This window comes from Helianthus annuus, chromosome 6, assembly GCF_002127325.2.
Source record: "Helianthus annuus cultivar XRQ/B chromosome 6, HanXRQr2.0-SUNRISE, whole genome shotgun sequence".
In the NCBI taxonomy this organism is placed as follows: Eukaryota; Viridiplantae; Streptophyta; class Magnoliopsida; order Asterales; family Asteraceae; genus Helianthus; species Helianthus annuus.
In genome coordinates this window covers 32693306-32765394 of record NC_035438.2, presented here as the reverse complement: position 1 = coordinate 32765394, position 72089 = coordinate 32693306, and the positions used below count along the sequence as shown (strand labels likewise).

Below are 72089 nucleotides of genomic sequence, written 5' to 3'. Positions count from 1 at the left end.
ACCTTAACCGGGTAACTGGCTATGCATCTATACATATAGAACCCGGGTCCGGTTTCTACCCGGTTCCTTGAAAAACCTGGTTTCAGCTGTACCCGATTGGACATTACCCTATTCCCCAATACCCAATCTGTGCATCTCTAGTTAAGGCCGTCCCAAAGGAGTGACTAAAGTAGAAATCAATACGTTAAAGCCCATCTACTAGCAAGCCCATTCCTGAAAAATTTTGTACGTCACTATAAGCTGTCCAATCAAGTAAGCAAGCATCCAAACTTTCTTTCAATTGGATTCGGGTTGCCAAATTGATTGTCCAACCGTTTAAAAATTGTGACTAATATTTCACGGACAAATTTTCTTTAAAATATTGGTCTACTAGGATTTAATAGTCAAGTGGGTATTTTATGCAGGACAAAAAACTGGCTTAATATATACACTTAAAACGGTTAAGGTCAAGTGGGGTTAAAGGGTACGGTCAATCGTGGCAACTTGTCGCCTTTCAAAAAAAATCGTCGCAACTTGTCTTATTAACTTCAATTTTCTCATTCGATCGGTTATTAGTTTTCTGGTTCACATGATATTAAATTTCCCATAACATCAAAAAAGAATATATGATGACATATCTCTCTCTCTAGAACAGCTAGATGACGACATATTATTAGTATATTACAAATAAGATTTACGAAACAGGAAAGTTCCCGCTTGTAAAGATCCATGTGCCATTGTCAACGTGAAGGAAATACTCAAAGAAGCTTCCAACTATATAACAATTAAAAATGTCAAAAGTCTTGTCACTACTAGAAAACTAGGCAATTGCGATGAAAATTTGCGACCAACATCATGCAGTCGCAAAATTAGCGACTGGTTTGCGATCAAAACCAAAACAGTCGCAAATAAAAAGACTAACCCGGATTCGGTCGCAAAACGGTCGCAAATTTTGTGACCACATTTTGCAGTCGCAATATTTGTGACCATTATATAAAAAACAAAAGTTACGACTGTCTAAAACAGTCACAAATACAAGATATATATGAAAAACAAAAGTTGCGACCGTCTAAAGCGGTCGCAAATTCAAGAAAATCAATTTGGAGTAGTACCATTTATATGAAGTCTGTCTTGCTATATAACATTTAATTTAATTTAATTTTATCCCAAAAATATATAAAGGACCTGCTTATTATATTAAATTCTCACAACGGCCCATCTAATTTCTTTGGACACTTCGCTGTCATCACCACATTCTGAAACCCTAGATCTCTCAAACACATCTCAATCGCCACTCAACAATCACGGCGTTCAAATCGATTAGGTTAGGCGAGCTGAAACGACTTCGATTAACCTTGAACTGAAACGAATTTGATGAACGCTAATTTTGATTTTCAATCGACTGGAAGAACAATTACTGGAAATTTGGAGGATAATTGAAGATTATGTGCGATTGGAACGAATTATTTAGGAAGAAATCGCAACCTGAATCGTTTACAAAGATTATGTCCATCGGCTTCTCTCTATCTTACAATCTTCCTTTCATCTGGTTAGTTTTTTTTTTCCTATTTTCTAAAAATATTCAAGATGTAAAACCTAAATTTGTTCACGGTGAAGTGATCTGTTGGATTCTAGTGTTAATATTTGACGATTTTAAAGGAATTGAATCTAAATTTGATCTGTTGAAAGTTTGGTGACCTTTTGTCTTGTCCTGGAACGTGTTAATTTTGACTAGTGACTGTATTTTGAAATGTTATCCTAATACGGTGAGTTAGATCCCTAAATGATATGAAGTTCTTAGATTATTTGGTAATGGAAGTACATGAAGTTCTGAAATGTGAGAAAGGTGGATTTATTGATTTAGATCCCTAATTGATAGAAAATTTACTTGTTTAATGATTGAGGAATGCAAGGTCATGCTTAGGTTAGGTAGTTTAATCCAAACTTGTTTAATGGAAAATACACAAGATTTGGAGGAAAATTAGACTAATGAGGTTATAGTAGAAAAAGAAACGTGTGAGGAGATGCTTTCAAGGCACAGGTAAACTTATTGAGTTTTTTATGATAATCAATGTTTTAAATATACTGTTATACTATATTACTACTATGATAATCTTGTCTTTTAAATAAGAGTAAAGTACATGGATGGTCCTTGTGGTTTATATGCGTATATGATGTGTGTAAAATGCAACATATAAATTACATCAAATGAGGCATAAAACTAACCCTTTTTAAGTACTAATGTTGGAAAAAGTGTGCTTTTGTCTTCCTTTTATATTTTCAGGGTTAAAAGAGCTTAAATGAACAAAAGAAGCAAAAATGCAGCCAAATCCAACATAAATACAAAGAAAAGGAAGAAACGTGGCATGCCCGACTCCTCGACAGCATCTCCCAAAGGAAAAACAAGAAGAAAGCTGAGCATGGGGCTGTGCCCAGATGAGCATGGGGCTGTGCCCAGCTGAACACGGGGCTGTGTCCAGCGGACACGGGGCGTGTCCAGCTCAACACGGGGCCGTGCTCAGCGAGCACGGGGCAGTGTCCAGGATGGTCAGCCCTGGCAGAAAAGACAAACTGATAGAAGCTTCTATTGCCCACCACGGGGCCGTGCCCAGCGGACACGGGGGCGTGGTCAGAGTGCTGCAGGTGCATTTATTGTAATTGCGAATTACAATTAATGAAGAGAGAGAGTGTCAGACGGGCACGGGGCCGTGTCCAGCGGACACGGGGCCGTGCCCAGGCTTCTGTTCAGCCTATAAATAGGAGTGCTTGGCTTCATTTCAACTCATCCCTTGGCACACCACCTCTCTCACACCTCATCCACCACCCACCACCACCATAACACCATCATCCACCACCATCATCCATTGTCCATCGTAGAGTGTGTGAGTCGTCTCGGGATCCAAGATTGATCGTAAGAGTTCTTGACAATCAAGGCCATGTTTGCCTAAGTCTCTTACATCACTTGGTGAAGACAAGTGTTTAGTATAATACTTTTTATTTTTAATCTTTTGCACTTTTTATTTGGTTTTGTATTAATGACTTTAATAACTAGTTACTTATGTTGAAGGTGATCTTTCCTTATCGTTTGTCCGTGGTGTCTTGGCATTATTTTACTGTCTATATAAAATAAAAGATTTTCACCATTCATATCTCCACGGTCTATATGGAGGTATGTTGGCTACCTGGTCGGGGGTTAAGGGAACGGTTTGGTAAGGGTCTTGCCCTTGTTCAGCGTTTAGAGGTCCTGCTTGGGACCTGGGTCAAATTTAGTAGGATCTCCTTCAATGCCCATAGGTATTGGATGGCGGGGATCCAAACTCTTTGACCCCCTCATAAGCTAACTACTATTAATACTATAACCCGGCTATTTAGGACTGTATCCCTGCTGACTCAGACTACTTAGCCGAGGGTAACGTCACCGCCAAAAGCGGGGCCTACCATAATTTGCATTAATAACTTAATTCATTATCTTTCAATAATCCGACCCTTTAGGATTGTATCCTTGCTGACTCAAACTACTGGGTTGAGGGTAACGTCGCCTTCAAAAGAGGGGCCTACTACAATAACTAAGATAATCTCTTAAACAAGTGCAAAAGTGCGAAAATAATCAAAGGTTATACTAATACACGTGTCGGATCCAAGTGATTCATCTTGTCTATCTGTTTTTATTTTATTTTATTTTTCAGCATTTAGTTAGTTTTTATTTTTTAGTTTAAAACATTTTTCTAACTTTTTGATTTGGTTAGACGTTGAGGATAAACCGGTATTAAAAGCTCTTGTGTCCTTGGACGACCTCGGTATCTTACCAACACTATACTACGTCCACGATGGGTGCACTTGCCCATATGTGTGTTTAGTGTTAGTGAATATCGTGTTTTATAAATTTAAAACTTGGTTAAAAGTGTAAAAAGGGCTTAATTATTTATTAAAAACATATACACACTGACACGCATCAAGTTTTTGGCGCCGTTGCCGGGGACACAAGGATTTTAAGAAAGCTTAAAATCGACGGCCTAATCAGTTTTTCAAAACCTTTTTCAAAACGCGCGCATTTTTCTGCATTTTAGTTTAGTTTTGCATTTACAGTAGCCTGAACACGGGGCCGTGCTCGCTGAACACACCCCCGTGCTGCATATTTTAGAGTAGATAACCAGATACAGAGTCTGAACACGGGGCCGTGCTCACTGAACACGCCCCCGTGCTCAACGTGACCAGTAAATTTAATTAAAACGCCCAGATACAGTCCCTGAACACGGGGCCGTGTTCACTCAACACGGGGCCGTGTCCAGCTTCTGTTTCCGTCTTATTTTTGTTTTCTGGTCCCGAGACTCAGTTGTGGTCTGTTGAGTGATTCTTATGGATCAATACTCAAGAGGTTACAACTACACCTATGATGAGGATGATTATAGAGGTAATTATTGCACTAATTGTCGTAATGCACGCTCGGTTCAATATAGTACTTCATATCAACCATCCAATTCATACAACCATTATGAGGAGCCCAGGTACGAGCCATCAACTTCATACACATCCTATGAAGACCCAAGGTATGAACCTCCTTCCTCATACTCATATTTTGATGAACCAAGGTATGAACCTTCATACTCATACTTTGAGGACTCAAGATATGAGCCACTACCTTCATATTCTTATTATGAGGAACCATGGCGTGAACAACCCACCTCATATGAGTACTATGAAGATCAAAGTTTCGACCCTTATCCATCATACACTTACAATGAAGAACAATGGTGCGAACCATCTACTTCATATGAGTACTATGAGGAACCAAGGATCGAACAACCGGATTCAAGCTTTGAGGATCCAAATTCTTTCAATCTCACCGAAGTAACTAATAGGATATTAGAACACATTAAAACTATCGAACGTTGCATAAAAGAATCCCGCGCAAGGGAAGAGCTAAAAAATGATAACAACGTAGAGATAGTTGAAAGTGTAAAAATGGAAGAACAAGAAAGTGAAAAACCGACACATGAGTTAAACAACGAAAATGGTGAGTCCGATAATGTTAAAATTCAAGAAGAGTCTAATTTTGAAGAAATTAACCTCTTGTCACCTACTTTCGAAAATCATTGTTTAATAACCCCTCATGCCAAGTTTTTAAAAGAGTTAAACACTAGTGCTAAAATCAAAGACTTAGTAAGTGTTAAGTTAACTAATGATCAAACCTCGCTAATAAAAGAAGACCCTTTTGAAATTAACATTACACCGGTTCCATGTTTCTTTCAAAATTCATTTATTAGCAATATCACCATTGATAAAGATCTTTGTGTTAACATAATGCCTAACTACATTTTTGAAAAATTAAGTGTTAGTGATTTTACTCCACTTCAAATACCCATTTTTCTATCCAATCGGAAAGTAATAAAATCAATCGGTGTAGTTGAAGATGTTTTGGTTCAAACAAATCAAATGGTAATCCCAACCGACTTCGTCATCCTAGATGACGCCCCCTTAGTCTTGGGAAAACCTTTTGTACAAACTCATAAAGCATTGAAAAACCGGAAGTTTAATAATCTACCTCTTCAATTAGGGGCATTCAAAAGGAGCATAGATCTTGAGCGCTCAATGAAATATCCTTTTGGCAATAATGACCCCCTAATTGAAGATGAGCCTGAACCACCCGATAAGGAGGGTCTAGCCAAGGACCCTTATAAACGTGGCGCACCACGGAGGCATTCCGCGGAACTATCCTTAGTTTTAGATTAGTTTAACTTTTATGCTTTCTAGTTTAGTTTTAATTTGCAGGAATAAAACACACTCGGGATGGTAAAGGATACTAAGGGAAGCTTGAACCAACACCCCATGCGCAAAAACAGAGCCTCTCGACAATTTTTCTTCATTACTGCAAGTTCAGCACGGGGCCGTGCTCACCCAACACGCCCCCGTGCCCAAAAATCTGCAGAAATGCCCAGTTCAGGTACCTGGACACGGGGCCGTGCTCACTGAACACGCCCCCGTGCCCAGCCTTCTGTTTACTTTTGGTACTGGCAGTCTGGACATGGGGCCGTGTTCAGCCAACACCACCCCGTGTTCAGCTACCCAGTACCATAAAATCTTGTTTTTAACCCACTTTTACACATTTTAATCAACCGAAAAACTTATTTTTGGGACACATTGAGGACAATGTGTAATTTAAGTGTGGGGGGATGCTAAAACCTTGAATTTTGCAAGTCCTAATAACAAGCCTTACACAAAACTCTATTGGAACCGCTAATCACCCCAAATTTTTTCAAAAACTTTTCATTTTTTTTACTTGTCTTGGTTTAATTTGGGAATAACAAGTTCTAAAAAGGTTATATTTTTATAAATTTACAACCGATAGCATCGTGATAAAAAGAACCAAATAAGAAGATTATGAAACGGCATGACAATCTTAGTTAAAATTTGATTATATATACTTGATCACATAAAAACCCATTCCCACAAAAGTGAGTTTTGAGCCTTTATTGAGCATACAAATATACATCTTTAAACTAAATGCTCATTTTTCGTTTCTTGTGTGAATAACCGCTTGGTTCTTACGACTCTAGAACTTGCCACGACGATACATTCCCGGTCCTTACCAACTTAAACCCGAGTAAGTAAATGATGGAGGCATTAGGACTAACCCCTTTTTATTTCTACACCATTAATTTTCCTTTTTTTTACCACCTACCCAAAAATCCCCCTAGTTAACCCCTTTGAGCCTAAACCTTTTCGTTTCTTTCCCCAAAACAAACACCCTTTACCCACCAAACCTTTTTCATTTTAAACCCTTTATTTTAGTAACAAAGCTCGGTTTTCTTGTGACACAAAAAAAAAAAAAAAAAAAAAAAGAGAGAGATGAAGTTAGCAATAAACAAACAAGCTCATCAAAAGAAACCTTGTTTGAAAAATGCTTCATAAGAATAAAAAAAAAGTGAAGAAAAAAAAAACAAAGTGTTTTACGAAAACCGACGCTTTTTACGCTTTTCGCCCTTTTACTAACCACTAACCCAACCACCCACCTTTAGCCCAAGCCTAACCCTTCACCCAAAAAGTCCTCTTGATATTTACAAAGGTATAAAGTTAAAAAGGAGGAGGATTGATTGCTTGGCAAGCTTATGGTAGGAATAAGTTCCATGCCGCTCTCGAGTGATTCACTAAAAATACACCTTCGGCCGAGTGTTGAGTGATCCCCCGTGAGGTATGTGAACTTGTATATAAATGAAATTTTAAAAAGGCATGTTATGCCCAAATAAGTAATTTCTCTTATGAAACGTTCTAAATAAATCACAACGAATAGGATTGTAAATAGTATAAAAATAAAACCCAATAAAGATCTTGGATTCCCGACACTCAAGACAAGCCCAAAACCTTCTCTTCTACCCATTCCATTTGGGAGTGTAAGCCACATATTAAAGAGTTTTGCTTGAGGACAAGCAAAGATTCAAGTGTGGGGGTATTTGATGTGTGTAAAATGCAACATATAAATTACATCAAATGAGGCATAAAACTAACCCTTTTTAAGTACTAATGTTGGAAAAAGTGTGCTTTTGTCTTCCTTTTGTATTTTCAGGGTTAAAAGAGCTTAAATGAACAAAAGAAGCAAAAATGCAGCCAAATCCAACATAAATACAAAGAAAAGGAAGAAACGTGGCATGCCCGACTCCTCGACAGCATCTCCCAAAGGAAAAACAAGAAGAAAGCTGAGCATGGGGCTGTGCCCAGATGAGCATGGGGCTGTGCCCAGCTGAACACGGGGCTGTGTCCAGCGGACACGGGGCGTGTCCAGCTCAACACGGGGCCGTGCTCAGCGAGCACGGGGCAGTGTCCAGGATGGTCAGCCCTGGCAGAAAAGACAAACTGATAGAAGCTTCTATTGCCCACCACGGGGCCGTGCCCAGCGGACACGGGGGCGTGGTCAGAGTGCTGCAGGTGCATTTATTGTAATTGCGAATTACAATTAATGAAGAGAGAGAGTGTCAGACGGGCACGGGGCCGTGTCCAGCGGACACGGGGCCGTGCCCAGGCTTCTGTTCAGCCTATAAATAGGAGTGCTTGGCTTCATTTCAACTCATCCCTTGGCACACCACCTCTCTCACACCTCATCCACCACCCACCACCACCATAACACCATCATCCACCACCATCATCCATTGTCCATCGTAGAGTGTGTGAGTCGTCTCGGGATCCAAGATTGATCGTAAGAGTTCTTGACAATCAAGGCCATGTTTGCCTAAGTCTCTTACATCACTTGGTGAAGACAAGTGTTTAGTATAATACTTTTTATTTTTAATCTTTTGCACTTTTTATTTGGTTTTGTATTAATGACTTTAATAACTAGTTACTTATGTTGAAGGTGATCTTTCCTTATCGTTTGTCCGTGGTGTCTTGGCATTATTTTACTGTCTATATAAAATAAAAGATTTTCACCATTCATATCTCCACGGTCTATATGGAGGTATGTTGGCTACCTGGTCGGGGGTTAAGGGAACGGTTTGGTAAGGGTCTTGCCCTTGTTCAGCGTTTAGAGGTCCTGCTTGGGACCTGGGTCAAATTTAGTAGGATCTCCTTCAATGCCCATAGGTATTGGATGGCGGGGATCCAAACTCTTTGACCCCCTCATAAGCTAACTACTATTAATACTATAACCCGGCTATTTAGGACTGTATCCCTGCTGACTCAGACTACTTAGCCGAGGGTAACGTCACCGCCAAAAGCGGGGCCTACCATAATTTGCATTAATAACTTAATTCATTATCTTTCAATAATCCGACCCTTTAGGATTGTATCCTTGCTGACTCAAACTACTGGGTTGAGGGTAACGTCGCCTTCAAAAGAGGGGCCTACTACAATAACTAAGATAATCTCTTAAACAAGTGCAAAAGTGCGAAAATAATCAAAGGTTATACTAATACACGTGTCGGATCCAAGTGATTCATCTTGTCTATCTGTTTTTATTTTATTTTATTTTTCAGCATTTAGTTAGTTTTTATTTTTTAGTTTAAAACATTTTTCTAACTTTTTGATTTGGTTAGACGTTGAGGATAAACCGGTATTAAAAGCTCTTGTGTCCTTGGACGACCTCGGTATCTTACCAACACTATACTACGTCCACGATGGGTGCACTTGCCCATATGTGTGTTTAGTGTTAGTGAATATCGTGTTTTATAAATTTAAAACTTGGTTAAAAGTGTAAAAAGGGCTTAATTATTTATTAAAAACATATACACACTGACACGCATCAGTATACGCTTACGGGTCTAACTTCTAAGAGCCGTGAATCATATGCTAATGCTGGCGTCATTGCTGAACAGGTGATCATATCTTTGAAGTTTCCTTAAGTTTTTCCACTTTAAGTTTGTGTATCTTGATAAAAATTAGTTAGTTACTTTAAGGTCATCAAATGGAAGCCTCTGTAAGTTGTGAAGTTCAAATGGCATCCTGGTGCCATGAATGGCTACAAGTGATTCATTATTTATTCGTAAGTTTTATTTTTTGTACTACCTCGACTCATTATAGATTTAATGGTTTGCTGACCTGCTCAGTCTAGAAGATAATTTCGTACATGTTTATTTAGTCGTAAAATTTTATACGGTTGAAGCTTTGTTTTTTTTGTTTGTTTATTATAAAGGGCCTTAACGTTGTTTATTTTGCTATTCTTTGTTGAATCAGATGTAGATATATTGTATGGGCATGCACATGATCTCCACAACGGATAATGCTCTCAGTTCAAGTGGTAATTTGTTCCTTCTTGAGCATATAGTTAACTGAAAGAATGAATTTGTGATCCAATTGGGGTTATTGATATATATTGGATTTCTGTACCAAATCGTGCAGGGCATTATCCTACAATTATTTACCTGTAATGTTGATCGCAAAAGTCTATTCTACCTGGATGTTAATTTTAGAAGGCTAAGGTACCAAGGTCTGGCTATATAAACCCAAAATCACGCTCATTGCCTTTCTTATCCATTGGGCTAGTGCTATTGGTAAAACCATATCAAATTTTTACCTATATATTGTCATTGGTCTAATGTAAACCTTTGCATCCATCTTACAGGGTATTGACCTCAAATATTGACCTCATTTTTTCTTGCAATCACTTCTGTGACAACCCGAATTTCCAAGATTAGTCTTGAAGTTTTGATTCCTTGATTTCCTCTTTCACTTTTGCTATGATTAGTTATTAAACGTAAACGTGTCGGTATTCCATGTACTTGGGCCAACTATATATTGTGCACACCCTAAAATCTGGGCTGGTTACCATATTATTTACGATTCGGGCCGCGCATATAGTCCCCGACTCAATTATACCTCTATTTGCTTACGCTTTGATCCACAACCTATTTAGAGCCCAATTCAATCCCCTTGATTTATATATCTCGACACTAGTTGATTGGACATGAGCCCACTATCGGTCAAAAAAAAAAAAAAACAATGCAATCCTGCATGTAATATGGCAGCTCAAAGTAATGGGCTTGAGCCCATTATCGGCCAAAACTATGAACCGCCCTATACATGCATATATATGTATACATAATATGTACTGGATGGAAAAAAAAACTCTAAACCAAAGAATCAAACCCTACCCTCTATCTCAAATCTGCGATCGGCAGTAGACCCCCCCTGTTCGAGACATCATTCTACAGAATCTTGTGTGCGGTTAGTAAATCTATGATTACGTTAATCCCTACTTGATGGTTTCTTTATGTGATTTTGATTAGCAAAAAGTATTATGATATGTGATCATGTATCAATCTGTATAGACTAAAGCATAATCTTAGAAATTGTTCATGAATGTTATCGGATCTGATATATATATTGACAATTAGTAATTGACTTTGATATAACAGTAGCTTATCGGTCCAATCGGGTTACCTTAAGTGTTCAGCCCATATCTCAATCTATTAATTAATTAGAATGCATGTGAAAGATCAAGAGAGGTCCAATTAAAGAAGTTGTATGCAAATTTGCGGTCCAATCAGTAGCCTATTAATTGATTGAGATTCCATTGAGAATTGAATTTAAAAAAAAAAAAAAACAAACATGTCTGACATTTACATGTGAAATCGAAATTGGTATGATGATTAGTTATAATGGTGACTCACGTGCTGCTTAGTTTATGAAAGATTGTGTGATGATTTTTTTTTATGTTGATATTATTTGGTTAAATTGGGGAACTATTATTTACAGTGGGCCGATGATATATGTAAACAGATAAGTTGGGTTGTAATACATAAATTTTTAATTAACTCATGTAATTGGAGATTGGGCCGATTAGTTAGAATAGGTAGCAAATGTAATTATTGGGATTAACACGTTTAATTGGGCAAAACATGTATCAGGCTGACTCAATTGGGCTGGACTCGTATGGGTCGCACAAGTCATGGCCCACTTATGTATTATGTTGGACTTTAACTGTGGGCCGCGTATTATTCGTTTGCATAAGGGGAATTGGGTCGCGGGTTGAGTAGCAGGTGCACTTGTACCACGAGTCGCACCAAACTTAGGCGGGTTGTTTGGTTTGGTAATTCGCCAACTTGAGTATAAAGAAGTTAAGTGTGACGTGTATTTGATTTAGAACCATTGCATGCTAGGTAATTGCCTAAAAATACTAAGCTAATGCGTTACTTGATCATGACTTGATGACTTGAACTTTATGTATGCTACTTGTGCAATGATGGTGTAACGTGTGAACGAGTAATGCATAGGTTATTTTTGTGTAAAATATGTGGTTTATGTGCAAGTGAGGTTGATTGTGGTTGGTACTCTTTATAGGACGTGTTTGATCAACTGTTAAACAAGTAGACTATCTGCCGAGCAAACCAAGGTGAGTTCACACAGCCAAGGCATGGGTTCCCAGGGTGGGAATGGGTTGGATTATTTATTTGTGATTACCTAGCACATGGAACTTAATTATATGAACCTCGGGTGAGGAAGGGTTATTGATAAGATACAACTAGACTAATGGTACTAAATTGAACTGATCTTCGCACACACGCCAGGGTTGGCCGCGATATTATGACTAATCTTCGCACACATGCCTAGGAAGGCCGCGAACTATACTCTAAACTTCGCATACATGCCGGGTGGCCGCGATACAAACATACCTAGTCTAGAATACTTGGGGAAAACCTCCCCTAGTCATCGCACACATGCCTGGAGGGCCGCGATACGAACCATTACGATACATGACTTAATGAACGAACATAAGGCTTACTTTACTATTACTATTACTGAACTGTTTACTGTGAACTCGCTCAACTAGTTGTTGACTCTCTGCTGCATGCCTTGCAGGACCTTAGGTACTTATGGAGCTTGCACAGGAAGGAGCAGGTCGTTGTGGGACATGGATCGTGGATGCCATGTTAAAACATTTAAACATTCGAACTTATGTTATACATTGGGTTTTCATACCTATGCTTCCGCTACACTTTGAAACTATAATTATGTTTTGAACACCTATCGTATTGAATGTTTGGTTTGCATTTACTTTTACTTGATATTAATTACATGTTCAATATGATTTGTGGCTTGATCCTGGTCATGTCACGCCTCCAAGCGGTGGTACTCCGCGGGTGGATTTTTGGGGGTGTGACAGATTGGTATCAGAGCCATTAGTTATAGTGAACTTGGTTTTAATAAGGGAAAAAGTTTTTATTAAAATCAGACTATAACCTGTACAGTGCTCAACGATTCACAACGACGCTTCGCTCCACGTGCAAGGCTCAACACTTTAGGTGGTAAGATTTATGTTTATATTGCCTACTTGCTAGATTACTTTTGCTTGGTGTGCTGTTTATGGTGTGCTTAGTTAACGTAGTAGCATGTTACCCTTATTAGCCCTAGTGTGCTCGCTTTGACACTCAACTGTTTACTTGCAATTTGACAAGTGGTGGTCAAATTCCTTTCTGTTCCCTCGTCACCCTACTGCGACAACTCTTTATGCGTCCTACTTATTCATGTGACTTATCTCGTCATGACGTCGCCATCTGACCCTCCGTACATTCAGTTTGCACGCCATCAATCATGAATACCAGACCTGGCCCAAACGAAGCAGTCATAGTTACACACGTTCGTTGTTTTGCAACTCGAACCCTACCAACCAAATTTTGTTTTGAACAAGTGATGTACTTCCGTGACCGTGATGCAACGAACTTCCCTTTTGTGCCGTGCCTCCATGCACCACTACTGGAATTACTTCTAGACAACGGATTACTTGGTTGAATCCTTCGGTTATTGTTGAACCCCTGTTTTCACTCGATTCTTCGTATGAACCTCACTAACTTCCTGTTTCTTCGATCGGCAACTGATATATTGAAACGCTAACAACCAGGATACCTCTTGTTCGAGTTCGTTGGATCTCCCGTCATGGCCCAGAGTTTACCTTGGAACGAGAAGATCAAATGAAACACAAATATCCCCAGTTGTTCGAGAATAATGAAACCACTACTGAGGCTGAAGCTACTACGGAATTTCGGGACGAAATTCCAAACCAACGGGGGGATGATGTGACACCCCAGGAAAACCAGGAAACCGCGCAACCTATCTAGCTTCCTCAGTAACTACGTGCTAAATTTCGGGACGAAATTTCTTTCAAGTTGGGGATGATGTGACAACCCGAATTTCCAAGATTAGTCTTGAAGTTTTGATTCCTTGATTTCCTCTTTCACTTTTGCTATGATTAGTTATTAAACGTAAACGTGTCGGTATTCCATGTACTTGGGCCAACTATATATTGTGCACACCCTAAAATCTGGGCTGGTTACCATATTATTTACGATTCGGGCCGCGCATATAGTCCCCGACTCAATTATACCTCTATTTGCTTACGCTTTGATCCGCAACCTATTTAGAGCCCAATTCAATCCCCTTGATTTATATATCTCGACACTAGTTGATTGGACATGAGCCCACTATCGGTCAAAAAAAAAAAACAATGCAATCCTGCATGTAATATGGCAGCTCAAAGTAATGGGCTTGAGCCCATTATCGGCCAAAACTATGAACCGCCCTATACATGCATATATATGTATACATAATATGTACTGGATGGAAAAAAAAAACTCTAAACCAAAGAATCAAACCCTACCCTCTATCTCAAATCTGCGATCGGCAGTAGACCCCCCCTGTTCGAGACATCATTCTACAGAATCTTGTGTGCGGTTAGTAAATCTATGATTACGTTAATCCCTACTTGATGGTTTCTTTATGTGATTTTGATTAGCAAAAAGTATTATGATATGTGATCATGTATCAATCTGTATAGACTAAAGCATAATCTTAGAAATTGTTCATGAATGTTATCGGATCTGATATATATATTGACAATTAGTAATTGACTTTGATATAACAGTAGCTTATCGGTCCAATCGGGTTACCTTAAGTGTTCAGCCCATATCTCAATCTATTAATTAATTAGAATGCATGTGAAAGATCAAGAGAGGTCCAATTAAAGAAGTTGTATGCAAATTTGCGGTCCAATCAGTAGCCTATTAATTGATTGAGATTCCATTGAGAATTGAATTTAAAAAAAAAAAAAACAAACATGTCTGACATTTACATGTGAAATCGAAATTGGTATGATGATTAGTTATAATGGTGACTCACGTGCTGCTTAGTTTATGAAAGATTGTGTGATGATTTTTTTTTATGTTGATATTATTTGGTTAAATTGGGGAACTATTATTTACAGTGGGCCGATGATATATGTAAACAGATAAGTTGGGTTGTAATACATAAATTTTTAATTAACTCATGTAATTGGAGATTGGGCCGATTAGTTAGAATAGGTAGCAAATGTAATTATTGGGATTAACACGTTTAATTGGGCAAAACATGTATCAGGCTGACTCAATTGGGCTGGACTCGTATGGGTCGCACAAGTCATGGCCCACTTATGTATTATGTTGGACTTTAACTGTGGGCCGCGTATTATTCGTTTGCATAAGGGGAATTGGGTCGCGGGTTGAGTAGCAGGTGCACTTGTACCACGAGTCGCACCAAACTTAGGCGGGTTGTTTGGTTTGGTAATTCGCCAACTTGAGTATAAAGAAGTTAAGTGTGACGTGTATTTGATTTAGAACCATTGCATGCTAGGTAATTGCCTAAAAATACTAAGCTAATGCGTTACTTGATCATGACTTGATGACTTGAACTTTATGTATGCTACTTGTGCAATGATGGTGTAACGTGTGAACGAGTAATGCATAGGTTATTTTTGTGTAAAATATGTGGTTTATGTGCAAGTGAGGTTGATTGTGGTTGGTACTCTTTATAGGACGTGTTTGATCAACTGTTAAACAAGTAGACTATCTGCCGAGCAAACCAAGGTGAGTTCACACAGCCAAGGCATGGGTTCCCAGGGTGGGAATGGGTTGGATTATTTATTTGTGATTACCTAGCACATGGAACTTAATTATATGAACCTCGGGTGAGGAAGGGTTATTGATAAGATACAACTAGACTAATGGTACTAAATTGAACTGATCTTCGCACACACGCCAGGGTTGGCCGCGATATTATGACTAATCTTCGCACACATGCCTAGGAAGGCCGCGAACTATACTCTAAACTTCGCATACATGCCGGGTGGCCGCGATACAAACATACCTAGTCTAGAATACTTGGGGAAAACCTCCCCTAGTCATCGCACACATGCCTGGAGGGCCGCGATACGAACCATTACGATACATGACTTAATGAACGAACATAAGGCTTACTTTACTATTACTATTACTGAACTGTTTACTGTGAACTCGCTCAACTAGTTGTTGACTCTCTGCTGCATGCCTTGCAGGACCTTAGGTAATTATGGAGCTTGCACAGGAAGGAGCAGGTCGTTGTGGGACATGGATCGTGGATGCCATGTTAAAACATTTAAACATTCGAACTTATGTTATACATTGGGTTTTCATACCTATGCTTCCGCTACACTTTGAAACTATAATTATGTTTTGAACACCTATCGTATTGAATGTTTGGTTTGCATTTACTTTTACTTGATATTAATTACATGTTCAATATGATTTGTGGCTTGATCCTGGTCATGTCACGCCTCCAAGCGGTGGTACTCCGCGGGTGGATTTTTGGGGGTGTGACAGATTGGTATCAGAGCCATTAGTTATAGTGAACTTGGTTTTAATAAGGGAAAAAGTTTTTATTAAAATCAGACTATAACCTGTACAGTGCTCAACGATTCACAACGACGCTTCGCTCCACGTGCAAGGCTCAACACTTTAGGTGGTAAGATTTATGTTTATATTGCCTACTTGCTAGATTACTTTTGCTTGGTGTGCTGTTTATGGTGTGCTAAGTTAACGTAGTAGCATGTTACCCTTATTAGCCCTAGTGTGCTCGCTTTGACACTCAACTGTTTACTTGCAATTTGACAAGTGGTGGTCAAATTCCTTTCTGTTCCCTCGTCACCCTACTGCGACAACTCTTTATGCGTCCTACTTATTCATGTGACTTATCTCGTCATGACGTCGCCATCTGACCCTCCGTACATTCAGTTTGCACGCCATCAATCATGAATACCAGACCTGGCCCAAACGAAGCAGTCATAGTTACACACGTTCGTTGTTTTGCAACTCGAACCCTACCAACCAAATTTTGTTTTGAACAAGTGATGTACTTCCGTGACCGTGATGCAACGAACTTCCCTTTTGTGCCGTGCCTCCATGCACCACTACTGGAATTACTTCTAGACAACGGATTACTTGGTTGAATCCTTCGGTTATTGTTGAACCCCTGTTTTCACTCGATTCTTCGTATGAACCTCACTAACTTCCTGTTTCTTCGATCGGCAACTGATATATTGAAACGCTAACAACCAGGATACCTCTTGTTCGAGTTCGTTGGATCTCCCGTCATGGCCCAGAGTTTACCTTGGAACGAGAAGATCAAATGAAACACAAATATCCCCAGTTGTTCGAGAATAATGAAACCACTACTGAGGCTGAAGCTACTACGGAATTTCAGGACGAAATTCCAAACCAACGGGGGGATGATGTGACACCCCAAGAAAACCAGGAAACCGCGCAACCTATCTAGCTTCCTCAGTAACTACGTGCTAAATTTCGGGACGAAATTTCTTTCAAGTTGGGGATGATATGACAACCCGAATTTCCAAGATTAGTCTTGAAGTTTTGATTCCTTGATTTCCTCTTTCACTTTTGCTATGATTAGTTATTAAACGTAAACGTGTCGGTATTCCATGTACTTGGGCCAACTATATATTGTGCACACCCTAAAATCTGGGCTGGTTACCATATTATTTACGATTCGGGCCGCGCATATAGTCCCCGACTCAATTATACCTCTATTTGCTTACGCTTTGATCCGCAACCTATTTAGAGCCCAATTCAATCCCCTTGATTTATATATCTCGACACTAGTTGATTGGACATGAGCCCACTATCGGTCAAAAAAAAAAAAAAAAAACAATGCAATCCTGCATGTAATATGGCAGCTCAAAGTAATGGGCTTGAGCCCATTATCGGCCAAAACTATGAACCGCCCTATACATGCATATATATGTATACATAATATGTACTGGATGGAAAAAAAAACTCTAAACCAAAGAATCAAACCCTACCCTCTATCTCAAATCTGCGATCGGCAGTAGACCCCCCCTGTTCGAGACATCATTCTACAGAATCTTGTGTGCGGTTAGTAAATCTATGATTACGTTAATCCCTACTTGATGGTTTCTTTATGTGATTTTGATTAGCAAAAAGTATTATGATATGTGATCATGTATCAATCTGTATAGACTAAAGCATAATCTTAGAAATTGTTCATGAATGTTATCGGATCTGATATATATATTGACAATTAGTAATTGACTTTGATATAACAGTAGCTTATCGGTCCAATCGGGTTACCTTAAGTGTTCAGCCCATATCTCAATCTATTAATTAATTAGAATGCATGTGAAAGATCAAGAGAGGTCCAATTAAAGAAGTTGTATGCAAATTTGCGGTCCAATCAGTAGCCTATTAATTGATTGAGATTCCATTGAGAATTGAATTTAAAAAAAAAAAAAAAAACAAACATGTCTGACATTTACATGTGAAATCGAAATTGGTATGATGATTAGTTATAATGGTGACTCACGTGCTGCTTAGTTTATGAAAGATTGTGTGATGATTTTTTTTATGTTGATATTATTTGGTTAAATTGGGGAACTATTATTTACAGTGGGCCGATGATATATGTAAACAGATAAGTTGGGTTGTAATACATAAATTTTTAATTAACTCATGTAATTGGAGATTGGGCCGATTAGTTAGAATATGTAGCAAATGTAATTATTGGGTTTAACACGTTTAATTGGGCAAAACATGTATCAGGCTGACTCAATTGGGCTGGACTCGTATGGGTCGCACAAGTCATGGCCCACTTATGTATTATGTTGGACTTTAACTGTGGGCCGCGTATTATTCGTTTGCATAAGGGGAATTGGGTCGCGGGTTGAGTAGCAGGTGCACTTGTACCACGAGTCGCACCAAACTTAGGCGGGTTGTTTGGTTTGGTAATTCGCCAACTTGAGTATAAAGAAGTTAAGTGTGACGTGTATTTGATTTAGAACCATTGCATGCTAGGTAATTGCCTAAAAATACTAAGCTAATGCGTTACTTGATCATGACTTGATGACTTGAACTTTATGTATGCTACTTGTGCAATGATGGTGTAACGTGTGAACGAGTAATGCATAGGTTATTTTTGTGTAAAATATGTGGTTTATGTGCAAGTGAGGTTGAGTGTGGTTGGTACTCTTTATAGGACGTGTTTGATCAACTGTTAAACAAGTAGACTATCTGCCGAGCAAACCAAGGTGAGTTCACACAGCCAAGGCATGGGTTCCCAGGGTGGGAATGGGTTGGATTATTTATTTGTGATTACCTAGCACATGGAACTTAATTATATGAACCTCGGGTGAGGAAGGGTTATTGATAAGATACAACTAGACTAATGGTACTAAATTGAACTGATCTTCGCACACACGCCAGGGTTGGCCGCGATATTATGACTAATCTTCGCACACATGCCTAGGAAGGCCGCGAACTATACTCTAAACTTCGCATACATGCCGGGTGGCCGCGATACAAACATACCTAGTCTAGAATACTTGGGGAAAACCTCCCCTAGTCATCGCACACATGCCTGGAGGGCCGCGATACGAACCATTACGATACATGACTTAATGAACGAACATAAGGCTTACTTTACTATTACTATTACTGAACTGTTTACTGTGAACTCGCTCAACTAGTTGTTGACTCTCTGCTGCATGCCTTGCAGGACCTTAGGTACTTATGGAGCTTGCACAGGAAGGAGCAGGTCGTTGTGGGACATGGATCGTGGATGCCATGTTAAAACATTTAAACATTCGAACTTATGTTATACATTGGGTTTTCATACCTATGCTTCCGCTACACTTTGAAACTATAATTATGTTTTGAACACCTATCGTATTGAATGTTTGGTTTGCATTTACTTTTACTTGATATTAATTACATGTTCAATATGATTTGTGGCTTGATCCTGGTCATGTCACGCCTCCAAGCGGTGGTACTCCGCGGGTGGATTTTTGGGGGTGTGACAACTTCTCTGTAAATAATATGGTAACTTTTGTATGGATAATATTGAAAATAGACGATTTGACCTTAGAAGTCAAACTGACTTTTTTCTTTATTCTAGAATTGTATAAGCAGTTAACTAGTTTCATAAATTATGATTCTGCTGGCCATTAATATTTCACTTTGCATTGGTTTTATTAGATCGAAAGGTTGAACGTGATTATCCAAGATAGAGTGAAAGAAAAAGAAGAAGAAAAAGAAAAAGAAAGGTTGAATGATATTATTGCGGGATTGGTGGTGGAAAAAGAGAAATATAAGGCAGAGAAAGAGGCTATGAATGAAAGAATGGCAAACATTGAAACAATGCTAAAGGCTAGGTTTCAAAACGTATAATCATCGACATAGGTTTCAAACGTTTAAACACTTTGTTTTGAATATGTATTTTGTTATGGTAACTTTGGTATTTGATGTTTCAAGTGAAATGTTTTATATAATGTGAAAGTTTGATAATATGTAAATTTTAAAATTGACATTATATACAGGTTAAAATAGAAAATGGCTGAAATGAATTAATAAAAAATAAATAAAAGTTGCGACCGCTATGGCGGTCACAATTTTTCGAAAGGCAAGTGGTCGCAAAACGGTCGCAGTTTGTAAAAGGCATGCGGTCGGAATATGGTCGCATCAAGACCGTCGCAACCGAAGTCCCAGAAAACCAGGAACAGTCGCAATATTTGTGACCATTATTAAAGTCGCAAAAACCAGGTCGCAAACGATGGTAGCAGTCGCAACTTAGTCGGAATAGAGCAATTGCGACGGGTGTTTTTCCAATCACAGTTCCGGTCGGAAAACGGTCGCAACAGGGCAATTGCGACTGGTTTGCGACCAAAATTGCGGTCGGAAAAACCTAGTTTTCTAGTAGTGTGTAGGGTGCTCTCAACTTCTTAATTGTTTACCTACTGATAATTCAGTGGCCACTAGTGTTCTTACCACAATTTGCATACTATATATGTTCCATCATTACTTCGTTTATATGCTACATTTCTCTCTCTCTCTCTCTCTCTCTCTCTAAAATAACACAACTATCCGTGTCTGCCTCTAGCCTCACCCGTGCGTGCCAACATGGACACTGGACGTAACGATCACCTCATGAAGCTTGAAGTTTTTAAAGCTGCCAAAAAGGGGTGTCTTGAGGATTTTGAGGCCAAGTTAGCCCAACTGAACTCACAAGAACCCATCCATTTATTACGCACAAGCCACCGGAAAGACACACTTCTTCACATAGTAGTGGTCTTTGGACATGACCAACTTGCTAATTTTCTAGTTGGTAAATCTCCGGATCTTATAACCTGCAAAAACTTCATTGGCGACACACCACTTCATGTTGCAGCCAGAGCGAGAGCGAGGAAGCTTAGTGTTCTTGAATCTTTATTGACCATGAAAGATCCTCCCATTGATTATCTACTAGCTGAAAACAACGATGGGAATACTCCTTTGCACGAAGCTGTCATTCATAAAAGAGATAGAGCTGTTGAGATTTTATTAGGGAAAATACAAGACTACAGCAACGCTGTGTCGAAAGTTAATAAGAAAGGGAAGTCGCCATTGTACCTTGCTGTTGAAGCGAAGAATGCTAAGATTGTGCACTATATTTTGAACCGTTCTTGTGGTACTAGCCAAAATGGAACCAGTAAGCATGTTAATGCAAACGTATCTGTTCCGCATGCTGCAATAATCGGTATATACTTATGCACACTCTTTAAATAATTTATATATATATATATATATATATATATATATATATATATATAGGGGATGGTTCAAATGAAAACCACTTTTATTGTGAAAACTCGAAAACTAACTAAAAAAGCCTAAAAAAACCTAAAAAACATACAAAATTTTTTTTTTTTTTTTACAATTTTTTTAGAAAAATCGCTACTTTTTATATATGGAAAAAAAATTTCAAAAAAAAAAAAAAAAAAAAATTTTTTGGTTGTACTGCACATGTGCACTAATACGGAAAGCCTAAACCACTTAACCCACCCCCACCGACACCCCCCAAAAACCTAAACCCCCCACCCCCCCCCCCCCCCGAAAAAAAAAACCTAAATTCACCCTCCCACCAAAAGCCTAACCCCCCCCCCCCCACCCTCCCGAAAACCTAAAACTAAACCCTAAACATAAACCCGAAAAAACCTAACCCCCCCCCCCACCCCCACCCCCCAAAAACCTAAACCCCCCTCCCCCCACACCCAAAAACCTAATCCTAATCCTAAACCTCCAAAAAAACTAACCCTAAAAGCTAAACTAGATTCAAAAAACTAATTTTAAGCATGTAATGCACATTGTAGTACATGTTATATTGCACATGTGCACTACTATAATAATAGTATTGAAAACAAGACGACACCATAAATCTTTTTTTATGTCATAAAAAATATGCTCGAATATACTTGAATGAAAGATAAGAAAATTTGTGATCTTATGGTGTCATTTTTGTTTTAAAATGATAACGTATGGAGAAATGGGAAATGTTTGAAAAGTTATATATTTTTTGTTCCAATTTTACCCCTCCTTCATTAAAAGTCTCCCCCCCCCCTCCTTTTTAGTGGGTTTTAGTTAGTTTTCTAGTTTTCACAATAACTAGTGGTTTTCATTTGAACCTTCCCCTATATATATATATATATATATATATATATATATATATATATATATATCATGTAGTTTAAAGAACACGCAATATGATTAAGTAAAGCTATTAATTAAGAGGTTGCATCGCTGTTGAACGACAGGGAATTCAAAGAGGATCGCCAACCCTTCCAGTATTAGTATTGCTACTACTAGTCAGACTCGAGTCGATGAAGACGTTGAACCAAAAAAATGTGTCCTACATGTGGCAATCACTAGGAAAGATACAGGTAAGGTATTATGTTACATATGTGTTGTTATGTTCCCACATGTTAGGGTCCTAAGATTTTTTTTTTTTTTAAATGGCTCCGATTTTGGAATCCGGCTTTAGGCCCCCAAAAAGGTTGAGCCGACCCCGGTTTGAATAACATACGTTTGCAAGCTAACTGGATTGTGAAAACAGAAGGGAAATGCGCCATTGTTGAAATAGAGAATGTTCAGAATTCGAAGAATATCTTGAACGTTTTGGATTGTTGTACGAGCCAGATTGGAGTAGCTGAACATGTTGAAACCACAAAATCTGTGCTGCATGCCGCAGTTGCCGGAAAAGATATAGGTAGTGCCGGAACTTTCCTTGATGTTTTTCATGTATATCATATAGTTTACTTTTATAGTTTTGTGTAATCTGCAGACACTCTTGCAAACTCTTTGATATTTTAAATAAAATAAGTTTTTTGATTATCCAAAATAACTTTTCATTGTAAATAATACTTGCATGATTTCACCGGCAGGGATTTTGAGGATGGTAGCAGAAAAGGAGGTTCAGGCGTTACCCGATAATACCGATCACCTGCTACACTTGGCGGCATCACTAGGCTTTCTGGACGGCGTGAAGTACTTGCTTGATCAAAAATTCGGTATGGATGTGTTAAGACATGATGAGGATGGCTTTTGTCCAATACATCTTGCATCTAAAAAAGGCCATCTTCAAGTGACCAAAGTGCTACTTGATCACTACCCGGATGCAAGAGAGTTTCTAAGCAAACAAAATCAAAACATTCTTCATGTTGCAGCTGAGAATGGAAAGGACAACATTGTCGAGTATATACTTAAGACTGAATGGGCAGAATTTCTCATCAATGAGAAAGATAAAGATGGGTACACACCTTTGCATTTGGCCACTAAAAATTGGCACCCAAAGATTGTAAGTGTGCTAACGTGGGACCCTAGAATTGATCTAAAGCAGGTCAATGAGGAAGGATTGACAGCACTTGAGTTGGCTGAAAAATACATGGAAGTAATGGCTCCATTTAAAAAGGTACATATATGTATGTGTCCATTAATTATTTAGTTATAGATATAACCATATATCATTATCTTATTCTTATCATCGTTATGGTTCTGTGTAGAGATTAACATGGATTGCGTTAAGGTCAGCTGGCACTCCAAGAACTCATATTAAAGACCGAGAAACTGTGAAGAGGTTAGAGGCTGCAAAATATGAACCATACAATATGGACTACTGCAAGAGTAGAGTTAACACGCTCTTGTTGGTGGCAGCACTGGTAGCCACCGTGACCTTTGCTGCTGGATTCACAATGCCAGGTGGCTATAACAGCTCAGATTCACAACATGCAGGCATGGTTACTATGCAGCATAAGACAAGATTCCGAATATTTGTTATTTGCGACAGTATAGCGGTGTATAGCTCAATCATCGTGACGGTAATGCTAATGTGGGCACAATTAGGTGATCTTAATCTAATGCTTAATGCTTTGAGGAAGGCACAGCGGTTGTTGGGGTTATCACTTGGGATGATGTCTTTAGCATTCTTGGCTGGCGTGAATCTTGTTGTGACCGAATCCCATTTGCTTTCTGTAGTACTTTTGGTAATGGGAATTGCATCACTTATCATCCTCGTAGCTCTCTTTGTCCCACTCTTTTTGCCCTATACATCCAAATTAATAATCTTTCGTTATATCTCCCAATGTTTTAAAAACCGGTTTTTAAATCAAACCGGATTAGGCTAAAAAATGGTTCAACCGGTTAAACCGGGTTGTACCGAGCGGTTCAACCGAGTTGACTAGCTACCTCAATAATTTTATAAATTACAACATCAACTCAAAAGTTAATAAAAATGTATGATTACATATTAAAAGATAATCCAAAAGTAAATTCATAATAAAAAATAATCGAAAAGATAATCGAAAATCATTCAATTTTCCAACAAGCTCTTTTAAATGAAAGTGTACGATATGTTTAAGCCATTTGAGTGTTAAATATATCAACTATTTTCGTTTCATACAATATTAAATAAGAATTTTTACTTACGAATAATCATAATATATGAAAAATTACGTTAGATAAGTAACATATGTAATAAAAATAAGTAACAACTCAAACTAAAATAACACTGGGCCCATACCGGTATTACGTTTCAAACCGGTATACCGGATTTTACCGCCGGTACAAACCTTATGCCGTTTCACTTATTTACCGGGGTGTTTCGTACCGGATTTACATCTGAAAACGGTAATACCGGTATAACCGGCCGGTATTTACCGGTTTTTAAAACATTGATATCTCCTACTACCCCTTTAAAGGGTTAATGCTGTTGAAAGTTTAAACTAAACTTAGGGGTCTAAGTGTCGTTAGTTTGAACTACGTTTTAGGTGTCAAAGTTATATAATGTAGTTAGTACGGTCTTAAATGTATTTAGGTAAATTAAGGTGTACGTGTTCTTTTCCAAACGACGTGTTGGTTTGGAGGCGTTGGTTCATTAAGTATATATAACACATATGTATCGATGTATGAACATATGCTAGCCTCTTAAGAGTTATGAAGAGTACAAAATGTATATGTTACTTTGTGGTGTGTGTATGTGTTGGGTCTACATAAATATTGTTATGAAATAAATGAAAAATGTGAATCATTGTTTTTTTCCATGAAATATTGAACAGATTGCATATTAAATGGGGATGAAATTGAAAGATTTCTATATTATGTCTTGAATGAATGAATGAATGAATGAATGAATACATGTGCCTTCCATTTATGTTTGTCATATGGTTCTTCTTGACTTTGGGTTGTTGATATGATGTACTCAAGACCAAATATGTTTTGTACAAGCATTATGTACAAAACTGGAGGCTAGTGCAATGGTTGAATCACATTCACAGTTTACTGTTATGAAAGTTCTGGGAGTAGAGATATGGTTAAGTCAGCAAGAAGACATTTCAACCATGTAATCGCACATGTGTATTAGCTAGTGATCTGTGATCTGCCTCAGTAGATGATAGAAAGAGTACAGTGTATTTCTTGGATTTCGAAAAAATGAAAGTGACGGGAACAAATACAAGAGTAAAGCCTTCTTGTATTGGCCTATTCCTTGAGATATCAGATATACCATATGTTCGCCACACGCCAAGTAAAATATAACCTAACAAATCTCCCAACCGTAAATTTGGTTATGAGGAAGAGTTAATTTGCCATCCTGGTGATAGAGCAACACATCTTGAACTTTTCACTATATAATTTGTCAACGTATTGGAACCATCAACTTTATCAAGTTCAAACAATCTTTAGGAGGGTCTCTATTCTTATACAATGATACCACACATCAACATATATGCATGTTTTTTTCTTTTATGAAACATAGAATTCCTGATACCTTCACTATGACAAAGAATGTAGTATCTTGAAGCCAAGACCGTCTTAAGGTTCATGGTGGATGACGACCGGAAAATATTATAAGAAAGATGGAAGTAAGACTAAGGGGGTGCTTGGTGTTGCGTTTTCAAAATATATTTTGCATTTTTAAAACTGCGTTTTGAAAAAGCATGTAGGTACATGCTTCTCCAAAACTGCGTTTTGGAGGCAGATAATCATTTTTTCATCCAAACACTTTTTAGACTATTTATGTTTTACAAACGCAATAATCAAATAATCACTTCAAAAATGTAATCCCAAACACCCTCTAACTAATAAACGTCAAAATAAATCAGTAGACTATGGATTAGTTAAGCTAGACTCGATGAAAAATGATTTGGGTGTGAAGACTATGGTGACGGATGATGCGTACAACTTATATGGTTAAAACTCATGGTGATAAGTGTGGACGATTGGATAACAATAGTAATTGAGACGAAGCTCCTAACTTGTGTAGTTTTATAAAGCATGTTATAAGGAGATACAAGTACCAGACAAACATAAGACGAGCTGACGTGGTAATTGTGGAATGCTTGATTGTATTTGGTGACTCATCAAGATTTGATCTTTATGACATGTTGAAGTATTATGATAAAATAATTGCTTATGCAAGGATGCAACACAATGGTGTTGTGGATCCATTTTTGTTATATGTAAAGTACTTTAATGACTTTCAAGCTTATATATATGCAGCATTTTGAGTTGAAATTAATGAAGAGGTATTTGTACATTGCATTAGCTTTTCTACAGTAGAGATAAGATAGGATTTCTAATAATACACAAACATGATCATTACTTGGCCCAAAACCCTTATAATCAATCCTCCTGCCAACAGTTTTTCATGCAGTTTAGCCCTTGAATGCCTGAAAAAATCAAACAAAAAAAGTTAGCAAATTTAAACTCATCTACACAATAACAGGAGCATAACCTATGAAATTTTAAAGATTCCACTTACAGCAAAAATGGTAGCGTGACCCGGGTCAGCAAGGTGAGCAAACAGGTTGTCAATGGGTCCGGTTCCAGTGTAAATGGCTTGGAACCATGCACCCATGACAGCCAACATGGCCAATCTTCCATTCTTGATCTCTTTTGTCCTCAATTCCTTGAGCTTTGCAGGTGAACCGGTTCCCCAGCCGAGTGGGTCAAACCATAGTCCACCTGGGTACCCAACATCTGTTCCGGTTAGCTTGTTGTTGGGGAAGATGGGGTCGGTGTTAACACACCCGGGTTTGATGATGTCAGCCCATCTTCTTCCTTCAGCCCAGCCAATGAAAATAAGCTCAATGATGAATAGTGTGGTTTTGTCGGTGAAGTATTCTTGTTCACCAGCAGTGTACCATGAAGGAGTGTTTAGGATTCCGATTTTGGTCAGGAATTCGGGGATGAAGATCCCGGCTGCACCTAACATAGCCCATCTGCAGTGTACTAGTTCTGCTTGAACGTTCCATCTCAAAGTCTCGGGATCAGATCCTACAACAAACCGATCATGTTAGGGAAACACTCATATATTATCTATGATCATTGATGGCAAACGAACCAAACCGCATGTGCAAACCCAAAACATTTGGGACATGTATTCGGGTTGGATTAGTTTAAAAATTTTCACAGATATGAGACATGCATGGTATTATGTGATACTCGCCCGAGTTCAAGAAAGTACAGAAACATACGTCCTAAACATACCCATAAACATTTTATTTTTATTTTTGTTTGTCCTTGGGTGGTAACAGGTAATCTACTAATCCACTAATTTTTCATTTTTATATTTCTAATTTCCTGGTTTATTAAAATTATGTAATATAATGGTAAAAAAATCTATTTAACAATCCCAACGGTAACTTTTAATATGGGAAACAGTTTTACAATCGAGTATGTAACCGGGATTGTCCCAAAATCATCCGATTGTCATCCCTAATGATTAATGATCATGCTTACCTAGACCAAGAGGATCAAACCCGAAGTCTCCCGGTAGGCTGCAAGTTATCGAAACAACACATTAGGATCACAAAAAACACAATTAAATATTTCGTGTATGTTCTCCTTATGTTAATTATATAATTCAAGTGATCAAATTCAAACCTGCCATCGAGCCATTCTGGTGGGGTGCTTCCAGGGAACCAAATGGGTCTATCGGGGTCAGCCGCAGCGCAAACGGTTCCAAATGATCGTGAACCGGATGGTGCACCCAACTTGCTAACTCTCAGTTTCTTCCCACCAAGAAAAGAAGCCTTTGTTGATCCAACAATAGATCCACTTTTCTGTGAACTGTAAAATAAAATCACCCAAAAGTTGATATAATCAGTTACTAGACAATCACTAGTTATATAGAAATAATATTTGTATATATCTTTATATTTGTTACTCTCCTTAATAATAGGAGTCTACTTTTGTATTTGTAATGTAATAATCATTCATTATAAATACATATTCCACCCATCAGTACTCTATATAATGCATACCTTGGGGAAGAAAAAGCAACAGCTGCAATGGCAGAAGAAGCACAAGCAGTTGAAGCCATTGTTTGTATGTAAATCTTTGTGTCTTCAAGATTTGGTAATGAAGAATGAGAGGGTTTGTGAGGAAGAGGTGGTTGGTGGTAATGTATGGCATATGGGCTTATCTAAAAGGATAGGAGTAGAAGACAGAACTCTGTGATTGGCTGTTTGAGTTGCCATGTGGGCCCATGCAGAATCTAATTTAGATGATGTGGCATCAAATATCTTAGACTTGTGGTTCATGTTGTAAGCTACTTGTGGCTTTGAAGGCTTTAAAATCTGAGGGTAGTGTTGACTTTTAACTAACAGGATGTTATCCAAACACAATAATCAAATAAATAGTTTTAAATTTTAATAAAGTAAACTGCCTAAATGGTCCCTGAGTTTTGATCACTTTTGCTACTTTATTTCAAAACTCAAACTTTTTTGAATCTGGATCATGTGGTTTCAGTTTTGTTGTCATTTTCATCCAAAAGCAAAATCTCTTCAGATTTTTCAGTTAATATTCAATTTTTTTTTGTCTTTTTCCTCTTTTTTAATGAAGGGCAAAATGGTCTTTTAATGTTTTATTATAACAAATTAAAAAAATCTGACCATTTTGCCCTTTATAAAAGGGTGGAAAACGACAAAAAGTTGGATATTAACCGAAAAGTTTGACCAGATTTTATTTTTGAATGAAAATAGCAATAAAATTGAAACCACATGAACTCAGATTCAAAAGGTTTGAGTTTTAGACTAAAGTGGCAGAAGTGAACAAACTTTAAGGACCATTTTGAGAGTTTACTCATTTTTAATAACTACTTTCCAAGCAACTCCCAAATTGAGAAAATAGTTACTATACCGGCCCAAAGAAACCATAGAAAGGAAGGGAGAACATATGGGCTTGATTGATTTAAAGCCCATTGGTCCATAGATTCACTTCCAAGCCTTTCGTTAAGAAAAATAGAAAATAGCTACAATTTTATAGGATTATGTTTTATGTTTGATCCTAATATTTTCATTTTAGGATCCAAGATAATCATGTTTCTAGTTAACTGATTAATAAAATTAACTGACGGTTTCTAGTTAATTCTTTTGAACATCGACAGTGTATATTTATTAATTATAAATAGTTATATAATTTCTTAAATCGAACCATCCTTATATGTGTCCCGAAAACATTAAAGTTCTAAGAACCCTCATGGTTGAAATGTCTCCAATACTCAAAAAACTTCCCTTTTGAGTTTTGATGACAGAAACTTAAGTCTTGATTAGCTTCATATCTTCAGGTTAAGAGTCCACGAGGTGTAACATAGTTACGATTTATTACATAGATTAGATTTTTGGAGTTAAGTTCCTGTGAAAATAAAATAAACGTACGAATTGAAAGAAAGTCAAAAAAAGTGGCGGTGGCATTTTGGTAATTATCAGCAACTTCAAAATTACTCTAGCTTCTGTAGAGTAATTTTGTAAAAGTTCATGTAGAGTAATTTTGGTCGTGTAGGGTAATTATCAAAATTGTAGGGTAATTATCAAAATTACACTAACCCCCCCCCCCAATCCCCCAAAAACCTAAAAAAAACTAAACCATTGTAAATGTTCATGTAGAGTAATGATCAAAATTGTAGGGTAATTATCAAAATTACACTAACCCCCCCCCCCCCCCACTAAAAGCTAAAAACTAAACCATAAAGCTAAACCCCATAACTAAATGCTAACAAAATTACTCTACAAGACATTTTCCAAAATTACTCTACAGAAGTCAAAATTACTCTACTAGAGTAATTTAATAATTACCCTACATTTCCCAAAATTACTCTACAAATGCTCAAAATTACTCTACAGATATTCAAAATTACTCTACAAGACACTTTGTTTTTTCCCCAGTTATTTTGAAGTTGCTGATAATTACCAAAATGACACCGTCATTTTTTGCTTTTTCCCTCTGCGTACATTTCGTACGTTAATTTTGTTTTTATTTGATCCTTTACCTAGATTTTTGTTATGATTAGAAGTTATGGTTTGGCTATGTTTCCTCTATAATAATTCTTGTAGTCTTCCTATAAATAGTTGAAGTGTTGAACCATATAGTACATAATATATTATAGACCAGTGGCGGATATACCTTAGGCCGGGGGACAACGTCCGCTACGGCTTGGCGCGGAAAAATTTGGAAAAATTAGTGTAAATTTTGGAAAAATTTGAGGTTTTTTCGATTTCGTTACGGCTTATTTATAAAACGTTACGGCTTGACGGATTTTCTAGATCCGCCGCTGTTATAGACTTATTATAAATCATGAATCAATACTTGAAACCAATTTTAAATAAAAATTTCTAAATACGCGAATTAGTGTTATTTCCCTTTCTATTGATCAAGGCATGTGCATGTCTATCATTGTACCACTATAGTTTGCAATCATAGAAGTTACAAATCTATGTGAATCTTATGATTAAAAGTTAAAAGCTTTGGATGTTACTTCGATGGGAAACATTGAGAGATATAACTAAAATAGTCATTTTGATGGTTGTGTTATACTTCTATAGCTATATTAGAAGAAAATTATGTCTATATCCATAAGATACGTAACTCTATAGTCGTGTGTCTACTTTTCTCTTATATCATATTTCATCTCATTAATGCGGGTTAAACCGCACGTTATGCCTGGCCAATAGTTGCGTATCAACTTTTCGTTCACTCGTCTTTTGCAAACGTACCATTGGTGGTAGTTAGCTCATAAACATTTAAATAAATACGATATGTGGACTTGCGTATCATCCATTTTTTCGCCTAGCTAAGACAAAGACAAGAATACAATACTTTACCACCGCGATAGTTCATAATGTATTGGAGGTTTCTTAGTGATGACACTGATTCAAAAGTATCAAAGATCTTTAGAATCGCAAGATCAATTTTTGCTTGCGAATGGTTGGTAATGTTGGACTAGCTACCACCGCGAGTAGTGAATACAACATTTTAACTTATCAAAAGATAATAAAGCGCCATGCGTGCAACATCGTACCTACTTGTATTCATGATACCTGGATGAAAAAAGTAGAGCCTAAGTCCAATTTAGTGCTCGTATTCGATGGTTTGAATTCAACTAGTCGCTTAACAAGCGCATCATACTAAAAGAAAAAGTCGCTACTACCCACGAGTAGTATAACCCAGGTTGAAATTAGTGATATACCCCAAAATTCAAGCCGAGCTACATTACGTGGAGCCTGATTAGGCTATAGGGTGTGGTCATGACCCTCATGACCACCATGACCCTCCACGTCATTGCCATGTAACCCACCTCTAATTCATCATCCAAAACCACTACCCTAAGGGTGTGGTCATGACCCAAACCACTAGCCCCTTATTCATTTTAATTTATTTTTGTCTAGAGAAAAAGGAAATGATTTGTTGAAAAATGGAAAGGAGGACCATGGTTGCCATGGTTTAATCCATGCAAACCATGGTGGATCAAGCAACGGGGTGGTGTAGCATTTCATTCATGTTCCTAGGTGGCAAATCATGTCCCAACCATTACCCCACACCCAATAGCCTTATAAAGTTAAAATAGTATAGTATATAATATATATAACAATGTTCTGTAGATGAAAGCAAATTTAGAACTCTTAATACTTAAAATATCTCAATGACAAGAAGGAATCGTCTCAAATAACAAGTTTATATTTTATTCTAAGAATCAAGTCTATAACAAGTTTATATTTTATATATACTAAGAATCAAGTCTTTATTAAATATGGCATTTTTTTCTTTTAACTCACATGACTTTGATCGACTTTCAAATTTGGCATTTATTTAGTTAAAGGAAAAACATATACACAATCAAGACTTTTTTTTTTACTGTAGTGCACCAAAGTTGTAACACTAATGGTAAAATAATTCATTTCCTAATCGATCAAGCTCCGTTTAATTAGCCCTATTGATACGTGCAGTTATTCTATGTTCTCTTAATTAGTCTCAAGAAGGTAGAAGCTAGGCATGAATTAGTCAAATGTAAAACTATATGTTACATTGTTTCTCAAACCCGTTAAAGATTACTATAGATTTAACCTATTAATACCTTTTTTTTCATAGGAAATTATTGGTATTACATTATTTAAGAGCTCTTAGCTTCCCTTCGTTTGTCCATCAGAATAATCATATGAGTAGACAGGTGAACTAGCAAACGGTTCTTCCCTCGCAAAATGACAAGCTCGAACACATGGTTCTGTAAGTGTGAATTATTTGCACTTGTTTTATTTGCTATAAAGAAAAGTGAAAATATATAAATCTTATTTAAGTGCTAATTGCTTTGATCTTGTTAAAATAAAATATACAATATAAAATCATATATATTAAGCAATATAAACTTTATTATGAGTAAATTCCTTTTTGAGTTCTTGTGTTTTAGAGTTTTAACTATTTGAGTTCAAAATCAAAATGTTTAACGCCATGAGTCCCTAGACGTTTTTATTATAACCATTTGAGTCCTTTTGAGTCGAATTTTTAACCTTTTGAGTCCATTTTTTTAACAAAATTGAACTCAAAACGTTATAAAATGAACACAATTGGACTCAAAACGTCATAAAATGAGCGGTTAGGGACTTAGAGCGTTAAACTTTTTTATTTTGGACTCAAATGGTTAAAACCACTAAAACACAGAGACTCAAAAACTAATTTACTCCTTTATTATATATTAAATCTCCAAACACTTAATAAAAATCCTTACAAATCGTTGAAAAGTTTATTTGTATGAACAAGGTAATTTTGATTTAATTTTATGGAAATAATAAGATCTTGTCACTTATGCTGTTAATTAATAGAAGATATGATAATAATCAAGTAGTACCCAGTCTAATAAGAGTGTGAGGAAAGTGCATGATTTGATTCATATGTAGCTTGGTGAATAAGCAAACATGGAATCTCTTGTATCATTTTGGCTTTTTTGAACATCAGAAACGTGATATAATCATCACCACCTTTGCTTTCCATCAAACACCTTTCTCAGTTTTCGGGTTGGTAACCGGCAACAAATATTTTCATATTAAATAATACATTTAAGCTTTCATACATATTCACCTTCTCACATGTAAACCAAAATACCAAATGCTAGCTAGCTTCAAATGATATATTGCATTTCTATTAATTATGGTGTTTGAATGTTGTATTTCAATATAATAATTTATTTCATGGGATGGTGGTCTATTAGTAAACACAAAACCTTTAAACATCTTTGAAAGAAGAAGTTTTAGATTCAAATCTCACAAACGATATGAAATAAAAGAAATTTTCCGTTAAAAATCATAACTTATTTGATGTACATTTAAACAAAAGTATACCGTAAGTTATATTAAACTATTAAAGAATTTATTACATGATGATATTAATGAAAAGGTTAAATTAAGATGAACTCTAGTACTCTACGTGCATTATCACTTCACGATACTAAGAGATTAAGTAAACTTGATTTGAAATCTACGAAAAAAGTATGATTACCTTACTTTAATTTTATATTAGTACTCCTCAAATAACTAAATGAGTGTTAATAACTAATAAACGGTTTCGATTAATGTAACATGAGACTTTCATCTTCACCTTCTCAATTTTTAATTATATTTTAATTAAATATATTTTTTAATAATAAATACATAGATATCACTTATTATAAATGTCAAAATATTTTTTCCTGATTTATAATAATTAAGTCAAATATTGTATATTATGGTATATGATACAATTTCAATTTTAATCTTCATACCTAAACTATTTCCAATCTAATTTTCGTTGTATCTATAATTTTGATTTTATGACTTGATATCCTCCTATATAATTCTTCTTTAAAAATGAGAAAGATGATAAGCTTTCGCGTAGCACATCCAATGTCGTCTACAAAAAGTCTTTAGAAACTTCTAATATGTATTTGTTCAATAGATTTATAGATTGTAAATGTAACATTGATTTGTAATTTTTCGTTATTATGTATAATGTGGTATATAACTATTATAAATATTTTTAAATTGCGTCATCTTTTGTATTCAACTCGTGTAGTATACGTGTATAACCTAGTAGATATATAGAGAGATATAATGACAAAGATAGAGTGGAAAATAGTGTAGTGTATGAATAAGATTTGGAGTTAACTGCCATTTTCGTCCCTGTGGTTTGGTCACTTTGGCCATTTCAGTCCATTTTTCAAAAATGCGCCATTTTCGTCCCCCACGTTCTGGAAAGGTGCCATTTCAGTCCAAAAATCATAACCCAGTTAAGTCAGTTAGTAAATAAGGACTGATTGTGCAAATTAGTAACATAAAGGACCATTTAAGTAAATATTAAACACCACCACCACTAGCCCTGCCACCACCACCACTCCGCTGCCACCACCACCGCCACCACAGCCCTGCCACCACCACCACTCCGCTGCCACCACCACCACCACCGCCACCACAGCCCTGCCACCACCACCACTCCGCTGCCACCACCACCACCGCCACCGCCACCACAGCCCTGCCACCACCACCACAGCCCTGCCACCACCACCACAGCCCTGCCACCACCACCACAGCCCTGCCACCACCGCCACCACAGCCCTGCCACCACCACCACTCCGCTGCCACCACCACTCTCACAGATCGTAAACAACTCCCCACGCTTTGTAATTGTTCAATAAGTATGCCCGACACCACGTGAAATCGGAGTTTTTATAAAAAATTCAAAGTGGAATTAATCCACAGAAGTTTGTCGATTAAGTGTCAAATTGTTGTGTTATTTAGAGTCCCTGAACCCATACGAAACTCTCACACCCTTCAAAATCCTTTACCCCTTCGAAAATACCCTCTGTTCATCGTCTGCAAGTCTCGCCGGAATACCCGTCGCCGGAGACTGTCGCCACGCCGTTGCACGCGATACCGGATCGGTTTTAATCACCAATCGGTATGTTTATACTTGTACAATGTTTCTGCAAATTTAATTTGAATATTATCCGGTATTGATCGAGAATTAGGCCGTTTGACTTCTGTTGGCCGTTTTGGGGAAGACGATGAACAGTAGCGTGGTCACCACCGCCGCCGCCGGAACCACCACCATCAGCGTCATCATCGTCATCATCTGGGGAAGGCAGCCCCACCGTCGCCGGTTCTCTCTCCCGCCTCGTTATATCTCTCTCTCTCTCTCTCTCTCTCTCCCTCTCTCTCTCTCTCCGACTTTCTCCCTCTCTCGTCTGATATGATGATGAACCGGCTGTGGTGGCGGTGGTGGCAGGGCTGTGGTGGTGGTGGCAGGGCTGTGGTGGCGGTGGTGGTGGTGGTGGCAGCGGAGTGGTGGTGGTGGCAGGGCTGTGGTGGCGGTGGTGGTGGCAGCGGAGTGGTGGTGGTGGTGTTTAATATTTACTTAAATGGTCCTTTATGTTACAAATTTACACAATTAGTCCTTATTTACTAACTGACTTAACTGGGTTATGATTTTTTGACTGAAACGGCACCTTTCCAAAACGTGGGGGACGAAAATGGCACATTTTTTAAAAATGGACTGAAATGGCCAAAGTGACCAAATCACAGGGACGAAAATGGCAGTTAACTCTAAGATTTGAGGGTGTGTGAATAAGATGGCCCTAAAAATATAAGACATCTAATAAAGCTAGATAAAATTTATAAAATTTCTAGTTTATATTTATATGCAAACTAGATTTATTAAACCTTGGGTAAATACTTAAAATCGAACTTGATAAAGATTCCCTCGATCAAGCATGAACTGTTCATCAAATACGTGTTGTTTGCTGAACAACATTAAATAATCATAATTAGAAAAAAATCGTATAAACATTACCCAAATAAAAATAATAATAAAGTTATTTAGAACTTATGAAAAGATATACATTTTAGATATATAGATTTAAGGTTTCATACATATTCACGTTCTCACACTGTACACCAAAATACCAAATGCTAGCTAGCTTCAAATGATATATTGCATTTCTATTAATTATGGTGTTTGAATATTGTATTTCAATAAAATTTATTTCACTAATGGGATGATGGTCTATTGGCATGCACAAAACCTTTAAACATCTTTGAAGGAGGAAATTGGAAAAATTACAAGTTTTGTCCTTTATCTTTATACCACTTTTCAGGCGGTGTCCTTTTTAATGAATGTTGACAGGCGGTGTCCTTTACTAGGTATTTTGTTGCAAGTTTAGTCCTTTACACCCAACCCAGTTAAAAACCCTGTTAATTGTTGGGTGTAAAGGACTAAACCTGCAACAAAATACCTAGGTAAAGGACTAAATTTGCAACAAAATACCTAGTAAAGGACACCGCCTGTCAACAATTAATAAGGTTTTTTAACTGGGTTGGGTGTAAAGGACTAAACTTGCAACAAAATATCTAGTAAAGGACACCGCCTGTCAACATTCGTTAAAAAGGACACCGTCTGAAAAGTGGTATAAAGATAAAGAACAATACTTGTAATTTTTCCGAGGAAATTTTAGATTCAAGTCTCACAGACGAAATGGAATAAAAGAAATTTTCCGTTAAAAAATCATAATTTATTTGATGTACTTTTAAACAAAAGTATACCGTAAGTTATATTAAACTATTAAAGAATTTATTACATGATGATATTAATGAAAAGGTTAAATTAAGATGAACTCTAGTACTCTACGTGCATTACCACTTCACTATACGTCTATACTAAGACCATATGTAATGGGGCTTTATAAGGGCATAAAAGATTTTGATAATACCCTTACACCATTACTCATGGGCATTATAGGGGCATGAAGAGTGAGGGGCATTTCTACGAAAAAGTACGATTACCTTACTTTAAGTTTATATAGTACTCCTCAAATAACTAAATGAGTGTTAATAACTAATAAAGGTTTCAATTAATAATTAATGACACATGAGATTTTCTTCTTCATCTTCTTAATTTTTAATTATATTTTAGTAAATATATTTTTTAATAATAAATACATAGATATCACTTATTATAAATGTCAAAATATTTTTTTTCCTGATTTATAATAATTAAGTCAAATATTCAATTTGTATATTATGGTATACGAAATAATTTCAATTTTAATCTTCATACCTAAACTATCTTCAAGCTAATTTTCGTTAGTATCTATAATTTTGATTTTATGACTTAATATCCTCCTATATAACTAGTTTAATACCCGTCCGGTGGACGGGTTACGCTAACAGCGTATCAATGCCCCACACGTGTCATTCACTCCACCGGTATCTATTTTTTAGGCATCCACACTGCTTATTACCACAAATCACCGTCGCTCTTCCCCAAACCTGCGTCACCTACCAACATCGACCACCACCGCTTTGCCCCAAATCGATGTTGGCCATATAACCACCGCCCATTTGAAAGCGCGTAGCTTTATTTGCTCATCAACCAAAACCCAAACGATGTTTTCTGTTTGAAATAGGGCTCCAACACCTACTCTTGAGTTTTCGTAAAGTGGCCATTGACTACAAAAACATTAAAAACACCCATAGTCAGCCGAAATATAACACCAAGTAACAGTCATGTACGGTAAGACAGTATATTCAACTTGATTTAATAAATCAGAATAAAACAAAATGGTAATACCTGAACTGAGTCTCATAAACATCATTAAATCAATTGTTCATGGTGTTCAGACACAACTGTTCAAAGCTTAAAAATTAAACTCGGTTTGTTTTTGCTTGACTAACTTAATAGTAACGGTCGTACCATTTTACTAAACTGTACCTTTTGTTTTATAATATTTTCAAGCGCGTCTCAAATTTAACCGATATTGTTTAATAATTGTACACTTGACCTTTAAATCTAACGTTCATGCCATGCTCCTTGGTAGAACAAACCAATCTACCTGCCCGTTTTGACCAACTTACTTGATATGCTTTGACCTATACTATAAAAAACTCATTTTGACCCATTACCCAAGTAAGAAACCTGTCTCGTTCGACCTTTAGGAAAACAAACCCATGCGACCCATTTAAAGAAAATGATACCTACTTAATAAAGCTAACATGCTTGACCTGTTCTATAAAGCTGACCCGTTTGACCCATTTAGCACGGACCCTTCCTACCAAACTCGTTTGGAGCAAATTATTTGACCTGCTTTGACACATGGGCATTTAAACAAACAAACTACATGCAACTTATAGTTCCACAGCATGTGTTGGCCAGTTAACGATCAACATGGGCAAGCTTTGGTATACAAAAAGAGGTTGAATAGGGTTGACTAAAAACATTGTGTGCTAAGTGTGATTACGGAATGTGTGTGTAAATTACAATAAAAAAACCAATTTTATGAAAAAGTGATTTAATATGCGATTTGCAACCCATTTTACCCGTTGGAGATGAAACATAACCCAAATTAACCCAACCCATTCCTCAAGTTAATTGATGGTAAATAGAGGGAAGAAATGAACCTTCTACGCATGTATTATGTATTAACTGATCTCCAACTGAAGCCACTAATGTTTTAGCATCGTCATCGCATCATCATCTGCCCCCAACGCCTCATTATTAGTTACGAATTTGCCACCATCAGCCATGTCATCCTCCACGTATACAAGTGGTCATATGACTCAGCAACAATCCCCTTAACCACATAAAGGAGTTTATAAAATAGTTAAGGCTTAGTATTAGAACAACAAAAAGAGGGCCAACCTTGTTTTTGAAAAATAGAAAGGTCGGAAAGAGACAAGTGTATGATCAAACGACTACTACAGAGTCTACAGTGATTGTTTTTTGAGCCTAAAGGTAAGTAAAGAGTTAACAATATACATCTTGTAACTTTTAATTAATAAGTTCCCACCGGTATTTGATCTTTTTAGACAAAGGTGACTGGTTGTACTTTACATAATTCACAATAAAAATATACGGTTACCTTTATATATCCATCATAAATCATGATACAAAGTGAAATCGCAAAGACATCATAAATCACCTTGAAGAGAAGACTCAAAAATAGAGGCCGGTTACCCAAGCTCCATGCAGCTAAATGATTTTCCCATGACCAATGTTCCTTGGCGTCAAAAGCATCAAATTCTATTGTCACTTACAAATAAAGAAGAATATGTTTAAAACAGTAACGTATTTAAAATCAAGAATAAAGATGATTTTGGTCATTTGATTTTTCTAAAATCCTTGTTTTGACTTGACTGGAACCTATTTTTTAGTCTTAACCCGGTTTGACCCGAACCAAATTGGACATGTTTTATACCAAACTGTTTTGACTTGTGACCCAACCTACCCGTTTAGCCAGGACTACATGTTGCAGCTATAAATGACACCGTTATATATTTCCCAATGACACCTTTAATATAAGAGATGTATTTGCCTCTCATAACTGTTTCTATTTATCTAGTGACATTTGGGAGTCAGATTTCTGCCAAGTTTTGACAGCACCAACCTAAATGGAGCAATCCTCAGGTTCACCTAGTAACTGCAAGTTGCAAGAGGGTTGATTACAAAGCCTTCAAATATATATTGCATACTTCACATGTTTAACGATTTTAATACGTAATATTACTGAAAGTAAGCATAAAATGATATAACATTACCGGATTCGGTGATCACAGTAAAGAAAGTTTGGTCCTCTCGGCTACTCGGTATGGGGCTCGTCCTTGGTGCGTCGAGGAGCAGCGACGGCCTGCGCACCGCCCCTCGGGTCGTCCCCGTTCTACCCTAGACGTTGAAGCTGGCCCTCACTTCTTTATCCAACACACACACAAAAATATACATACATACATATGTATGTATATATAAATGGGCTCATCCTCCACACCCCCAGCCCATCCCTTTAGGCTCATACCCACACCCGCTTACCTGGACACCTATGCGGTGAACCATCTTTTAAGGACTACCCTCCTCCACACCCCATAGTCTAACACCCCAACCAGCATGCTTTGGCATTTTCACAGCTTCAATGCTCCCAGTAACAGATCCAATTTGGTTAACCTATGATTACAAAACAATATAAGAACAATCAAATATCTATTTGGCAGACTCAAATTTCTGGTACTTGATTAAGCAGATGCATAATGAGCGGGTCAAATGAGTCAGGTAATGGCTTGGAAGGCATTCGAGAAAAAAAACATGCAAAAACAATGAAACAAACATGCATCACCTTTGAGTAATAGGGTACTCGCTCACAAACGATTTATAGAGATCTTTGAGCTGCACTTCGGATATTTTTTGAGACCCGTTGTTGTTCTACGTAAATGGGATCAATGAAACAAACATGCATCAGAGTGCAGTTATGGAGAAATATCCATTATTATTAAATATAAAAAATAATAAATATGAACTGGAAACACACCTCTTCCTTGAAGTTCAAATCACATGTCAATTCAGATGTAGCAACATTCATTCCAATTACAACCTACAAAAACGGGGGTTGAACAATCATCACACGTAGGCATGAAAAGATTGGGCTAACTCCCAAGCTACGAAACTGCTGAGAACTGCCAACACAGCGGTTAAACTTCTACTTACTTGTAGCCCCAATGTTTCTTCCTGTTCCTCCTATGGCACCAGCCATTTTGAAAATCAAAAGTATTAGTTTAGATATTATTGTTAATTTAACAATTATAAACACAAAGGAACATGTTACAACTTACCAGCAACTCAGGTGCTTCCTCAATTTCTTGTACCACCAACATTCGATTAGTTCACTTTCAAACTCTAAATGATTCGAAAACATGAAAAACAAAAACCTTTCCACCATAAAGGTTATAGAAACATTAATAAAACTTACAAAATGAAAAAAAAAATCCATATTAAAAGTTAGTAGACATTTCATCGAATACCTGGTAGGCGAAAAAACCACGCTCTAGCATACATGTATTTCCTTCATATATGCAAAATTTAGTACCTCCCCATCTGAAATCGGAAAATGAAAGGGTAAAGTGAGATTAGTATAAAATAAAATGCAAATTTAATGCCTCCCATTTGAAATTGGAAATTGAAAAGGGAAGTGAGATGAGTATAAATCAAATGCAAATCCAAATCGCAATTTGATGTTGGTTTACAATCTGATGGCTTCAGTGATACTAATGATGAAGAGGACGTGAATTAAGGGGATATACCATAATTAGGTTCACAGAGACGAACCTGATATATGCTATGTGATGGTGTGGTTCACTAATTCTTCATCGATTACAGTGGGGAAAAACCATAAGTAGCTTCAAGCCTTTAAGAGATCAGAGAAATCAGAAAACTTTGATAACAAATGCAAAATATGAGAGAGAGAGAGAGAGAGAGAGAGCAGTCTTTGCCGATGGTGGGTGGTGGAGGATTCATAATGGGTGACCTAGGGTGGTTGGGGAGGAGAAATCGGCGAACGTGGATGGAAACATGAACCTACAAAAATGGGATGGAGAAGAGATATAACTAAACTGCTAAAAACTTCTGTGAACCGTATAAAAAACATTTTTTAGGAAAAATTAAGATGCAACCACCAAAGTTGTGGAGATCATGTGAAGAAAAAGGTGGAACAAAACCACCTACAGAAAACTACCAATAACCGCCCTCAACCGCCATTAGAACGGTTATTTTTGTGAGTTTAAACGGCTGAGATTTAATCTCAGCATGATCCGACGGTGGAGATGGATTTCAAAAGTGGTTAGACTTAATGGGATCCATAGATATATATAATTCTCCTTTAAAAATGAGAAAGATGATAAGCTTTCGCGTAAGACATCCAATGTCGTCTAGAAAAAGTCTTTAGAAACTTCTAATATGTATTTGTTCAATAGATTTATAGATTGTAAATATAACATTGATTTGTAATTTTTCATTATTATGTATAATGTGGTATATACTTATTTATTATAAATATTTTTAAATTGCGTCAATTTTTATATTCTACTCGTGTAGTATATATAGAGACAAAGATAGATATAGTGACAAAGATAGAGTGGGAAATATAGTGTGTGAATAAAGATGGCCCTGAATATATAAGACATCTAATGAAGCTAGATAAAATTTATAAAATTTCTAGTTTAAATTTTATAAATGCAAACTAGATTTATTAAACCTTGGGTAAATACTTAAAATCGAACTTCATAAAGACCCCTCGATCAAGCATGAATTGCTCATCAACTACGTGTTGTTTTGCTGAACAACATTAAATAATCATAACTGGAAAAAAATCGTATAAACATTACCCAAATAAAAAAAAATATTTAGAAATTATGAAAAGATATACATTTTAGGTTGAAAAAGAAAATTGGCTATACAGTCGAAAGTAGATATTGAATGTTGTATCTTAATGTTAAAGACATGGTAAGCTGTTAGCTGGATAACTACCTCACATCACGATGTTGGTTTTAAGGTTTTCTTAATCATGATTGTTTTGTATTAAATTATAAACTGAAAAATAATAATTGATAATGATGGAATTACCTTGCTTGCTAAACTACCAAATCTTTACAACAGTCTTCTTTTTGCAATATGAGACCAAACATGTTGGATATTCTCATTATGTTTTTTTTCTCAATTAAACCACTTTTATGTAAGATATTTGACATCTTATAATTTTTACTCATGTCGCTAGTTTATATATATATATAAGAATTATAGAGAGAAAACTTAAGTATTTTAAGATCAAATACAAATAGGTCTTAACATATAGAAGAAAGTACAGTTTCAGTCCTTGAGGTTAACACCCGCTCGCAGGTTCAGTCTCTATTTCAAAAAATTCAACACTTCAGTCCCTGATAGGGATGAGCATGGTACCCGTTCAGTACCGAACCGGTACCGGTACCGAAAGTACCGGTATCGAAAATTCCTAAAAGTGTGTACCGGTACCGAATATACCCGGTACGGTACAGTACAGTTTGGTACCGGTACGGTACCGGTATTTTAGTGTAAAACTGGTACCGAACTAGTACCGAAAATGTCAAAAGTCGGTACCAAATGTATCCGGTTCGGTAAATTCGGTACCGGTTTTACCGGTATGGTACCGGTATTTTAATGTAAAAACCGGTAAATACCGGTACCGAAAATGTCAAAAGTCGGTACCGAATCGGTACGAAAATGTATCCAGTTCGGTAAATTCGGTACCGGTACCCAATACCATTTGCTCATCCCTAGTTGAGAAGAGCACATGGAAGTTTATAGAAATTGTAATATATAGAGAGTTATAAAGAAGAATGTTTGTACTTGCACTTTTGGTCCCCGAAGGGTATTATTGTCATTTAACACGTTCACTAACAGTGAAGTAACGCCAGTTTGCCCTATGGGTTTAATTGAATCAAATTGACAACGTCAGGGACTGAAGTGTTGAATATTTTGAAATGGGGACAGAACTTGTGAGCGAGTGTTAACCTCAGGGACCCTGAAACTATACTTTACTCTAACATATAAACTGACCTTAACATGAGAAGTGGATGAAGCTTTTTTTTTCATCTACTTAAGTATGATGTTTAATTGCAAAATATATTAAAAAAATCATGATTTTACACTAGTAAAGTAATTATGTAATTACTCTACTAGTGTAAATACATATTTTTTTTTGGATATATGAGACTAAAATACATGCTAATAAGATGGGAAAAACATTAAAAAAAATCCACTTCTTCATTTCTATGTTAAGCCAATTTGTATGTTAAAGACCCATTTGTACAATAATTTACTCTATATTTTTATTTTTATTATTAAAAAACAAAATAATCCCCTACTAATCAACAAATAAAAAAAATTAACTCGATACCTTTATTGTATTCTTTTTTTTTTTTCTCACATCGCACACACTTTTTTCTTGATTAAGAATTGATGATAACAAATTTTCTTATTTTCATGGAGTTGACGATAACGACTTATTTTCTTTTGAATTTGATGATTTTGTTTAATTGTTTAAGTATTTTATCAAGATTTTTTTATCTGTGATAATTATGACTTGTGGAATTTGTCTCCCTTGTTTTGTTAGTTTTTCTTTTTAATATCTTTTATAGTTGTCGATACAAAATAAAACTAATTGTTTACGGTTGCACATACATCATGTGTTTATGTTTTGCTCTAAGAAAATAACATAAATTGTTATATAAATTTTGTGATTTTTTTTTTCTCTTTTACTTTTCAAATTGTAGTTTTTATAGCTCATTCGGCTATTTTGGATCAACAAAAATATCTTGAATATGTGCATCAAACTTTTAAAGTTGGGTGCACAATTCATTATAATTACATTTATAAGGACATTTATACGCAGGATTAAGACAGGCCATAGAAACTTCTTAACTTTCAGCCGGTCCTTCCAAGTCCCAACGTCTACTATAACTTGCTTTCGGTTTTCCTCTATTTTGTAAGTGATGAAGAAAAATGCATTCTCCGTCTGAAGTCTATAAAATAAACAAAGAAAAATTGATTGGTAACATGAATCCCAAAAGCAACTAGTGGGGATTAAGTCATTTTGGTTTTGGTTTAAGTTTCCTGTGGAGTTTTTGGTTTGTCAATCTTGTTGTGTGTTAATGTTAGAACATTGACTTATGTGGTGGTTTTATTGACTTGTGCATTTTGGGGATGTTTTAATTTTCTTTATTCATCTAGAAATCCATCTGATGTTAAGGTTCTTATGTTTGTTGGTGGTTCTAAATTCTTCCTCCCATGTGTTTGGTGCCTTGTAGAAATTTGGGTTTGGTGTGGTGTTTGTCTTTTATTGTTTGTTTTTGTGTTTAATGCATATTTGTTCATCAAAAGAAAAAAAAAACTATATTGAAGTTCTCTATATCCCACTTCTATAACATTAAAATGTTCATTTGTAAACATGTTAAAACTGAAGAAGATGAGGGTTCATATGTAACATCAATATCACTCTTCTTTAGTTCTTTAAGCTTCCCACTGTCTTTAACACACTACTTGATTTTAAAATTGAGTCAATATCTTCACACGTGAATGGCTCTAAACTGAACCTCATGTTCATGAATTGTATAGACACTAATCTAGACTACATTATACCATGAAAGAGAAAAATATGTTTATAGGGGCACACTTTAAACTCTTAAGCCTTTTTCTATAAAGATATAAAAAATATATATGTGTGTGTTAACATGTGGACACAAACTGTTATTGTGCTAATTTTCTATAATTGACAGCTAGAAAATGATTAAGTGATTGAACGTAGGAAGAATAGTGATTGTCAATTTAGAGTTGCTTTAATTTGGTGTGTCAAACATGTGTGTATAGGAGAGAGAGAGACAAAGATTTGACTAATTATCATCCTAACATGTAATTGTAGACATGTAACGGTCTTCTTGTTTGAAGAATGAATTGGAAATACGAAGTGTCTATTAGGATGCACGGTGTGGGGAGCAGCCTTGGAGCGTCCCCCATCGGTGCCGCACCTCCAGCCATTTCGCCCCCCCTTGTCGGCATCCAAATCGTCGGGTGGAAGACGTTCAAGCCGTCCCACTAGAGGACAAAACCTCCTCACACACACATATATACATACAACATATACATATATTTTAGGTCCATCTCCCATTTCCATACCTCCATCCTCTTTGCCCCATCCTCACACCCGATCTACGTGGCGGACCATCCTCCAAGGGAGGACCATCACCACACCGTGCAGCCTTATATCTCTTCCAGGGCTGTTCTAAGTTTTTTTTAAGGCTTAAGGCGAAATGAAATTTTAAGACCCTTTCTTCTTGTTTGGAAATATATATAGTTTAAGGCTATATGTTGTATTTTAATTAAAAACTGTAATAACCCCCTACCAAGTCACTGTCACGTAGGTAGTGGACTTTAACTAACTCATCCTTTAATTAGCGCATTGTGGTTTAACTTAAATGAGTGTATGTGTGTGTGATTGGTGATTGTGTTAACAAGTGTTAAGGGGTAAAGCCTTCCCTCTTGGCACCCGCCTTTTTATCCATTGCTCTGGTATTGGGTGAGATGGTATGAGAAGCCACTCTACAACAACCAACCTTAATTATTTAGTCTGTTTTTGGCTATTGAGAATAAAGAAAATATTTTTATAAATATTAATTTCATTTAAATCTATATAGCTATTAACTAGTAAGGAGATACGGTGTGGAATCGGTGTGTGTCTGTAAAATTGGTTTACCGAATTGGCAAACCAATGCCTACATAAGTTTACCGATCATAATTGGTTTCATGCGGTGACGGTATACCGATTCGGTGTAGGGAGGGGAGGGAAGAGAGAGAGGGGTGTGTGGTGGGGTCCATGCCTTCTAAACCAATCACACATTTTTCCTTTTTTTTAAATAGTTTACCAATTCATGAAGTGTCTAACCATTGCCAATACTTTTCAGCATAGTTTAAACTCTTAAGGTTGAATGACATGGCACACTCTCATTAATTAATTTTAAAGTTTACCACTTTCAAGTGTTTAACCACTCCCTACACCCTAAAAACAGTATGAAAGTGTCTTAGGTTAATGTGGTGAAGGCGCATAAAAGAGATTTTGGCTTGGAATGCACCCCATGCTTGCTCACATGATACCAAACACGTGCGGAAGCATATGCTGCCGTATCCTGCTTAAATTATGAGATTCCTAAATATTCGTATTAAGCATCATCTGCATTTTTTATCAAAAAAACACCATACTTGTTTATTTTTTAAAAATTTACATGTTATTTAACTTCTCTAGTTGTAAAATTAATACATTAATAAAATATTAAAAGTGTTTACGGTATAAGTTTTTGTTGTTTACGTTAAACCAGTGGCGGATTCAAGAATTTTCACAATTCCACTAAATTTATCCAAATCATACAATGTTTCTACTAATTTCTTTCTGAACCGATGGGGTTTCTAGGAACCCCAAAAAACCTCTGGATTCACCTCTGTCTTAAACAAAAGAAACCTTATATATAGGGTAAACATACAACAATCATATACGGGGATGAGCAAATGATACCAATATCGAATTTCACGAACGAAAATATTTTCGGTACCGACATTTAACATTTTCGGTCCGGTATGGTACGACACCGGTTTTTTACCTTCAGAACTGGTCCGTACATGTACCAATACCAAACTGTAACATACCAGCTATTTTCGGTATAGGTACCCATTTTTTAGGATTTTCTATACAGATATTTTCGGTAACAGTTGATACCAAGCTCACCCCTAATCATATCTTGTAAATATGCTAAAGATAACTATCTAAAATAAGGGCAAATACCATAAAAAATCAATATACTTTCTTATTTTTCTTATAAAAGTCTCTCAGCAATTTTTTCACGTAAAAAACAAACATACTTTATGTTTTGTCTCACAAAAGTCACTCAACAATTTTTTTGAACGTTAAAGTCCCTTCACATGTTAATTAGAAAATTCATAGGTCATTGCTACAGAACCGAAAACAGTTAAAAACGAAAATCAAACAAAAAATGATTAAACCCGAAGCGAATAGAAAGAATTCGGTTTATATGTAGCCCAATAAACCGAGTAATCAAAGTAAACCGTACTCGATATTTAGTCGAATAAACCCAATTATATGAATTCAGTGTATTCGGTTGAAACCGAAACCGAAAGCAAAACCAAATTCGAATGCAGTTTGTGATTCATTTTTGAAGTACTTAAATTCCGTTTAGTTTGGTTCGATTTTTGGTTTAACCAAAAAAAAATTCAAACCGAATAAAAGGAACCAAATAATTGAATAAATCAAAAAGAACTAATGGACGCCTCTAACGGTTTCAGATTGTTTAGATTAATGTTCAAAAAATTATTGAGGGTCTTTTGTGAAACAAAAACAGAAAATATGTTGTTTTTTCATATTCAAAAAATTGTTGAGAGGCTTTAATTATAAAAATAAGAAATTATGTTGGTTTTTTATGGTATTTACCAATTACATTAATTAAAAGCCTCTAAAAACATGTTTGCTTTTTTTAACATTAATTTTTTGCACTTAAATGCCTCATAACATATTAACATTACATTTGTATGAATTTTTTAACTCACCGTTTTTAAGGGTAAAGTCGAAGACCATATTACTAGACCACTGTATTATTAATAAAAGGATATATATATATAAAAGGATATGTATTTTTGTTAATAAACAAATCTATATATATTATCTATAATAAGAGAAGATGAGCTGATGTAAATCTGCCTATGTGTCAACTCCTAAGCTATGCCACATGTCAATGATGATGTCATAATTCCAATTTATAAATTTATAACTAATCTATAAATCTGATTTTTATTAGAATTAATTAGTGGTATTTTTAGGCGGGACAATTTAAAACATTTCAAATTTGAAAGCCCCTTTTAAAGTAAATAGGTTCTCATATCACAACTTGGGTCCCTTATTTTTCTCTCTCTCTCTCTGTATTCTCTTCGGATCTTTAGAGATCATATCATCAACGCTGCAAATCAAGGTTAGACCATTAATATTTTCGATTAAACACGCTGATTTCATCTATCGATGGTTGTCAATCTTCGTTTAGATTGTTTGCTGATTTGTTTTTCATTCTTCATAACCTAGGGTTTGATGATCTACTATATGTTTACTTCTCACACGAATGTCATCAACAACAAGGTGTGATTCCTATAGTCATATATTATTCAGATTTGTATGTTCGTTTATTAGATTGTTGTTTGTATTTTCTGTGATAAATGTTCGAGTATATCGTATTTAGGGCTTCATCTTCTTCAACACGCTTCACATACTGTTTTAATCTCAGCAAATAAATTCTAATAAGTTATTCGGTTAATTCGCATCACTGAAAGATCTTCAATAACAAGGTACGATCCCAATTTCTTTCTATTAACATCTTGATTTGGTTATTTTTTAACTTTTAATGATGATTTTTTTTGGTTTTGCATTCATCGATCTTATCAGATCGTATCGTATCGATACAATATCTATATAATTGTTATGATTGTTATTATAGTTAAGATTCACATTGTTTAGTCGTTTTAGTGTTTTTATTGTTTCATCAGATCAGAATGTTATCGTTGGTGGTTGCACTGGCTATGCACATGAAGAAGTTGGGGCCAAGAAGCCCTTGATCAAGCAGGTGAAAAGGTTGGCGTATCAAAGGTGTTGGTTATCTAAACCCTGGACAAAACGGATCTGATCTGATCATATGTTATGAATGGTGTAAGTTACATCATCTTTCTTTGGCTCAAGACCTTCATGGCATCACAACAATGGGTTAAAATTCTGGCGTATCGAAGGACAACAAAAAGGTAATATCAACAATTACAATTTATGCAATACGGATCATCTGGCTTAAGAGGAATGAAATAAATTTGAAAGATTAAGAGTCCGATTTTCAGATTGTGTTGGAGGATATTAATGTGCTTCTGTTTCTATGGGTGACGAATAGATAGAATATTTAAAAAAACATATTTGAAGGGAGCAATTGTGTGCTTTTAATTTTGTTGTTTGATGGTTTAATCCTTGGTTGTATATATGTTCTGTTTGTATGCTCTTAGCCCCTTGCTTAATATTTAGGGATTTTTTGCATTCAAGTCGTTTTAGTACATCTTTTGTGTAGATTTTTTTACTAGTTTTGATGTTTGCATTTTTTAGATATTTTTCTTCATTGTATTTCTATTGTTTGGTCTATATTGCTTTGTTATGTTATTTGTATTTTTTCTATCGTAATTCGACTTTTATAGAAGCATATATACCTATGACTTTATAGTGGTTTAATAATCTTATTCTTATGTTCTTTAGATTGAATGAAAAAATGATTTTTGTCTGCAAGACGTTTTGGTAACCACAATTGCTATGTTTGATGATGAGAATGGTAGCAAATGTTGTGTTGCTATTCCATGGGTTCTCTATCTTAAATAGCGTAAATATAAGTACAATATGGAATCTACACTAAAAGTAAGAATGAATTTACACAATTTAACCATTTTTCTACAGTTTGTAGGGCAAGTTAGTTATTCACAGCAAGTATACTAGCATCATTTAGACAAAGCAAGAACATTATGATATTCTAAACAGGCTACATGTCTAAAAGTTAGACTTTAGACTTTAGAATTGCAAAAGTCAGAGGTAAAGGAACAACATTAGCAATAAGCCTGTGTTTGAGGAAAATTTTTATTAGCTTTATGTTTATGCTAAGGTTATAAGAGATGAAATATTTTTTTTACTAAAATATATTAGTTATCAAATTAATTACTTTTTGTACTTTTATATCAATGAGAACTTCTTAGTGTCTGATGAGATCTTCTTAATGTGTGAAAGGTGGGTGTTCCCAACACTAATGTTTAACTTTGATTTGTTCATGTTGATGATGCAGAAAAATTGATAGGTGGACACTAATGTTTAACTTTGATTTGTTCAGTTTGATAGGTGGGTGTTCCCAACACTATTCAGTTTTAGTACAAGAAGATTAATAAGTAAGATAGTTGTTGACGGCGAGGTTCCTGCCCTCGATTATGACCATACGGGCCAATTTATTTTCTGCGGAAATATTGTTTATGTTGAGACTCAAAGGTTAGTGTACTAAATGAGTAATAATGAGTTTTATCTTTTAGGATTTTCTTTTTGTTATGGTTTAACACTTAACACCATTGTAATTCTGTCGTTGCAGTCATAATGAGCGGTCTGCGCGTTTGTGACATTCACGGATAGTCAAGGAGCTGAGACCGATGTTCTTCTTTTGGTAGTTAGCTTTCATCTTTAGATCTAATCTATTATATATAATAAATGAAAATTATTTGGGCCACTGCTGAGTCAAAACAGTGTTGTTAAAACAGAGTTTTAAACCACTGTTGGGTTAAAACAGTGGTTGAAACCACTGTTGGGTTAAAACAGTGTTTCAAGCCACTGTTGGGTTAAAAACAGTGTTTGAAAACAGTGTTGAGTCAAAACACTGTTGTTAAAGCAGTGGTTTGAAACCACTCTTGGGTTAAAACAGAGTGTTAAACTACTGTTGGGTTAAAACAGTGTTTGAAACCACTGTCAGAGGTAAAGGAACAACATTAGCAATAAGCCTGTGTTTGAGGAAAATTTTTATTAGCTTTATTTTTATGCTACAGGTTATAAGAGATGAAATATTTTTTTTTTACTAAAATATATTAGTTATCAACGTTAATTACTTTTTGTACTTTTATATCAATGAGAACTTCTTAGTGTCTGATGAGATCTTCTTAATGTCTGATAGGTGGGTGTTCCCAACACTAATGTTTAACTTTGATTTGTTCAGGTTGATGATGCAGAAAAATTGATAGGTGGACACTAATGTTTAACTTTGATTTGTTCAGTTTGATAGGTGGGTGTTCCCAACATTATTCAGTTTTAGTACAAGAAGATTAATAAGTAAGATAGTTGTTGACGGCGAGGTTCCTGCCCTCGATTATGACCATACGGGCCAGTTTATTTTCTGCGGAAATATTGTTTATGTTGAGACTCAAAGATTAGTCTACTAAATGAGTAATAATGAGTTTTATCTTTTAGGATTTTTTTTTGTTATGGTTTAACACTTAACACCATTGTAATTATGTCCTTGCAGTCATAATGAGCGGTCTGAAATCGCGTTTGTGACATTCACGGATAGTCAAGGAGCTGAGACCGATGTTCTTCTTTCGGTAGTTAGCTTTCATCTTTAGATCTAATCTATTAATAAATGAAAATTATTTGGGCCATTGTGGAGTCAAAACAGTGTTGTTAAAACACTGGTTTGAAACCACTTTTGGGTTAAAACAGAGTTTTAAACCACTGTTGGGTTAAAACAGTGGTTGAAACCATTGTTAGGTTAAAACAGTGTTTCATGCCACTGTTTGGTTAAAACAGTGTTTCAAGCCACTGTTGGGTTAAAAACAGTGTTTGAAAACACTGTTGAGTCAAAACACTGTTGTTAAAGCAGTGGTTTGAAACCACTCTTGGGTTAAAACAGAGTTTTAAACTACCGTTGGGTTAACACAGTGTTTGAAACCACTGTTGGGTTAAAACAGTGTTTCTAGCCACTGCTGAGTTACTTTTTTTGTTGGTTTTTACATGAACGTGTTCTTCTTTCTCTTTATAATGAATGCATACTGTTAAAATATGTTTCTTAACCTTCGTTTATTGTATCATTTGTTGTAGGTTTTAATTAATAGACGTCGTTTCATATCATCTTAATGGCATTTGATAATGAATCATTGTCGAAGAACCCAAGAATCCGAAGTGACTATGCACTTTATTATTCAGATGTATGGAATTAAGGATCTAATTCTACTCGGATATCGGGGGGAATGTCGTAAGTTTTAATGTTTCTGTCTCGAAACTCCTTTCTTTTCCTTTTGTTTTTGTAATGTAACTAGTACCGGAACTCTAAATCCCTAACATTTTATTGGCTGGGCAATATATATTAGGTTGTCAACTATGATATAGTGGATTCCTGTATTTATGTATGTATTTATATATTAGGTTGTTAACCATGATATTTGGTTCGGTACCAGTTTGGTACGGTACCGGTATTTTATCGAATTTTACCCTCAAATACCGGTACCGTCTCAGTATCAGTAACCGTATTTGCTGATCTTCGGTATCGGTACCGAGCTCATCCCAATTCGTAACTACAGTTTTCGAGTTGCAAATTTGAAATGGTTTTAACATATTTGAATTTAGGAAGCAATAGGGTCAAAAAAAATTCCCATAAAGTTAACTTTTGATTCAGTGGACAATACACTAATTACCATAATGTAAATTCATCAAAATGTAGATATTTTCATCAACTGATTTCAAAGCTTTTGTAATATGCATTGTTGCGAATCGATGCTTTTAGCAGAGGTGGACAAGGCCCGAATCGATGCTGTTGTCACCGCATATGGCAAATCAGCACTCGAGTACACCGGTATGGTTGATGCTTTCAGGAAAAACGTTCGTTATGAAGGTTTTGGAGCCTTGTATAAAGGTTTGGTTCCGAACTCGGTCAAGGTTCGTATCGGTTTTTTATGATATAATATTAAATTTTAGAACTTTCTAGAAATGTTCTAATAGAGGTTTTGTTTGCGGAAACAGGTGGTTCCATCAATAGCAATTGCGTTTGTGTCGTACGAGGTGGTTAAGGATCTACTTGGGGTAGAGATGAGGATATCTGATTGAAAACCATCCTAGCTATAACAATAATAATGTTGTTCAATGAATAATGTTATTTTTGCGTGCAGAAGAGAAAGTAGGAGGTATAAAGTACGGTGGTCGTGAGTTCGTGACTCTTTTTTTGTTGTCTTCTCCCTGTCGGTTATCTTCTTTCAGTTACTGAGGGATTTAGAAGTTGTTACTGTTGATATAGTGGACCGCAGTGCATACCGACATTTTCTATTTCTGTTGTGGTCTTTTGGTGTTTGGCGTTCGTGTCACACCAACACCACCCAATAAGGATATTTCATAGAGTTGGCGAGTTGATTGATCTTTACTATGGTTATGATTATGTTTATGATAATCGTTTCTTTTAATAGATATTATTTTGTGGTGATGATTTATGTTGTTCTGTTCGCTTGGTGCTGTTGACTTTTGAAGTTTGACTTAGGATTTGAGTTTTGATCCTGGATTTTTCTTCCATATTCTTTACTCGATTGCTTTAAGGTGCGCCTGACATTTATGACTTATTTCTCAAAAAAATGGTTGATTTGCTGGAGTGTTCATTTGGCTCTACTTACATTACACACCGCTTCAAAGCAGTAAACTCTTATTAAACTTGCTAACTTAATACAAGTACAAATGGGTCAGCACCACCCGCTGCCACATTTTCTATGTCTGAAAGATGACGCCAAATGCTCATTCAATTTATAGACACCCATCTAAGTAACAATACAACAAAAAAAATCATTTTTTTTAGAAACAATAAGGGTTACATACAAACACACCTGTCGATCGTGCAAAAGGCTTTTTGGTGCCTCTGAAAGTCGAGACACTTGTAATAGGAAGGTCTCTTATTGTTGTGTAAATTTGATAATTGACTTTTCTATTATTCAATAATAATTGTAAAAAAGAGTCCGCCACAATCGCTTTTTAGGGTGGGTTGTATTTGAGACATCATTTTTTTACACATCGGCAACGCTTATAAAAAACGAACTACTAAACTTATATAAAGATAGTAACGCTATAAATAAAATAACTAATGTTGTTATTTTACGGCAAAAGTCTTGATATCTACGTCTCCACAATGATTAAAATCCTTGGTTCACCATTTGTACTCATTCATCTCTGCAACCAAAATTTTTATAGCTGCTAATAAAAGTTTCCACTTTTAGCCAGATTTTAATACTTAAATATAATTGGGTTCTGTACATGTAATGCTTTCTAACCTTGCCTTCATGTTTAACCATTCACAATTTGTACAATAGCTTGGGTGGCTATGATGATTAACTTTCGGTGGGGCAATTTGGATGGCATGTAACTAAACGCAAGCAATTTAAATAATGTATTATAATCTATTTTGTAGTATTTGATTTCGATGGTTATTAAAGCTACCCGTGTGCTCACACGGGTCCTACAACTAGTACTATATAATAAAAGAAAACCACTTTTGGGACAGTTGTCATCATATTAGCCAATCTCTTATAGATAATTATAATTTTAGTTTAATCTCTCTTCTAATTAATTATAGATAACCATCTTACTAAATATTATTTTTTTAATATCTTATATTATAGATAATCTTCCTATTAAATATTATTGTACCCGTGTAATTCAGCCGATACCTGCTATCTTTCTTCGATGTACACACAACAACAAATCAACAACCAGATGAAACTACAACTTGAAACTAATTACGTCATCTTTTTTTGCAACTACAAACTACATCTTTGATTTAGAGACCTCATCTTTTCTATCGCAATACAAAATCAATCAAGAACTGAAACTCAAATCAAAAACGAATTCTTAAAAATTATCACAGCAAACACATTTATTAGTTTAATATCTTAACGATAATTATTATTTAGTTTAATCTCTTTCTCATTTATAATATTATTTATTTGAATTAATTTTATTTGAACGTTTTGTTTTGTTTGATATCAAATAGATTTTACGAAACTTAAAATAAAATTAACTAATATTATTTATAATTTATACATTTACGGAGTTTTCAATAATGGGTTAAATTTATTGAGACTTTGTTAACAAATTTTGCAACAACAGAATAATCTATTTTTATCACGAAAACCAAACTTTGTATTAATATATTAAATATTTTTATTTTCACTATACAAAATTACATTTACTCGACCCACGTAATACATGAGGTTTTTAAGATATAACTTTTTATTATTTGATATATAAAATTAGATTTATTCAATTCGTACAATACACAGGGTTTTTTAAAGATATATATTTTTTATTATTTAGTACAGAAAATTACATTTATTCAAACCGTGTAATGCGCATATTTTTAAAGATGTAATTTTTTTATGATTTGGTATATAAAATTACATTTATTCAACTCGTGTTATAAATGATGTTTTTTAAAGATGTGTTATTTTATTATTTGATAAACAATATTACATTTATTCAACTCGTGTAATACACGTGGTTTTAAATATATAACTTTTTTATTTGGTATATAAAATTACATTTATTCAACCCGTACAATATGATTCTTATAGATATAAGTTTTTATTATTTAATATATAAAATTATATTTATTCAACCCGTACAATAAATGAGGTTTTTAAATATATATTATTTTTATTATTTAGTATATAAAATTTATTTATTCAACCCCGTGTAATACACGGGGTTATAACCTAGTATGTTATATAAAGCATATCATCTTAATTTTTTGTGATGCACAAATCTAATACACATTATGCTCGCTAGTTTTTCAAACCTAAATTGGCATACTCGATATCTATCGTGCTTGAAAAACAAAGAAAGTAAAAGTGGCTTTTTATTTGTTATTTCATTTTTTCTTCTTCTTTTATACTCTAATATTATTTCTTAAATAAGCTTGGTATAATCAATAAAAAGGAACTGTTAAAAGTTATCAAAATCAACAGTTTAAGCAATTATAAATTATAATTATAGAGTTAAATGTCATTTTAGTCCCTTTGGTTTGGGTCATTTTGCCAGTTTAGTCTAAAAGTTTCATTTTTAACCTGTGGGTCCAAAAAGGTTTCACGGTTGCCATTTTAGTCCATTGAGTTAACTTCATCCATTTTTTCTGTTAACGAGAAGGCCAATTTGGTCATTTTGTATGTAATTCTGTTAACTAAAAGGGCAATTCAGCCATATAAAATGACCGAATTGGCATTCTCGTTAATAGAAAAAACGGATGAAGTTAACCCAGTGGATTAAAATGACAACTGTGAAACCTTTTTGGACCCACAGGTTAAAAATGAAACATTTGAACTAAACTGACAAAATGACCCAAACCATAGGGACTAAAATGACATTTAACTCATAATTATATTTTGAAGGTGATACCAAGTTCATTGTACTATTTATAAAAGGGAAAACAGTCAGGATATAACTGGACTACGTGATCATAATTATCTTTTTTTTTTTTAGAGTTAATAGCCAAAATGGTCCCTGAGGTTTGCTCACTTTTGCCACTTTAGTCCAAAATCCAAAATTTTTAAATCTGGATCCCTGAGGTTTACAATTTGTTGCCATTTTAGTCCAAATTTCAAAAACTCCCTTTTTTTACAGTTGCAACCAGCCTATTTTGTCCTTTTGTGCAGGGGTATTTTGGTCATTTTTATGAGTTATTATAACAAACTCAGATCAAGAACCCAGAATACTCCTGCGTAAAAGGACAAAATAGGCTGGTTGCAACAGTCAAAAAAGGGGGTTTTTGAAATTTGGAATAAAATGGCAACAAATTGCAAACCTCAGGGACCCAGATTTAAAAATTTTGGATTTTGGACTAAAGTGGCAAAAGTGAGCAAACCTCAGGGACCATTTTGGCTATTAACTCTTTTTTTTTAATTCTATTAAAGTACCATCAACGAAAAGCAAAAAATATATCTATTTATATATGTTTGGTGGAAAAGGTTAAAACACAAATCTTAGGATCGAAGATGATAATATAGGATGACAGGGAGGATGCGATGGGACATCGGGGATGGAACTAGAGGAATTAGTAGATGGAACAACGGTTGTTGGTGGTCGAAAAATGAACGCGTTTAAGGATAAATTGAAATGAATACGAACAAATATATTTAGAATTGTTTAATGAAAGGGTTGGGTTGAATTAACCTTAACTCGGGCTTGAGCTCCTAAAAATATCTATAATACAAAGCTCTCATATAATTCATAGCAAATTGCACAAAATGCGTAGGTGATATTTAAGGTTGATCATTTCTTATGGGTCTTGTACCTCTTGAATGAGTGTCATAAGATTTAGGTAGAGTGTTGCATACACCCATAGGCTTTAGGCTTATATGCTACAACAATCGCTTGATCTCAATTTGAGGTTTCAACCTTTATGCTGGTTCATTAATATTGAAGAGGGGTCCATGTACAATGCAAATATCGAAAACTCAAAAACAAATTGTAGAATATGTCGGAGAAGATAGTGAAGAATGATTTCAAGTAATTGATGTTTTGGGATAAAACCCATTTGGGGTAGTGAGGGTGGAGACATGGGTGAATCACCATGTCCAACTAGTTTAATACCCGTCCGTTGGACGGCTTACGCTAAGGTAACAAACAAAGACAATGTATATTGATGGTGTTTCGGTTTGCTTCTCCTTTTTCCTCTTTTTCCATCTCCTATTTGAAAATATTACAACCATCGAACTTTTCTTTTTCTTCTTTTCAAACCAGTGAAACGCATTCTCAAAACACATTATCCAAACACTACAAAAATGACGTATTAACTTTTAAGAGAGTCAAAAACTTAAAAGCAGCTCAAAATAAACAATGCCAAACACCCACGTTAGGTGAACACAAGTCTAAAGAACAATGTTAAGACTCAGAAAAAAGAAGATGCTATACCGCTATGTATGAAAATAAATATTAGAATGCCCAAAGCCTTCCAAGTGGGTCAGTTTGGGTTACGTTTAATATTATATGCGTTGATTTGGGTAAGATATTTTAAGTAAATGGGTCACAATGGGTCACTTGAAATTCATCTTGTTATTTTCGGGTCAAAGCGGATCGACAACATTAAAGAAATGGGTCAATGTGTGTAAGATATTTCGACGCGTACCGTTCGAAGTGAACTATTTAGATTCGTACCGTACTAAATCGAACTGTTTCATAACGAAAGCGTTTTGACGAGAACCGTTCCAACCCGTAATAGTTCGACAAATACCGTTTCGAATCGAACAATTTCGACCTGTACCGTTACGATCAGTACCGTGTCGTCCAGTACCATTTCGACGCGAACCGTTTCAAATGTGTGAAATGTTGTATGAAAACGAATCATAATTTTAATCATTGTTATTGTTATTAAGAATAAATGTAAAATATAGATGCAAGCAGAACCATAAGAAATATTACTCTTTGATGTTTATATATAACCGTTACTCATTTAAAGAACAATAAAATATATTTTTTTTAAAAAGCCTAAGCACTTATTATTAAAATATCAATATTCACAATGTGTTTGCTTTTAATTTATTAAACAAAAAAACCAAAACATCACATATAAAAATGGGTCAAGAAATGTTCGGATGGTACATGAACCACCCAAACTAACAAATGGATCACATATAACCACTTCTAAAACATAACCCTAACACACACTTGCACGTTTTCTACTTCTGCCCCCTTTCCCTTTTCCCCTTTCTCTATCGATGAAAGTAAGATTGCTCATCTAATCAGTTCTGGTTCGTTCTTTGTTCTTGTCCGATCATGGTTGGATATCCTAGATACTTCGGTCCAGATCATCCCATTTTCAGACATTTCTCTCAGATCAAAAGGTAATATTGTTCATCTAGTCCGATCAGATTCTTTCTTTGTTCGTGTCCGATAAAGGTTTGATCTTCGATATACCTTGTCAGTACGTTTTGATGATAAGTGTTATCTACAAAAATAATAATGCTAATCATTTATAGTTTCTGGTATTGGATTTCTGAGAGTTTGATACACAATTTCTCATATTCTTGTTGATAAAGATGAGTAATTTTGGATCTTATAGTGTATAAATTGTTGGTGTTTTATATAGATACTAAGATTAGCCTAGAATCTACAGATTTAGACTTCATTTTTGTGATGTTTTTTATCATCTCTTGAAAAAGTTGAAGCAACTGTATGATCATATGATTAGTAATTAGTTGTTGATGAATGTCTTGCAATGAGTGAGTTTTATTTTAAAGTATTTATTTGCTATTTTATTACCAGGTCTTTTAATATTATGTATTTATTTTCTCAGCTCATGTGTAGACAATAAATCAATAATATCTTACAAGTTTAATATGAGATTATTTTGCCTATGTAATATGACTTTGAAGTACCTGTTAGATCAAACATTGAATTTGGCTATCAACTTTAACGTACTTGCTATACTGTATTCTTTTTAGAATTTAATTTATTTTTAGTTTCTTGGTGCATAAAATTATCTCTTAGTGGACTTTCGCTATTGATAACTGATTGGGCTTGTAAAGGGATTGGGATAGTGCAAGTTCACTGGAATCTTATGGTAGGGTATGTGTTTTAAGTGTGCTTATATGTTTGCACTTGTGTTTATTGTGACGTGTGCATTTATGGTTTTAAAAAAAAACAAATAATAAAGATATCAATATTTAAAAACAAACATTGTTACTTTTGTTTTTAGATCTTTATTTAAACTATTCTACTTTATTTGATGGAAGTAATTTTTTTATATTTAGGGGATAAGCGAATGTGCTGGATTTGACTCTGTAAAAGGATTGGTCTATCGAGCAAGGTATAAACCTTTCATCTATTATTTATTTATAATTTGATTTGTATTTTGTTTACAGGTCTAAAAGGTTGGATTGAACCGAAAACAATTTTAAAATTGAACTGAAAATTCATTTTCTGCTTAGAGTCTTGTGGTGTAGTATTATTTAACAAAGTAAGATTTTTCATAAACACGTTTAACGAATAGAGATTATTTAAGACAACTATTGAGCTTTCCAGAATTATGATTTTTTTATAAACAAAACAAAAAAGAATAAAAAAGGAATAGTACCTTAAAACTTGAAAGAGAATAGGTAGAGAATCCTACAGAGCTTCAAAGCCGTGTAATTCTTCCAATGTATCTAAAAAACGTTACACATAATAAACAAAAGAAGTGTTAGTACCTTGTATGATTTTGGGACATGAATGTAAAGATTCTAATATGGCACACAAGTTATATTTAAAGTACTCAATATAGCGGTTAATCATAGCCATCTCGCGTTTATCCTAATTAAAAGTAAGATTTTTTTGCTACAAAAGGTTTATTCAACTTCGATTACGATAATTTATGAAAACAAATTCGATATTACGTGAATATAAGACATAGATTCAATATTAAGTGAATATATAAGAAATAAAAATATAAGAATACTGTATTGATAAGTATGTGTAACATGTTTAAGTATGCCCAAACAACATATCACTTCTTCACTTATTTCATGAAGTTTTGATGTGTTGGGTCAGAAATCACGGCCTGAGGATACTGGCTCCACACTGTTGATTGATTTCTGCATATTAAACAAAGTGTTTAAAAAATAAACCTTTTCAAATAAAATAACTTTATCAAATAAAAGTCATATTTGGGTAGGAGTTGGGCCCACAGGTTCGAACATAATGCTAAGTTTCATAAAGTTGCATTACTTGCTTTCTGTGATTTGCTATAACATACCTTTGCACAAACTTCACTAAATTGAGGGGTTTAGTCATTAATATCTACACTATCCTCATCTTGCTGCATTTTGGCAAATCTTTAACATAACTACTTTTAAAAAAATTGTTGTAGGAATGTGAATTTAAGTTTTACCAGCTTCTAGATGTTTTGAATTTTCACAATTTATTCGCTCTTCATTCCCGCAACATGTTTTGTAGCAGTTTGAATCTTTTCCATCTTAAATGCAAGGGGAGAGTTAGTATATAAATATGAATCTTTGGTCACGAGCCCTGACTTTGGGTTCATAGTTTGAAAAGTGAAACAAATCAGTTGCAATATTACAAAACTTACGTTGGGTTGTTGCTTTTTTTATGATAAGCTTCATGGCAGTGTTTGTAGGTTTTGATTGCAGAAAGGAGTAGCTTTATTTGGGTGTCTCTGAGAAAGGAGAAGGTAAAAATAATTATAACCCCTATTCAGCTTTATATACATGTAATTTGATTATAAAGCTCCTACTTACCTTATCCGATTCATATGTAGGTTTACACACGATTGGGCGAAGGAAGGAATTGTCCATTGATGCAACCTGAAAGAAAAAAAAAGGTGGAGTTTACAACCAGCCGCAATAAACAGGTATGTATGAAGCTTATATTAACATCTTTATCCATTGTTGCATCTTCAATCTGCTGCTCCATTGTTGCATCTACAATCTGCTGTTCCATCTTCAGCGACATAATCTCCTCAATTATATCTAATCTAAATGATACTTGACAGAAGATAAAGAAATAAAGCAGGATGTACTATTTTACGGTCAGGTTTCAATATTTATAAACTCTTAAAATAACTGCAAATGAACTAAAATATAGGAAGGTGGAGAACATGGCCTTTTTTTAGGAAAAGTAAAAACTGAATAAAAACCATTATAAGAGAGATTCGGATGTAACTTCCAGCTAAAAAAAATGTGATTTGCTGAAAATAACTTCCACATTTATCGTGGCTTTTGTTATTTTGAAAACCCTCCACATTTATCGGTTGCAGGTAGATAATGGGGCAGAAATAATGGAGCAAAACCACCAAATCATGGGGCAGAAATGTACGGAACCAAACCACCTCCGGAAACTACCAGGTAACTTCTCTGAACCGCCGCTGGTAGCGGTTATTTTTGCTAGTTTAAACGGACAGGATTTAATCTCAGCAAGATCTAAGGGCCAGGAATGATTTGAAAAGCGGTTAGACTTAATGGGTTTAATATATATATATATATATAATATATAATTTAGGAGGTAACCATATGGAGGTTACCTACAATTTAGGATAGAACGTGGGTGGGGTACATCCTTCCCATAAAAAAAATATAACCACCATAGAAGTGGAGGTCATGGACAGAATAATGGGGAACAAAACCACCAGTGAGAAACTCCCCTAAACCGCCATGGGAGCGGTTATTTAAATAACATGAACTGAGATGGGAGTAACCGTCAACCCACAATCCAGTTTTGTAGGAGCCATATGTGGAGAACATGGGGCCGAAATTTGCGGAGGTAACTCCCAGCAAAAAAACTGCTCATAACTACCGAGATAGCGGTTAAAAAATGGAGTTTAAACGGCCTGGATTTAGTTTCAGCAAGATCTAACGGTGGAGATGGATTTCAAAGGTAACCGTCACTTAATGGGTTCCATATATATATATAATTCTTGTTAATTTTTGATGTATTATGTTGTATGTGATGGATTCTTGTTAGGTAAATTGAGTATGATATGGAATTAATTGATGTTTAGTTGTATTTTAATGAAATTCGATCCGCGGCGGATTGGTACGAGGCATGAGGATTGTCTATAGCTTACGTCTTTATTATAAGTATAAATATTTAAAGTCATCAAATTAAAATGTCACAAATATTCATAAAAATGTTCAACAAAAGTCATACAATATCCAAAAGACAATTAATCATGAATAAATATTCAATTTATTACTAAGGCACATCCTATGTGTCTCCAACTTCAAATCCTCCTACTCGTGTACATGTATTATGTTAGAAAAATAGTTTTAGGTCAACAAAAGTTGGTGAGTAATTTCCTTATTTTATAAATAAGTTTTATATTTATTTTAGGAAACATTCTTTCAACATGCTTTTCAAGGTTAGTATAAAAGATTATCACATATCAATAACACAACCAACGAAACCATATATACCAAACGAGAACACACAAACAAGTAATTATACGAAACAAACCAAATATAAGACTCAAATACTGTAGCGTGCATTAGTCTCAAACCCCGGAGAACGAGTCTACTACTGGTGGCGATACTAGGCTACAACCCATGGTCGTGGGGAACCTAGTCAGCCGTGGATCCACATGACAAGATAGCATGTAATACATTGACATGACATAGCAATTTAAAACACATATAGACATCTATATATTAACACGTTGAAATATAGCATACTAATGATAAAATAGTTCAAGAATTTATATAACATGATGCACCCCAAAGTTTATAAAAATATAAACAAGAAAATGAAAGAAATCACTCACCTTAGCTAACAAGCAAAGCACACAAGCCTTGGAATGTTATGTGGAGGGAAGCCAAATATTTGAGGAACCATACAATGATAAATTAGATTGAATGGATGATTAGGGATTCTAGATCTATTTGAGAATAGCTATGGCTTTAAGTTGTATGGTTTAGTTGTTTATTTAAAAATAAACAATATATAGTTAAGAATATATTTTCCCTTTGTATTTGATTCTAATCCATAATATATATACTCCCCCTCTCTCTCTTCTCCACCTTCAACTTCACAACCTGTCGCTGCCACTGTAACGCTCTGTATTTTCGTACTTTCTTATTTTAGCAAGTTGTGTTGTACTTTCCACTTTTAGACATTTGTACTCTCGTTGTATTCTACTTTCGTTTCAATTTGTAATCTGAGACTATTGATCATAATGAAAACGAAGTTATTTTTAATCATGTTCGTGTTTTCATGTTAGACTTGTGTGCAACTATAATCAAATACGCATTTTAAACGATATATTATTCAAGATTCTTGATTCTTTATTATACTTTGACGTTCAATACTCGTTAAACTAATTAAAGCTCGCAAAATAATGAAATTCGTATCCTAATCCTTCAACTTGAAATCTTCGCAAAATAAATAATCGTTGAAAGACTTTTATCGTTAATCTAATCCATTATAAAAATGATTATTTAGTTATGTTATTTAATTAATTAATTTTTTTTTACAATTTAATAGCTTTATTCTTTTTATTTTTATAAAATAATCTAGTTAGCCTCGTTAGGTTTAAAGTTAGTTTAAGGGTAAACCAAGTTAACCTAGTTAGTAAACCAAGTTAACTTACCTAGTTAATTACTTAATTAACTTAATTGATTTAAAAATTAAGCTAGTTTGGGTTAAATTAACTAGGTTATATAACTTAAACCAAGTTAGTTTAACTAATAAATTAAACCTTCCAAAGATAAGGGGCTTTATTGGTATGTTTCCTAAAGAGATTGAAGTACAGAGACCATTTCTGAACAAAGGGAAAGTTGTTGAATGCTAAAAATAACAAAAAGGGTGACCGAGGATTCGAACCTGTGTGTCTACCCGGTTCAACAAACAAATGCGCACAACACCCACCACTCCACTGTGGCTTTGACATTGAACAGACTCAAGAACTTAAAAGATTTTATACTCTCACTACTCGCTTAAATCAGACTTGCCGCCCAAACCCAAGCCGCGTACAGCCTATTCCTTTCCATCTTTCCCTCCCTTCCTGATTCGTCGGCATTTGTTATTGATGAAGTTACCATGATTAATAAAACTTGATTCATATACAAGATCAATCACAATCGTTTCCAAACTTTATAAGGTTTTCGAACATTATTAAAACCCAAAGCCCTCACCTCCATTTTTCCACGATTTCGTTTCGGACATCCTCACACCTCACCCTTTCACTCTCTCTAATTCGATAACAAACCACCGGAGTTCGGAGTTTCGTCGGAACATCGCCGGAGAACCGTTTCGCCGGAGTTGCGTCGGACTAGAGTCGCCATCGGTTGGGGTGTGACAGATTGGTATCAGAGCCATAACTATAGGGAATTAGGAAAAGTAGGAATGTTTTTACCTAGTCTATAGTTTAGGAGCTTTATCCTTATGTGTTGTTTAAGACTACTTCCCTTCTATCTTATTTGCTTCTTGATGTGCGTGAAGTGTGTTATATTTTCTAGGTGTATATTTTAAGCCCGTTTTACACTTTTAGCCAAGTTTCAAATTTATAAAACACGATATTTACTAACACTAAACACACATATGGGCAAGTGCACCCATCGTGAGCGTAGTATAGTGTTGGTAAGATACTGAGGTCGTCCAAGGACACAAGAGCAATCAAATCAAAATGTTAGAAAAAGGTTTTTAAACTAGAAAAATAAAACTAACTAAAATGCTGAAAATGAAATAAAAGTAAAACAGATAGACAAGATGAATCACTTGGATCCGACTCGTGTGTAGTGTAACCTTTGATTATTTTCGCACTTTTGCACTTGTTTAAGAGATTATCTTAGTTATTGTAGTAGGCCCCTCTTTTGAAGGTGACGCTACCCTCAACCCAGTAGTTTGAGTCAGCAAGGATACAATCTTAAAGGGTCGGATTATTGAAAGATAATTAATTAAGTTATTAATGCATAATGTGGTAGGCCCCTCTTTCGAAGGTGACGTTACCCTCGGCTAAGTAGTCTGAGTTAGCAGGGATACAGTCCTAAGTAGCCGGGTTAAAGTTTTAATAGTAGTTTAACTTATGAGGGGGTCAAAGAGTTTGGACCCCCGCCATCCAATACCGGTGGGTATTGAAGGAGGTCCTACTAAATTTGACCCAGGTCCTTTGCAGGATCTATACACTGAACAATGGCAAGACTCTTACCAAACTGTTCCCTTAACCCCCGACCAGGTAGCCAACATACCTCCATATAGACCGTGGAGATATGAATGGTGAAAATCTTTTAATTTATATAGACAGTAAAATAATGCCAAGACACCACGGACAAACGATAAGGAAGAATCCCCTTCAACATAAGAAACTAGTAATTAAAGTCATTAATACACAACCAATTAAAAAGTGCAAAAGATTAAAAATAAAAAGTATTACACTAAACACTTGTCTTCACCAAGTGATGTAAGAGACTTAGGCAAACATGGCCTTTGATTGTCAAGAACTCTTACGATCAATCTTGGATCCCGAGACGACTCACACACTCTATGATGGACAATGGATGATGGTGGTGGGTGGTGGGTGAAGTGTGAGAGAGGTGGTGTGCCAAGGGATGAATTGCAAGAGCTCCAAGCACTCCTATTTATAGGCTGAACAGAAGCTCGGGCACGGCTCGTATCCATTGGGCACGGCCCCGTGCCAATCCTCCTCTCTTTCTTCATTAAATGCAGTTTGTCTGCATTAGTTGACCACACCCCCGTGTCCGCCGAGCACGACCCCGTGTGCAGAAGCATATCTGTACTATCAAGATTTGCCTGGATTCCGCGAATCTTATAGTTGACTACGGCCCCGTGTCCGCTGAGCACGGCCCCGTGGTGGGCGATGGAAGCTTCTACAACTTTGTCTTTTCTGCTGAAACTTGGGCACGCCCCCGTGCTCAGTGAGCACAGGGCGTGTTCAGTCTTCTGTCTTCTTGTTTTGCTTGGGAAGATGCTGTCGGGAGGTCGGGCATACCACGTTTGTTCCTTTTCTTGTATTTGTGTTAGATTTAGTTGTCTTTTTGCTTCTTTTGTTCATTTGAGCTCATTTAATCCTGAAAATACAAAAGGAAGACAAAAGCACACTTTTTCCAACATTAGTACTAAAAAAGGGTTAGTTTGATGCCACAATTGATGAAATTTATATGTTGCATTTTGTGCACATCAAATACCCCCACACTTGAATCTTTGCTTGTCCTCAAGCAAAACTCTTTATAATGTGGCTTTTTCACTCCCAAATGGAACGGGTAGAAGAGAAGGTTTTTGGGCTTGTCATAGATTGTCGGGATTTCCAAGATTCTTTATTAAGTTTTATTTTTATTTATTTACAATCCTATTCATCATGATTTATTAAAAACGTTTCATAAGATAAATTACTTATTAGGGCATAACATGCCTTTTTAAAATTCCATTTATATACAAGTTCATATACCTTACGGGGGATCACTCAACACTCGGCCGAAAGTTTAAATTTTTTTTTAGTGGATCACTTGAGAGCGGCATGGAACTTACTCCTACCATAAGCTTGCCAAGCAATCAATCCTCCTCCTTTTTAACTATATACCTTTGTAAATATCAAGAGGACTTTTTGGGTGAAGGGTTAGGCTTGGGCTAAAGGTGGGTGGTTGGGTTAGTGGTTAGTAAAAAAGGGCGAAAAGCATAAAAAGCATCGGTTTTTTTTTGTAAGACTTTTTATTTTTGACAACTTATTTTATTTTGATGAACCATTTCTTTCAAACAAAACTATTTTTGATAAACTTGTTTGTTTATTTGGTTTCATCATTCATTTTTTTTCAAAGTCATTAGAAAAACCGAGCTTTGTTACTAAAAGAAAGGGTTAAAATGAAAAAGGGTTTTTGGTGGGTAAAAAGTGTGTTTGTTTTTGGGTTAAGAAATGAAAAGGTTTAGGCTCAAAGGGGTTAACTAGGGGGATTTTTTGGTAGGTGGTAAAAAAATTAAAAAATAATGATGTAGAAAGAAAAAGGGGTTAGTCCTAATGCCTCCGTCATTTATTTACTCGGGTTTAAGTTGGTAAGGACTGTGAATGCATTGTTGTGGCAAGTTCTAGAGTCGTAAGAACCAAGCGGCTATTCACACAAGAAATGAAAAATGAGCATTTAGTGTAAAGATATGTATTTGTATGCTCGATAAAGGCTCAAAACTCACTTTTGTGGGAATGGGTTTTTATGTGATCAAGTATATATAATCAAATTTTAACTAACCTTATCATGCCGTTTCATAATTTTCTTATGTTGGTTCTTTCTATCACGACGCTGTCGGTTGTAAATTTGTAAAAATATAACCTTGTTAGAACTTGAAATTCCCAAATTAAACCTAGACAAGTGAAAAGAAATTGAAAAATTTTTGAAAAAAAATGGGGTGATTAGCGGTTCCAATAGAGTTTTGTGTAAGGCTTGTTAAATAGGACTTGTAAGATTCAAGGTTTTAGCATCCCCCCTATACTTAAATTACACATTGTCCTCAATGTGTCCCAAAAATAAGTTTTTAGGTTGATTGAATGTGTAAAAGGGTGTTAAAAGCAAAATTTTATGTTAGTGGGTGCCTGAACACGCCCCCATGGTGTCCGGGCATGGCGCCGTGTTCAGGTGCCAGTAACAAGATTTAGTAAAAAGAAACAGAAGCCTGGACACGGGGGCGTGTTCAGTGAACACGGCCCTTGTCCAGTTACCTGAACTAGGTGTTTTCTGCAGATTGTGCAGCACAGGGCCGTGTCGAGTGGACACGGCCCGTGCTGAACTTGCTGTAATGAAGAAATTTTTGTCGGATGGCCCTGTTTTCGTGCATAGGGTGCTGGTGCAAGTTTCCCTTGTTATCCTTCACCATCCCGAGTGTGTTTTATTCATTACAACATCATCCAAACACTAAAAACCATCATTTCATTAAAGTCATAGAGAATTACATAATATTCCTAGAAATTAAAATAAAGAAGAGGTAAGAGTTAAACTAGATAGGTCAATTGGTACATAGAATTATCATAGGGAGTTCTACTTTTACATTAGGAGCCAAAATTCCGGAAATAGCTTTCCGGTATCGAGAAGTGTAGTAGGACTCTCGGCTGAGGGTTATTTCCTAGATGTCGTTAAAGCCATTCTTCTATCTCTCTTGGGAGGAAGAAGGCGACTTCATTTTTCTCAACATCTTGTGGAGAAGGGGAAGCACCATCCGGAACCCCTTGTAATACATCGCGAGGAGGTCCCGGGTGTATGGTGTACCACTCGGCTGGTATGATGACTTCAGGCACCACGTTCCATGCCCTTTGGGTTATTATTGGTACCAAAGGATGAGAAGCGAGAGTGTTCAACCTCTGGTGCAAGAGGTTGACCACCCGGAGACACCCTTCCAGTCCCACCGTTAAGTGATTGATACGGTCGACCAATGCTTCTTCCACTCCCGTCATTTCATCAATAGCCTCTCTTAAGGCGTAAACATAGTTTACAAGAGAGGCTTCCGCCGTTGATGACCTCCTCCCCTGTCGGTTGTTCCTTGAGTGCGATGAAGATGTTCCGCTTGTTCTGCTTGCCATTCTGGGAAATAGACTGAAAAGATTTCAATTTTTATGAAACAGTACCTCGGACACGGCCCCGTGTTCAATGTACACGGCCCCGTGTCCAGCTATCTGCAGGTTTTTTTAAAACAAGGAATCTTGGGGTTTTAAATTATTTTCTTAGTTTGTAGGTTAATTTTAAGCATAAATAATTCAAAACAAAGTTGTATAACTTATTTTAAGAAAGAGTCCTTGAATAATAACCTCACAAACATCACAATAAAGCTTGGAATTATAAAATTTCCAAGCTTTAATGGAGGTATTGAGTGAAAATTGAAGTAGAAGGCAATGTACAAAAGTGGAAAAGACAAGATGGTTGTTGAGAACCTTCTTTTAGAACATACCTAGGATGGTATGAGTGAAGATCCCAGAAATCTTTGTCTTTGGAGTGGTCCAAATGAGCAGGAATCTTGCTGCATTTATAGAAAACGACAGCACGCTGCACACGGCCCCGTGTTGGCTGGACACGGCCCCGTGTGCAGACAGAATCCTGACACATTTTGTCCGTATTCTGATAAAATCAGAAGAGAATCTTTTTGGTGGACACGAGGGCGTGTTGACCTGGGCACGGCCCCGTGTCTGGAAGTTGTCTTTATGGAGTTTTAATTCTAAGGAACTTATCCGAATCGGGTGGTTCCTTACTGGACGGAACAACCCCAAAGTGCCTAAGATACCTTAATTGCTCTAGATTAAGACGAGAACGCAAGAGGTTGTCGGTGAGGGTGATTCCTATGCTAAATGTAGGTGGACAAGTCCAACCCTTTCCCGGGCTCTCGTTAAAGAAGGTGTATGCCAAATCGCTCAGGTCTATGTATGCATCGAACGAAGTCGATGGAGAGTCCTTCATGGCACAATCGGCACAGGGACGACCATCGTCCAAGTCTTCGCTAGAGTTGAAGGTAATGTCGGGAACAACGAAGTTGTTTTCATTTGAATGCGATCCCAACAATTCTTCTTGGTCATCATCTTGAGATGAATTAAGGAAATCCATCTTAAGTTCTTTTAACCAATTAAGAACTAGATCTTCTAATTGAAATAGTTCATCGAGGAGCATTTCTCCTAGAATGTCTGGTTGGACGCATTCGAGGGAGAGATAAGGATTATTTTTACTTTCACCCCTCTTAAGGCTACAGGAAAACGATGGGTCTATATAGTAGGGCTTATAATTTAGAAAATAGCATTCTAATTCTTTATGACGGCCACCACATATTTGACACCACGTACCATAAGAGTGCCAAAAGTAAAAATATCATTATCACTCATGTTTTTGTCAGAAGTTACCAACCGTCGGGATCTTACGGTTCTGTTTTCAGTAACTGAATCTTGGGCACGGGGGCGTGTTGAGTGGGCACGGCCCCGTGTTCAGCGTACTGTCTGACTTAAAACAGGATTGCCAGTTCCAATGATTGGGCACGGGGCGTGTTCAGCGGGCACGGCCCGTGCTGAGTTCTGCAGAAGCTGAAAAATTAAGAAAATCCTAAAAAAATAAAATAAAATAAAATAAATGATTAGGCCGCCGATTCCTAACTTTCTTAAAATCCTTGTGTCCCTGGCAACGGCGCCAAAAAGTTGATGTGCGTGAAGTGTGTTATATTTTCTAGGTGTATATTTTAAGCTCGTTTTACACTTTTAGCCAAATTTTAAATTTATAAAACATGATATTTACTAACACTAAACACACATATGGGTAAGTGCACCCATCGTGAGCGTAGTATAGTGTTGGTAAGATACCGAGGTCGTCCAAGGACACAAGAGCTTTTAGTACCGGTTTATCCTCAACGTCTAATCAAATCAAAATGTTAGAAAAAGGTTTATAAACTAGAAAAATAAAACTAACTAAAATGCTGAAAATAAAATAAAAGTAAAACAGATAGACAAGATGAATCACTTGGATCCGACTCGTGTGTAGTGTAACCTTTGATTATTTTCGCACTTTTGCACTTGTTTAAGAGATTATCTTAGTTATTGTAGTAGGCCCCTCTTTTGAAGGCGACGTTACCCTCAACCCAGTAGTTTGAGTCAGCAAGGATACAATCTTAAAGGGTCGGATTATTGAAAGATAATTAATTAAGTTATTAATGCATAATGTGGTAGGCCCCTCTTTTGAAGGTGACGTTACCCTCGGCTAAGTAGTCTGAGTCAGCAGGGATACATTCCTACGTAGCCGGGTTAAAGTTTTAATAATAGTTTAACTTATGAGGGAGTTAAAGAGTTTGGACCCCCGCCATCCAATACCGGTGGGTATTGAAGGAGGCCCTACTAAATTTGACCCAGATCCTTTGTAGGATCTATACACTGAACAATGGCAAGACTCTTACCAAACTGTTCCCTTAACCCCCGACCAGGTAGCCAACATACCTCCATATAGACCGTGGAGATATGAATGGTGAAAATCTTTTATTTTATATAGACAGTAAAATAATGCCAAGACACCACGGACAAACGATAAGGAAGAATCACATTCAATATAAGAAACTAGTAATTAAAGTCATTAATACATAACCAATTAAAAAGTGCAAAAGATTAAAAATAAAAAGTATTACACTAAACACTTGTCTTCATCAAGTGATGTAAGAGACTTAGGCAAACATGGCCTTTGATTGTCAAGAACTCTTACGATCAATCATGGATCCCGAGACGACTCACACACTCTGTGATGGACAATGGATGATGGTGGTGGATGATGGTGTTGTGATGGTGGTGGGTGGTGGGTGAAGTGTGAGAGAGGTGGTGTGCCAAGGGATGAGTTGCAAGAGCTCCAAGCACTCCTATT

General features: G+C 35.9%; 3 protein-coding genes and 3 long non-coding RNA genes across 6 annotated transcripts; 4 read left to right on the top strand and 2 right to left on the bottom strand.

Annotated features, from left to right (window-relative positions):
- Nucleotides 1-20627: 20627 nt before the first annotated feature.
- On the top strand, nt 20628-25200 carry LOC110944596 (protein ACCELERATED CELL DEATH 6). Its single transcript, XM_035974099.1, has 6 exons — nt 20628-21291; nt 22346-22471; nt 22591-22797; nt 22973-23499; nt 23591-24170; nt 25142-25200. The coding sequence occupies exons 1-6, from the start codon at nt 20676-20678 to the stop codon at nt 25198-25200; spliced, it is 2115 nt and encodes a 704-aa protein (XP_035829992.1). The 5' UTR covers nt 20628-20675.
- Nucleotides 25201-26556: 1356 nt separating this feature from the next.
- Nucleotides 26557-28508, bottom strand: LOC110865147 (chlorophyll a-b binding protein, chloroplastic). The gene is made up of 5 exons (XM_022114362.2): nt 28349-28508; nt 27969-28154; nt 27825-27862; nt 26845-27359; nt 26557-26752 (listed from the first exon to the last, which is right to left on the bottom strand). Exons 1-5 carry the CDS (start codon nt 28405-28407, stop codon nt 26738-26740), a joined length of 813 nt encoding a protein of 270 aa, XP_021970054.1. The 5' UTR covers nt 28408-28508; the 3' UTR covers nt 26557-26737.
- Nucleotides 28509-39654: 11146 nt separating this feature from the next.
- Nucleotides 39655-40737, bottom strand: LOC110863898. Its single transcript, XR_002549456.2, has 3 exons — nt 40675-40737; nt 40483-40568; nt 39655-40313 (listed from the first exon to the last, which is right to left on the bottom strand). It is a non-coding gene; the product is annotated as an uncharacterized LOC110863898 (long non-coding RNA).
- A 9802-nt stretch (nt 40738-50539) lies between these two features.
- LOC118479755 lies at nt 50540-52538 on the top strand. The gene is made up of 4 exons (XR_004860467.1): nt 50540-50593; nt 50635-50778; nt 51797-51872; nt 52369-52538. It is a non-coding gene; the product is annotated as an uncharacterized LOC118479755 (long non-coding RNA).
- Nucleotides 52539-53018: 480 nt separating this feature from the next.
- Nucleotides 53019-53720, top strand: LOC110863897 (mitochondrial adenine nucleotide transporter ADNT1-like). The gene is made up of 2 exons (XM_035974486.1): nt 53019-53202; nt 53287-53720. Exons 1-2 carry the CDS (start codon nt 53023-53025, stop codon nt 53368-53370), a joined length of 264 nt encoding a protein of 87 aa, XP_035830379.1. The 5' UTR covers nt 53019-53022; the 3' UTR covers nt 53371-53720.
- A 5201-nt stretch (nt 53721-58921) lies between these two features.
- LOC110865146 lies at nt 58922-62830 on the top strand. The gene is made up of 6 exons (XR_002550402.2): nt 58922-59135; nt 60045-60100; nt 61397-61459; nt 61547-61639; nt 62045-62132; nt 62501-62830. It is a non-coding gene; the product is annotated as an uncharacterized LOC110865146 (long non-coding RNA).
- The last annotated feature ends 9259 nt before the right edge of the window (nt 62831-72089 follow it).

What these genes read in the sequence shown, in the direction of transcription:
- LOC110944596 (XM_035974099.1), top strand. Translation starts at nt 20,676, where the DNA reads ATGGACACTGGACGTAACGATCACCTCATGAAGCTTGAAGTTTTTAAA. An exon ending in TCCGCATGCTGCAATAATCG is followed by an intron (nt 21,292 to 22,345) that starts GTATATACTTAT and finishes GTTGAACGACAG; the next exon opens with GGAATTCAAAGAGGATCGCC. An exon ending in AATCACTAGGAAAGATACAG is followed by an intron (nt 22,472 to 22,590) that starts GTAAGGTATTAT and finishes AAAAAGGTTGAG; the next exon opens with CCGACCCCGGTTTGAATAAC.
- LOC110865147 (XM_022114362.2), bottom strand. Translation starts at nt 28,407, where the DNA reads ATGGCTTCAACTGCTTGTGCTTCTTCTGCCATTGCAGCTGTTGCTTTT. An exon ending in GTTGCTTTTTCTTCCCCAAG is followed by an intron (nt 28,155 to 28,348) that starts GTATGCATTATA and finishes TTTATTTTACAG; the next exon opens with TTCACAGAAAAGTGGATCTA. An exon ending in GTTTGATCCTCTTGGTCTAG is followed by an intron (nt 27,360 to 27,824) that starts GTAAGCATGATC and finishes GGTTTGTTGTAG; the next exon opens with GATCTGATCCCGAGACTTTG.
- LOC110863897 (XM_035974486.1), top strand. Translation starts at nt 53,023, where the DNA reads ATGCATTGTTGCGAATCGATGCTTTTAGCAGAGGTGGACAAGGCCCGA. An exon ending in TGGTTCCGAACTCGGTCAAG is followed by an intron (nt 53,203 to 53,286) that starts GTTCGTATCGGT and finishes TTGCGGAAACAG; the next exon opens with GTGGTTCCATCAATAGCAAT.